We start from the raw sequence: 72,089 nt of genomic DNA on the forward strand, positions 1-72,089 counted from the left end.
TTCCCACTACCCGCAAAGATATTGGGGCGCACACAAGTTCCCATCAGACTTTCCCACACGTCGAAAAGGTAAGTCGCTTTTTAACAATGTCAGCCCAATCCGAAATCCGATTTTCCCAAAACATTTATAAACACTTTGTAGTCTATTGTTGTACTGTAAACCATTGTGTTACTGTGTAAATTAGTATTTACTACTTTAAACTGGGTGAAAATTAAGTAACATCCTCACTTTTCCGCGTGAAGACGTCTGACTCAAATTCGAATTTGAGTCAGACGTCTTCAGGTCCGTTTCTTACAATGTTTAATAACAATTGTACCGATTTGGTTGAAGAACAGCTAGCTGGAATTCAAGGAAAGTAAAAGAAACGAAATAAACCTCGCGCACGACGGCAAGTGTAAAACTATTAAATGAGCCCTATAACCTTAAAAATCTATATTATTATATCTATTATACCTATGTCCTCAAAAAAATGGATCCATTAGTAAGCATCTCTCGAACAATATATTTCTTCATATGGTTTAGTTTTTGAGACAGACAGTGAATGTACATCTTGTCTTCAATAAATATAATTCAGTAGTGCGGACTCTAAAACGAAATGAGCAAATAATCCGAGTCATATTGTATAAACTTAATTGTACAATTAAAAAATGCGCAATATTGGTCTATCCGTGTTCTAACATTGTGATGCCGCCTTAACAAGGCCGTGGACACCTCTTTTGATCTGTACCACGTGTGGGAAAAAAGCCTGAGAACTAGTGCGCGGCCAGAAAAAAAAAAACGTGGCGCTGTCAATCATGCGTGTTGCGCGGCTAGATCAGAGTCAACTCTCACCACCGTTTCTGGCAGTAGTATGCAGATGTTTATTTCACTATAACAAATAGAAAATCAGTCTTTGCTTACCGTGGGAACAAATGCACAGGTGCCAACATATGAGCTTCCAAAATATGTAGGGGATGAAATTGTAGATCAAAGGAGTCAACTCTTAACATCTTCCAAAATACACAAAACTGGAAGTAGTCCATTGGAAATAAATAAATAAATAAATAAATAAATAAATAAATAAATACATAAATACATAAATAAACAGATAGATAGATAGATAGATAGATAGATAGATAGATAGATAGATAGATAGATAGATAGATAGATAGATAGATAGATAGAAAAACAATTAAACAATAGCCATTTAGGACATTAACCATTGTGCTTCCAAAGGGGTAGGGCTGTTATTTTATAACCAATTTCTGTCATCATGTAGACTAATTAAACCATATATAAGTGCTGTAGTAATTATGTCTCTGATGATCAGTTATTATTTTCATTTTTTTTCAGAATGGAAAACCTATGGACCCACCAGTTGCCGGCGGCGCTCACGGCCAAAGTAGTGGCCTTAAAAACAATTACAAAGTACTCACGATGGGTCTTAAAAGGGGATGGGACAGTGGAGGCCAGGGCCTCCCACTGCAACACAGTAGTGGCGCTCTGTGACGGCCACCGTCTTTGTAAATTTATTTTGTTTCCAAATTTAGCCTCCGACGTCTCTGTCGGAGGTACATTCCGCTTTATAAATTTTGGCCGGGGAAGAGAGGAAGGGGTCCTCCTCTCCCGGCACAACACCTCCATCTATGTGGCTGGGACGATGGAGGTGCCGGCCCATTTTGAGGAGAAGGGCACAGCTCTCCTGTACCCTTCAAGTGTCACCAAACCATTGAAGGACATTTCCCATGAGGAGGGTGTCCTCTTTACAACAGTTGGCATTGTCTCTGCTGTAAGATTAATCTCTCTCTCTTTTCGTTCCCTCTCCTTCATGAAGTATTGCTGTTTAATTTGTCTTTGTTTTTTAGATGCTCCCCATAAGGATGGTGCTGACGCGCGGGATGCCGGTGCCATTGGGCATCTTTTATTTGAAAAAAGTAAACTGACTGTTTTTTCTCTCTCACACTATGTGTGCGTGCGTGCGCATGTGTGTGTCTAAATATAGATATAGATCACACTCTCATTTCACTTGAGTAAGGTCCCTTAGGGCATCATGTTGCTTTTGTAATTGCAGCGTAAATCTACATTCCAACACCTAGTACTAATTTGACATTTTCATTATAGGATCAAAGGGAAATAAAGGTCCTCAGGTGGCGAGAGACCAACCTTTTTGAAGTAAGAGTTGGACAGCGGCTATCCATGACGCACATGATGACGTCATGTTCTGATGGGGTGGAGCTCCACTCCACAGAAAATACTCAGATAAAGGTACCTAAAGCAAGCAGTTTTTTCCCGTGTATAAACAAAGGTATTTTAAATTTAAACAATACTGTTATTTACTTGAGATAAACTGCTATCAGTGGCTCATCATCATCAAGGCTGAAGTCAGAATCATGCTTTAGAGTTTTCTCTAAATCTGGATCACCAATTTTGTAAGGTTTTGTCTCAGATACAGCTCTATCAGGAAGACATGCAATTTCACTTGCTTCCCTGACTGTATAAAATCATTGTGGTTGTGATTATGGTCATGAAATTAATCAAATTGTTTTACGTTTTTTATCTGTCTGCCTGTCTGCCTGTCTGCCATCCATGCATCATGTTTTCTCGTGGTGTTTTAAACCCATAATAAATTGTCAAAACATTTCTTTGCGCAGGAATTGGAAGAAGTGTTTCACGTTGTGGCCTTCAAAATAAAAGGCGACAACGTGGAGCTTGTCAATGACAATAATGCCACCAAAAGCGTCCCTTTGGTTGACTGGAACCAAAGATTCCCCGAGGGCCCTAATTTTCCCCCAGAGGGGTTTTTGTGGTAATTTTGTTTTATATTTTGTTCTATTGTTTGTATTTCTTGTTACTTGTTTGTTGTTCTGTTTAAAATGTTCTATGATTAAAGTTTAAATTTAAATGCACAAAATAGTCATTGTTTATTTTATTTATTTTTATTAAATTGAATTAATTTAATCTAAATTATTAGGGGTGTAACGATACATCGATACACATCGATTAATCGATATAATGCTCTACGATTTATTGGCATCGATGCTAAAGGTAAACATCGATTTATATCGCCGTGTTTGACCTCGGACATTAGACGCGACTTTATTTTGAAATCCAGTTCATTGTTGCTTGCTTCCTCTCTCCGGGAGCAGTGCGCCCGGCGTTGTTGTGTTGTGAGCAGAGCACGCGCGTGAAAGGGGAGGCGACAACTAGTACGCGGCTCCTGGGCTGGTGCTATGGCTAGTGTCCAAAGAGACGAGGAAATTTGCTCCCCTTTAGGCTTCAAGTCATTCGTTTGGAAGCACTATGGATTCCAGAGAAAAGATGGCTCAACGGACAAGACACATGCAGTTTGTAAATCCTGCCATGCGGTGATCAAATATTCAGGGAGCACAAATCTCGCCGCACATTTAAAGAAAAAACACGACATCAAAGTTCAGTGTTAAAATAAGCACTTTGTATACTACAATACTCTTGTAATTTCCTAAATAAAGAGTTTGCAGTACCTTGTTGATTTTGCGTATGAATTGTTATAAATCAGGATATTGTTCTATATTTTTTATTAAAAAAAAAAAAAAATCGATCGTAGAGCACTATATCGCGATATATCGTGAATGAATCACAGCAGGCTTTAAGATATCGGCAAATATCGTATCGTAGTTCTTTATATCGATATTATATCGTATCGTGAGAAAACCCGCGATTTACACCCCTATAAATTATGATAATATATTTCACCACTTAGTTATATTTTGTTGTCCGTGTATAAATTGTGTATTGCATCATTATATTAAATGTATTAGTTGTATCAATTCAATAGATACTTTAATTTTTCTTCTCCCCATATTTTTCCAACTGTTTTTTTTTTTTTAATTATGATCAATTATTATTGAATATTCCTCCACCAAAATTCAACTTATTTGGACATATTTAGTTTTCCTTTCATAGGCTGGCTTGATAACCACATAAGGTACAACAAAACCAGAAAAAAAGTAAGTAGGTCTTTACTAAACTTTGCTAAATGTGCAATATGATGAGTGATAAGCAGTACAGTTCTGTTGATTCTGTTGCTCAGCACTGGTGGATGTTGAAAATCATTACCAGCAAAGTCATATTTCGTATTTAAGTGACCTAGTTTTATTATATTTCTATTGCAAATACGATCGCGATCTTGATTCAGTTGCTCGACACTGACACTTAGCGGCTGTATAAAATCATTACAAGCAAAGTCTTCCGTGCATTTAAGGTACCCGTTTTATTAAATTACCGTATTTATTCCAATTATCACCCATTATTGTCCGATTGCCAAGGGGCACTGAAAAGGGCGATAATATGTATATTTTCCTTATGTAGTATCTAACTGGTGTTCTTAACACGAGGACAGCGGCTGTTTTGAGCTACCTCTAACAGCGGGGTGCGTCAATTGACGCTCTATCGATGCGACACGCTACCGTCGCATATCACGTGTTGTACACGTCATATTAACGCGATCGTCTCGTTCGAGCCCATGCCCCGAGAACGTAATTGTGTGAGGAGGATATTGTTGCGGAGTGACGAGTGTAATTGTATCATAGTTTATGGAGAAAAACAATTTAAAAGGGACATTCAACGCGCTGTCAAATCAGTCATATTTAAACTTGCGCAATGACGTCGGCATGTGGTCGCGGAGGAAAACGTAAGTTTTGGGGGGAATTTTTTAGCAGCATGGGCGATAATTAGAGGTATCAATGTTTAATTTATGCTATCGCTAACACACACACAGGGCGGTTATTAGAATATGGGCGATAATTATTAGAATAATTACGGTATTGCAAATACAATTGCAAAGAAACAATTGGTTGAGGAGCAGTTTTATAGCTGATTTTTGTTGTTGTATTGCGATAGCGTATTGCTAATGCTAATCTGTTGATTGTGTCGAGAGAGAGAGAGAGAGAGAGAGAGAGAGAGAGTCAGAGAGAGAGTCAGAGAGAGAGTCAGAGAGAGAGTCAGAGAGAGAGTCAGAGAGAGAGTCAGAGAGAGAGTCAGAGAGAGAGTCAGAGAGAGAGTCAGAGAGTCAGAGAGTGTGTGTGTGTGTGTGTGTGTGTGTGTGTCTCAGTAAAGATATACATTTCAACAACTAGTACTAATTTATCATTTTCATTACAGGATCAAAGAGAAATTAAGGTCCTCACATGGCGCGAAACCAACTTTTTCCATGTCAAACTTGGACAGCGGCTGTCCATGACACACATGACAACATCATCTTCTAGTGGCGTAGAGCTCCACTCCACAGAAAATACTGTAATAAAGGTACCTAAAGCAAGCAGTTTTTTAAGTGTATAAACAAAGGTGTTCTCAATTGAATCAATACTGTTATTTACTTGGGATGCACTGCTATCAGTGGCTCACCATCATTAAGGTTGAAGTCAGATTCATGCTTTAGGAGTTTTCTCAAAATCTGGATCACCAACTTTGTAGGATATTGTCTCAGACACAGCTGTCTGTCTGTCTATCTGTCTGTCTTTCTGTTTATATATCTATATCTAACCAAGCTACATACCTACCTACCCAACCCCATCCATCCATCCATCCATCCATCATGTTTTCTCGTGGTGTTTCAAACATAATAAATTGTCATGAAATTTCTTTGCGCAGGAACTGGAAGAAGAGCCCTTTCGCTTTGTGGCCTTTAAAATCAATGGTGAATTTGAACAAGGAGTTTGTGGACGCCACCAATGCCACCAGAATGTTTCCATTAGAGGAGTGGAAGAGGGGTTTTTGTGGTAATTTTTTTTTTTTGTTCTGTTGTTTGTATTTTGTGTTACTTGTTTGTTCTGGTTAAAATGTTCTACTATTAAAGTTTAAAGTTAAATGCACAAAATAATTTATTTTATTCATTTTTATTAAATTATGATAATATATTTAACCACTTCATCAACATTTGCCCCCTATAGAGACCACCCTCAGAGGCCGGCCTCTTCGACCTGCGACCAGAGATGCTGGTGTGGCTCCACGACACCAAGTTGGAGAGAGAGAGAGAGAGAGAGAGAGAGGCAACGTCATATGCCGATTTAGGTGACCCAGTTTATTATTTTGTTTATAGCAAATACAGTCGCAAATATATTGTTTCAATGTGTAGTTAATGGTATTAATGTATTGTATAGTATATGATTTCAATCTATTTTAATCTATAGTAATGGTATTTTACCCATGTCTTATTTTGGGATATTTGTAACTTCAGCTGTCTTTATTTTAGTATTCTGGAATACTATGGTTTATTTTGAAAATGTTGCTCAGATGTCGCATGTATTCCCATTCTAGATTGATAGATAGAATTTACGGTAGCGTTCTTTGGCCTGCTGTCCAAAGAACATAGAAAACAATACGGAATGCGATCATCTCATGTGCGGTGGCACCACAAAGTAGATTGCAGAAGTTAACTCAGCAGCATGGACGCGTTCCAGGCAGTTACTGCGACCGCAAGGGGGTAAGTATTACTAAAAAGAAGCACACAAGTTTCAAACTTGCCGAGTGGACAGTGAAGCAGAAAATAGATTTGTCAAAAAGTGTGAGGAAAATATGCACTGTCTGCCGACTCACATTTTCCATAGTCCATGTGGAACTGACTCACCTTAAGCAACACGGTGGACACGAACGAAAAAACGCACAACTAAGGAAGGGGGAACCTGGACAGATCCATCAGGCAACGACAAAGATGGTACGTAAATATTTTTTTAAACCCTCTCAAGGTTAATATGAGAATGTACAATGGATGTCTATCGTATAGAAAAAGCTATATTTGCTTTTGGGTGTAATAAACGGCCAGGTAAATGGATAGATAATACATAAAAACCATTCGTTTGCATACATTGATAAATAAAAGATCAACATTATGTGGCACTTGCCTCCCCAGAACTTTTGGTTTATAGGAAGGTTTGTTTTCTATTTAGAGGAAGAAACGCATGCGCCCAAGTGCAATATGTATTTTTGCCAGTAGAGGACGCTGAAACTAAATATGTTGCATAGCGGATGAGCTGTCTTAATCATTTCTGTCTGTAACAATTGCACACACAGCCTTACATTTGTAACAAGTTTCAAGAGATGTGCATATTTTTTCATTAGACATGCAATGTAATTCTGTCAACTTTTAAATACACTATGTTATTTTACTTTTAATGTGGATAGAGGATTTATTTTTGGTGTTTTTGATTTTACTGCAGATTATCCAGACATCCCCAACGTCAAAGCAACACGTCTTTGGCCTCAGCATCCTTATTTTCCAATGGGATTTGTGGACAGGAATGTCTTTTTCGACATGTTCCAACTTTAAACTGTTCATCTCATGCTTAATAACTGTCACTCAGCACTGACACCTGGTGGACGTTATGTTGTCATGCAGATTTCGTTATGCCTAATAAGAACAGATTCAGATTTGATTCTTAGTAGTTACCTTGCTGACTGTTTCTTGTTGACTAATACTTCTTGCGTATGTACTGTTTTTACTCGCTTATTGGTTTTCTTGCTTACTGCTTTTTCTAAAATGTACATATTCACCTGCAGTTTCCAAATTTTTTTAACCTATTTGTATTGTCCCAACATCAACAGGTTCAGCTAAATCCCACTTCATGTATACGTCATTCAGTGTCATTTAACAGCGTTTTTCCTTTCTAACTTATTCATTTTGCCACCAATTCAACCCGTTTCAACATTTAGCTCATGCATTTTATGCCTAACTATTCCACAACTTCTCACTTACCAATAATTCGAAATTCTCTAAAATTTGGTTTTTCTACTCTAATTTCTACCATTTTCAACCGATTCTACCTAGTCCAACTTTCAACTGTTCATCTTGTGCCTACCTATTCCACAACTTCCCACTTACCAAGATTCCAAATTCGAAATTCAACCAAATTCTCCAAAATTTCATTTTTCTATTCTAATTTCTACATTTTTCAACCGATTCAACCATTCCAATTTTCAACTGTTCATCTTTTGCATACCTATTCCACAACTTCCCACTTACCAAATATTCCAAACTTTCAATTTTGAAATTCACCACAAATTCTCCAAATGTTCTCAAGTAATTGAACACGTTTCAACATCGTTCGGCAGCATTCCCCGAAAAAGTTATTCATACATTTCGCCTTCACACGCAATTTCTTCAGAAATTGCAAAATTCTAGTTATTATTGTGTGAAGGCGAAGGCCTTCACACATATGTTATTCTACACCATTCTCTATTATTGTGTGAAGGCGAAGGCCTTCACACATATGTTATTCTACACCATTCTCTATTATTATTATTCTTCTATTTTATTCTCCACACTTTTTTGACACGTTTCATCTTCCACATAATTCATCCGATTCACTCCATTCCACTTTTCACGTATTCCAAATATTCACGTGACGAGCGCTTGTATTTTTCTCGTTCCGAAGATTTTCCGATTCCGCAAAATTCCCCAAATTCCGACAAATTTTTCCCCATTCATTCTTAATGGCACATTTGACATTTCACATTTACATCGTTCCAATTTGAAATTCATATCATTCAGCACATTCTAATCACATTCGGAAGGATTCTCGACGTTCCCAAAATTCCCAAATTCGAAAATTTCACGTTTTCACGTTAAAAATTCCGACAAATTTTCACAAAATTTCGTTTTTCACCTCTAACTTCTACATTTTTCAACCGATTCAACTCGTTCCAACTTTCAACTGTTCATCTTTTGCCTACCTATTCCACAACGTCCCACTTACCAAAAACTTCACATCTTTTATTTTGAAATTCAACCAAAATTCTCTAAAATTTATTTTTCTACTCTAATTTCTACATTTTTCAACCGATTCAACCCATTCCAACTTTCAACTGTTCATCATTTTTCTACCTATTCCACAACTTCCCACTTACCAAAAACTTCACATCTTTTATTTTGAAATTCACACCCAATTCTCCAATATTTCCTTTTCTCCTTCTCATTTCTACATTTTTCAACCGATTCAACCCATTCCAACTTTCAACTGTTCATCATTTTTCTACCTATTCCACAACTTCCCACTTACCAAAAACTTCACGTCTTTTATTTTGAAATTCACACCCAATTCCTTTTTCCCTTCTCATTTCTACATTTTTCAACCGATTCAACCCATTCCAAATTTATTCACCTTATGCTTCTCCCATTCACCCCTTCTTCCACTATGCTTACACAATTCAACCCCTGACCCCCAATTCCAGTGTGGCGGCCATCTTGGATGACCCTGAAGTGCCACCAATGAACCCAGAATGAACCGGAAGTGCCCGAAATCAAACCGAAAGTGACCCCAAATAGACCGGAAGTGACCTCAGGTAAACCGGAAGTGACCCCAAATCAAACCGGAAGTGACCCCAAATGTACCAGAAGTGACCTTTTTAGACCGGAAATGACCCCTAACAAACCGGAAGTGACCTCCGACGAACCGGAAGTGACCCAAATTAAACCGGAAGTGACCCAAATAAACCGCAAGTGACCCAAATCAAACCGGAAGTGACCCCTAATAGACCGGAAGTGACCTCAGGTAAACCAGAAGTGACCCAAAATAAACCGGAAGTGACCCAAATAAACCGGAAGTGACCCTAAATAGACCGGAAGTGACCCCAAATAGACCGGAAGTGACCTCTGGTAAACCGGAAGTGACCCCAAATCAAACCGGAAGTGACCCAAAATGAACCGGAAGTGACCTTTTTAGACCGGAAATGACCCCAAATAAACCGGAAGTGACCTTAGCTTAACCGGAAGTGACCTGTTTTAAACCGGAAGTGACCCAAATAAACTGGAAGTGACCCAAATTAGACCGGAAATGACCCGAATCAAGCCGGAAGTGACCTTATTTCAACACTAAGTGCCCCAAATAGCTACATTTGCGCTAACGTCTTCGTTTTTTGTCCGATTTAACCCGTTTCAACATTTTTACCCCAAAAGTGAACCTCCTGAGGCAGTTTTTTTTGGTTTTGTTCCAAATTTAAAAAGATTTTGGCGCAATTGCTTTTTTTTAATTTTCCCATCCATTCTCTATGGGGATTCAACATTTGCTCTAACTTCTACATTTATCAACCGATTAAACCCATTCCAACTTTCAACTGTTCATCTTTTGCCTACCTTTTCCACAACTTCCCACTTACCAAATATTCCAAACTTTCAATTTTGAAATTCACCACAAATTCTCCAAATATTCTACATTTCTCAAGTCATTCAACACGTTTCAACATCGTTCGGCAGCATTCCCCGAAAAAGTTATTCATACATTTCGCCTTCACACGCAATTTCTCCAGAAATTGCAAAATTCTAGTTGTGTGAAGGCGAAGGCCTTCACACATTGATATTGTACTTTATTATTAAACAACTTATTCCTCCCACTTTTTTGACATCTAACTACTCCCACATGCTTCAACCGATTCACCTCGTTCAACCTTTCACACGTTCCAAAAATTCATGGCACGCTTGCCAGTATTTTTCGCGTTCATAACATTTACCGTTTTTAAGTAATTAGCAAATTTGTGCCTTTTATTTCCCCATTCATTCTTAATGGCAATGTCAACCCGAGCCAGTTTCCTGTAGTGGGTTCGATTCCCACATTGGGCGTCATTAATTATTTTACTCTTTATTCTTCCCGCTTATCATTTTCAACGCTTATCATTTGTAACTAACATTCGCATTCAACATTCATTACATTAAGCAATTTCCACCACTTTGATTACGTATTCGCATTCAACAAACACATTCATTACATTAACCAATTGCAACCACGACATAGTAAGGGACTCAATTAGCTCGTGGGAAACACAAGTGATTCCAGTACACGAGCATCATTCCCGAGTGGTATCAAAACCCGCGTCAGTTCGATTCCCACATTGGGCGTCATTATTTATTTTACTCTTTATCCTTCCCGGTTATCATTTTCAACGGTTATCATTTGTAACTTTTGTCATTCGCATTCAACATTCATTACATTAAGCAATTTCCACCACTTTGATTACGCATTCGCATTCAACAAACACATTCATTACATTAACCAAATTCAACCAGCAAGAAGGAAGGATCCTCATTAGCTCAGTCGGAAACACAATGGAAATGTCAACCCGAGCCAGTTTCCTGTAGTGGGTTCGATTCCCACATTGGGAGTCATAAATTATTTTACTCTTTATTCTTCCCCCTTATCATTTTCAACGCTTATCATTTGTACCTTTTTTGTAACATTTGTAACGTTTCATTTTTAACGCTTATCATTTGTACCTTTTTGTAACATGTATTTGTAACATTTTCCCATTTATTTCACAATTATCTATTTTCCCTTTGTATTCTTCCCGCTCATCATTTTTAACGCTTAACGTTTGTAACTTAACATCTGCCTTCGCCTTCACACGCAATTTCTTCCGAAATTGCAATTCTAGTTATTATTATTATTCTCTTTTATTCTCCACACTTTTTTGTCCAGTTTCATCTTCCGCATAATTCATCCGATTCACTCCATTCCACTTTTCACGTATTCCAAATATTCACGCGACGAGCGCTTGTATTTTTCTCGTTCCGAAAATTTACCGATTCCGCAAAATTCCCAAAATTCCGACAAATTTTTCCCCATTCATTCTTAATGGCACATTCGACATTTCACATTTACGTCGTTCCAATTTGAAATTCACATCATTCAGCACATTCTAATCACATTCGGAAGGATTCTCGACATTCCCAAAATTCCCAAATTCGAAAATTTCACGTTTTCACGTTAAAAATTCCGACAAATTTTCACAAAATTTCGTTTTTCACCTCTAACTTCTACATTTTTCAACCGATTCAACTCGTTCCAACTTTCAACTGTTCATCTTTTGCCTACCTATTCCACAACGTCCCACTTACCAAAAACTTCACATCTTTTATTTTGAAATTCAACCAAAATTCTCTAAAATTTCGTTTTTCTACTCTAATTTCTACATTTTTCAACCGATTCAACCCATTCCAACTTTCAACTGTTCATTATTTTTCTACCGATTCCACAACTTCCCACTTACCAAAAGCTTCACATCTTTTATTTTGAAATTCACACCCAATTCCTTTTCCCTTCTCATTTCTACATTTTTCAACCGATTCAACCCATTCCAACTTTCAACTGTTCATCATTTTTCTACCTATTCCACAACTTCCCACTTACCAAACACTTCACATCTTTTATTTTGAAATTCAAGCAAAATTCTCTCAAATTCCGTTTTTGTACTCTAATTTCTACATTTTTCAACCGATTCAACCCATTCCAACTTTCAACTGTTCATCATTTTTCTACCTATTCCACAACTTCCCAAATACTTCACATCTTTTATTTTGAAATTCACACCCAATTCCTTTTTCCCTTCTCATTTCTACATTTTTCAACCGATTCAACCCATTCCAACTTTCAACTGTTCATCATTTTTCTACCTATTCCACAACTTCCCACTTACCAAAAACTTCACATCTTTTATTTTGAAATTCACACCCAATTCCCTTTTCCCTTCTCATTTCTACATTTTTCAACCGATTCAACTCATTCCAACTTTCAACTGTTCATCATTTTTCTACCTATTCCACAACTTCCCACTTACCAAAAACTTCACATCTTTTATTTTGAAATTCACACTCAATTCCCTTTTCCCTTCTCATTTCTACATTTTTCAACCGATTCAACCCATTCCAACTTTCAACTGTTCATCATTTTTCTACCTATTCCACAACTTCCCACTTACCAAAAACTTCACATCTTTTATTTTGAAATTCACACCCAATTCCCTTTTCCCTTCTCATTTCTACATTTTTCAACCGATTCAACCCATTCCAACTTTCAACTGTTCATCATTTTTCTACCTATTCCACAACTTCCCACTCCTCAAAAACTTCACATCTTTTATTTTGAAATTCACACCCAATTCCCTTTTCCCTTCTCATTTCTACATTTTTCAACCGATTCAACCCATTCCAACTTTCAACTGTTCATCATTTTTCGACCTATTCCACAACTTCCCACTTACCAAAAACTTCACATCTTTTATTTTGAAATTCGCCACAAATTCTCCAAATATTCTACATTTCTCAAGTAATTCAACACGTTTCAACATCGTTCGGCAGCATTCCCCGAAGAAGTTATTCATACATTTCGCCTTCACACGCAATTTCTCCAGAAATTGCAAAATTCTAGTTATTATTATTCTCTACGTTTCTCCACACTTTTTTGACACGTTTCATCTTCCACATAATTCATCCGATTCACTCCATTCCACTTTTCACGTATTCCAAATATTCACGCGACGAGCGCTTGTATTTTGCTCGTTCCGAAAATTTTCCGATTCCGCAAAATTCCCAAAATTCCGACAAATTTTTCCCCATTCATTCTTAATGGCACATTCGACATTTCACATTTACGTCGTTCCAATTTGAAATTCACATCATTCAGCATATTCTAATCACATTCGGAAGGATTCTCGACATTCCCAAAATTCCCAAATTCGAAAATTTCACGTTTTCACGTTAAAAATTCCGACAAATTTTCACAACATTTCGTTTTTCACCTCTAACTTCTACATTTTTCAACCGATTCAACTCGTTCCAACTTTCAACTGTTCATCTTTTGCCTACCTATTCCACAACGTCCCACTTACCAAAAACTTCACATCTTTTATTTTGAAATTCAACCAAAATTCTCTAAAATTTCGTTTTTCTACTCTAATTTCTACATTTTTCAACCGATTCAACCCATTCCAACTTTCAACTGTTCATTATTTTTCTACTGATTCCACAACTTCCCACTTACCAAAAGCTTCACATCTTTTATTTTGAAATTCACACCCAATTCCTTTTCCCTTCTCATTTCTACATTTTTCAACCGATTCAACCCATTCCAACTTTCAACTGTTCATCATTTTTCTACCTATTCCACAACTTCCCACTTACCAAAAACTTCACATCTTTTATTTTGAAATTCACACCCAATTCTCCAATATTTCCGTTTCTCCTTCTCATTTCTACATTTTTCAACCGATTCAACCCATTCCAACTTTCAACTGTTCATCATTTTTCTACCTATTCCACAACTTCCCACGTCCCAAAAACTTCACATCTTTTATTTTGAAATTCCCACCCAATTCCTTTTTCCCTTCTCATTTCTACATTTTTCAACCGATTCAACCCATTCCAACTTTCAACTGTTCATCATTTTTCTACCTATTCCACAACTTCCCACTTACCAAAAACTTCACATCTTTTATTTTGAAATTCACACCCAATTCCTTTTTCCCTTCTCATTTCTACATTTTTCAACAGATTCAACCCATTCCAAATTTATTCACTTAATTCACCTTATTCTTCCCACATTCACTCCCATTCACCCCCACAATTCCAGTGTGGGGGCCATCTTGGATGACCCTGAAGTGCCACCAATGAACCCAGAATGAACCGGAAGTGGCCCAAATCAAACCGAAAGTGACCCCAAATAGACCGGAAGTGACCTCAGGTAAACCGGAAGTGACCCCAAATCAAACCGGAAGTGACCCCAAATGTACCGGAAGTGACCTTTTTAGACCGGAAATGACCCCTTATAAACCGGAAGTGACCTCAGACGAACCGGAAGTGACCCAAATTAAACCGGAAGTGACCCCAAATAGACCGGAAGTGACCTCAGGTAAACCGGAAGCGACCCCAAATCAAACCGGAAGTGACCCCAAATGTACCGGAAGTGACCTTTTTAGACCGGAAATGCCCCCTAATAAACCGGAAGTGACCTCAGACGAACCGGAAGTGATCCAAATTAAACCGGAAGTGACCCAAATAAACCGGAAGTGACCCCAAATAGACCGGAAGTGACCTCTGGTAAACCGGAAGTGACCCCAAATCAAACCGGAAGTGACCCCAAATGTACCGGAAGTGACCTTTTTAGACCGGAAATGACCCCTAATAAACCGGAAGTGACCTCAGACGAACCGGAAGTGACCCAAATTAAACCGGAAGTGACCCAAATAAACCGGAAGTGACCCCAAATAGACCGGAAGTGACCTCTGGTAAACCGGAAAAGACCCCAAATCAAACCGGAAGTGACCCCAAATGAACTGGAAGTGAGCTTTTTAGACCGGAAGTGACCCCAAATAAACCGGAAGTGACCTCAGCTAAACCGGAAGTGACCTGTTTTAAACCGGAAGTGACCCAAATAAACCGGAAGTGACCCAAATTAGACCGGAAATGACCCGAATCAAGCCGGAAGTGACCTTATTTCAACACTAAGTGCCCCAAATAGCTACATTTGCGCTAACGTCTTCGTTTTTTGTCCGATTTAACCCGTTTCAACATTTTTACCCCAAAAGTGAACCTCCTGAGGCCATTTTTTTTTGTTTTGTTCCAAATTTAGAAAGATTTAGCGCAATTGCCTTTTTTATTTTCCCATTCATTCTCTATGGGGATTCAACATTTGCTCTAACTTCTACATTTTGTTTTTTACTCTAATTTCTGCATTATTGCATTTCAAATTTCTAATGCATTTTTTGTGTATTGTGACAGCAAACGAGCAGGTGATCGAGCAAGCATCTGGTGAGCTGACGGATGTCTTCACAGAATTCTTTAACACTTCCCTGCAGCAGACCATCCTCCCGTCGTGTTTCAAAGCTGCCACCATCGTACCTGTGCCGAAGAAGCCTGCTCCGTCCTGCTTCAATGACTACCGCCCCGTGGCACTTACGCCCATCATCATGAAGTGCTTTGAGCGGCTTGTCATGGAGCACATCCGATCTGTTCTCCCCCCACCATTGACCCCTTCCAGTTTGCGTACCGAGCCCAACGGTCCTCTGAGGATGCCATCTGCTCTGCCCTCCACTCGGCCCTCACCCACCTGGAGAGAAGGGACTCGTATGTGAGATTGCTGTTTGTGGACTTCAGTTCTGCCTTCAACACCATTGTGCCACAACGCCTCATCAGCAAACTTGACACGCTGGGCCTCAGTACCTACCTCTGCAACTGGCTACTGGACTTCCTCTGTCAGAGGCCACAGGTAGTACGTGTTGGCAACAAAATCTCCGCCAGCATCACGCTGAGCACGGGGGCCCCCCAAGGCTGCGTGCTCAGTCCGCTGCTCTTCACCCTCCTGACGCATGACTGCACTGCAACCTACAGCGACAACCGTATAGTGAAGTTTGCTGACGTCACGACTCTGGTGGGTCTCATCACCAAGGGAGACGAGACTCAATACAGGCTGGAGGTTGACCTTCTGACCATGTGGTGCAGGGACAACAACCTCCTGCTGAACGTCGACAAGACCAAGGAGATTGTTGTGGACTTCCGGAAGGGTCACACCCAACACCTGCCGCTGACCATCGACGGTGCTGTGGTGGGGAGAGTGAGCAGCGCCAAGTTCCTGGGGGTGCACATCAGTGAGGATCTCTCCTGGTCCACCAACACCGCTTCACTGGCAAAGAAACCCCAGCGCCGCCTGTACTTCCTGCGGAAACTCAGGCGAGCGAGCGCTCCTCCGGCCATCATGACTACATTTTACCGCGGCACCATTGAGAGCGTCCCCTCCTTGAAGGACATTTACACCACCCATCTCACCCGCAAGGCGACCACGATTGTGAGTGATGTGAGTCACCCCGCTCACTGTTTGTTCGAGCTTCTGCCCTCTGGGAAGAGGTACAGAAGCCTGCGCTCCCGCACCACCAGACTCTCAAACAGCTTCATACTCCAGGCTGTTAGGATCCTGAACTCGCTTCCCCGTTCTGCGTAGCATCCTGTAGTTTTACTGTCTGTATGCACACTGGCTCTTATTTGTTGTGTTATCTGGTTATTTATTATTTATTATTACTCTTATTATTTATTGTTTGTGCCTTCTTGTTTTTTTATATTGCGTCGTTTACTTGTATGTCTATCGTGTACTATGTCTTGTCACCGTGGGATAGAGAAAACGTAATTTCGATCTCTTTGTGTGTCTCGGCATGTGAAGAAGTTGACAACAAAGCAGACTTTGATATGAGAGCATTGTGTTCGTATGGAGTGTGTTTGAAGTGAACAGCAGAGAAGAAAGCGCATGTAATGGCGGCCTCCGTATGATATCCGCATAAATAAAAAAAAATTGTATCCATGTATAATGCGCACCCCAGATTTTAGGACAATAAATTACTTACATTTTGCGCATTATACATGGAAAAATACGGTATGTTAGTTTGCGAGCAAGCTGTAAGACGCATTCAGATTTGTTCCAAGAAGCAAAAAGCGCTCCATTTGCATTCATCTCTGAATGCAGACAGTAAACATGCAGCGTATCCACAATGTCCTCATTCGAAGCACATGTGCGTGTACCGGTGATAGTGAATGTCTGATAATTCATTCTTGTTTTTGGTTGGTAGAGTTTGTGTGCAATAAATATTTAAAATTCCCAAACCAAAATATTTGTATTTAAAATAACATTTTAAAATTTTTACATGTGATACAAATCTATGTTCAAGCACAGTAACTGATTTCTCTCGCTCTCTTTCTCTCACGCTCTATTCCTCTTTATGCAGTTGAATTGCTTTGATGAATTGCTGTCACAAAGATTCGAGGTTTTTATTGTGGGAGAGATTTGGCATACATTACAACGTCTGTTGTGGTGGTGCTTGACACATTGTCCAAACTGTTACTTCCCAATTTGAACACTAGGTGTCACCCAAGTGACATTAAAAACTGACGTGGTGCTGTCGCTTCGTTGGAAATGTAAACAATAAAAGAAAAAAGAAGTATGAAATCGATTATCGAAATTACTGCAAGAGTCAAACTTGTTTGTCAACATTATAATTTCATACATCAATCCTCACATTTTGAAACATTCAACGGCCATTGAATACCTGCCGAGCTAGACGGCAATTGACTGATTTTCTGAATCCAAACTCTACTTTTGATATTCAACCAGCAGCACATCGTCATTTTTGTGACTAGGTACGTGGCTCAAAACACGATAATTTAATAAGCTACTTACCCGAGGGATTTGAAATTTAGATTTTCCGATTGTCGTAAATGCATCACGAGAGCATGTACGCGTCACGAGGTGAACACATTCATTCCGGTCCTGCCGTGAATGGGTGCCGAAGGTAAGTAGCAACACGTCGTCCTCATAAGAATGCAACTGGCCAAATGTGTTTTTTTAATGGTCTAAATTTACTATAAACTATCATGTTTATGTCCATTCGGTGTTTGTCTGTCCGCGCGTGTAGGCAAATAGCCCCAAACGGTCCTTGCGTTTTCTTGCTACCGTTAGCACGCTAGCATCTGCTACTGTTAGCTCGTTATCGCGCGTGGCAACGACATATATTCAAACGTTGAGGTAATATAGTTAGTGCGTCTTCTAGCTTCGAGACGCTCTGACGTTGGCGGTGATTGAGATATAACAAAATCAGGACGATAGGTTGCATGTTTGAACAGTGTTAAGATTGTTTGAATGTCCATTTGTTGTATAAGTTGCCATGTGTTTGGTTTAAGTGGTTACGTTTATAAAGTCAATAAACCTACGGCCGCCATTTTAATTTCTTTACGGCAGAAATGCATGGCGTCTTTCTCCGTGGAGTTCTTCAATAACAACGGGGAACGTCTAACAACCTGGTGGTTTTATTAGCGTCAAAGTAATTTCTGTTTAGAAAATTAGGTATTTGAGGCTAACTCAATTTCCCCACCCCTGGGGATCAATAAATATTCAATCAATCAATCAATCAATCAATCAACTCAGTCATGTATTCATATTTAATGAAAATGTTCAGTGGCTGTAAATTCATATGCATATGAACACACACAGTTTTTGAGTCATTACAAACGATTTCTTTTTACATGCACGTTTTTGGTTGACTGATTTTCTGAAAATACGAGACTCGGGGGATTCGGAAGTCTGTTTAATGTTCGATAAATGTATTTTTGTATGCCTCAATAAGGCATTGCAATCTGTATGAGTGGTTTGTATGTGATCTCACTGCACACATACATTCTCACCGTGAGAACCCTGAAGGCCGTGATTGAGTAGTTTGATAATATGTTTGAATTACACCATTTTTCATGAAAATTGGCTGATCATGAGAGGAGCATCTCTGGTTCTGACCATTTTGCGGATGTGTAAAAGGTGTGTTGTGGGTTCTGTGGAAGTTTGAACATTTTCTCCAAACATAAGAAGATTCACGTTTGTATGCTGTATTGTATCTTATTTTTGATTGGTAGAGTTTGTGTGCAAGAAATATTTTAAATTCTCAAACCAAAATATTTGTTTGTATTTAAAAATAATATATTTTTAAAATTTTTACATTTGATGGAAATGTATGTTCAAGTATAGTAACTGATTTCTCTCTCTCTCTCTCTCTTCCTCTCTATGCAGTTGAATTGCTTTGATCAGGTAAGGTGTGGATTATGATTATTTAATTTCACTAATGGCATCAGACAGATTTATAATTTTTGCAGCAACAAAATAATTCTTTCTTCATCCTCTTGATTTTTACTGGATTTTGAAAATACAAGACTAAAGGAGATTGGAAAGTAGGTTTTGGTGTTACATAGAAAGGAACCTGAAAAAATACTTTAACAAAGATTCGAGGGTTTTTTTTTGTGGGAGAGATTTGGCATACATTACAACGTTTGTTGTGGTGGTGCTTTACACATTGTCCAAACTGTTACTTCCCAATTTGAACACTAGGTGTCACCCAAGTGACGTTAAAAAACTGTTGCAGTGTAAACAATAAAAGAAATATAAAATCGATTATCCAAATAACTGCAAGAGTCAAACTTGTTTGTCAACATTATAATTTCATACATCAATCCCTCACATTTTGAAACATTTTACGGCCATTGAATACCTGCCGAGCTAGACTGCAATGCTTTTTTCATCGCCACTGCATGTCCTTCAAAAACAAGTGGTAGCTTGTTCAATTTTCAACGACTTTTATGGGGCAGTCTTTTTACTTCTGCTATCATTACAAAGCATATATAGATACGTTCTATTTTTTTTTCTTTGAGATGCTGATTTCTAACATTGTGACTCTTCAGTCGTGTTGTGTGCAAATAGCGACTAGTCCTCAAATTTATTTTTCATTGGTTCGGATGGGTTTGTATGGTGACAGGAGCATCCCCAGTTGTGACCACTGTGTGGATGTGTTTGAAGTGAATCATATTCAAATGTTTATGTTCTGATTTTGCTTAATTTTGGTTAAGTAGATTCTGTGCTAAAAATATTTAAAATATCAAAATGTCTATATTTTAAATAGTCCTGCAACATTTTGTACGTTTTTTGTACGCAGATGTATGTTCAAGTTCAATAACTGATTCTCTTTTTGTCTCTGTTTGCAGAGTTCATTCGCTTTGACCAAAGGTGAAGTGCGGATTATATCCAGCCAGCTAACCATGCTTCCACCCATTATGCAATAAAAGTTTCATAGTGATGATGTTTAACTGTAAAAAATGCTGTTTGTTCTTTGTTCAACATACAATTAGATGCAGAGATCCTGTCACCTGCGTTTATACATTTAATGTACAAATGCTATTGTTAGGAATATTACAATCTTTTAACATTTACTGCTGTGCCATTTATCATTAATTTTGTGGCCACCTAATAAACGCATGATTTTCTGCACAGAATTGCTAACCGAATTTCACATTTTATTATAAATTGTCATGCAAATTTAATTTAATTACTTATTTTTTTAATCATTTACTTAATTCAAAAACCATTTCTAGTATACGGCGGGTCAGCAGTGACAGTAAAAATAAGGTTGCAGTGCCACCATTTTTTAAAGCTGACGTGAATTACAAAAGAAGTAGAAAGATGGTACCGTTGTAACAACTATTTGAACACTGTGGTTGACTTTTATTAATGCTTTTATGCTTTTTGTACCCCTTCTCCCCAGGCTGCCGACTGAGTCCCCCCCCAACCCTCTTTATTGCTGCTCCACTTTTTGTCTCTGACTTCTTTCACTCACTGTCTATCTTGGATTGACAAGACGCATTGTGGTGGACGTTGACTGATCCCTGTGGGCTGGATCAGACATTGACGAATCAGACGTGGACTTTGATCCCTGTGTTGAGGATCAAACTTTTTTTTTTTGATCCTTGTGGTGTGGATCAGACGTTGACTTGATCCCTGGTATCTGGATCAGACCTTGACTTGATCCTTGCCTGGATCGGACCTTGACTTGATCCCTTGCGGTGCGGGATCTGATTGAAAAAAAAAACCTGCCTTGGGATTGGCATTGAAATATAACCCTGTTGTGGGCTGTGCATTCAAAATATAACCCGTTGTGGGCTGTGCATTGAAATATAACTTCTTGGACCTGGGCCTAACTGAAATATTACTACCTGTTGTGTGGAATCCAATTGAGAAAAGTGCAAGACACGAGCCATGCCACGCAAAAGCAAGAAGGCGCAAGCTGCCAAGGTAAGCTGGCAACAGCGTAAAAACAACACAGACTCTGGAAGTGCAGATAAACCAACAACTGCCAAACAATTGATGGCCACTGAACCTGGAAACTCTACGGAGGTAATGATGTCTACATCTCATGATCCTGTAACATGTGTTTTGGCATCCTACAGTCAAGATCATCCAAAGTATGCTGATTCCAGAAACAGTCAGTGTGCTGCAAACTCTGCTACATTTCTAGCTTTCCTGCAGGAGACAGACAATGTGACAAGTGCTCACCTGGACCTTGTTCTCGATCGAGGCAATGAGCTCTATGTGGCTACTGTGGCTGTGCTGAAAGCAGAAGGACGATACGAACATCCTCATTTGGCAACCGATGAAATTCCAGCCATTGTGAATGGCTTTCACAAACAACATGTGTTAATAAAGTATCAGTCAATGTATGGTCTTTTCAATTCCTCTATTGCTGATGTGGCATTTATGATGCTCTGTGACGGACTTCAGTGTCTGGTGTCAGAGGTGAAATATGCTGTTTTGGTTATGAATTCATTGTTTATTGCTGTTTTCCGAAACCAACAAGGACGATATGGCTATTTTGATCCACACGCCAGAGAACGTGATGGGCTCCCTCCGCCCTCCGGTGCACCACGTGGTACAGCTGTCATGATGCTATTTACATGTTTGAACGATCTGATAGATAAGCTCATACAGGTTTTCACTCTGGCTGGTGCCGCTCCCACTACTCAATATGAATTGATGCCGGTAAGTTTTCAACCTGTTGACAATGCAAGTGACCGTCAAATGGCGACTGATGCAGAATCTTCTCCAATGACAACACACAATGATGACGCTATGTTAAGCCAGTCTGCTGCTGAGATGACACACAACAGTAAGGTGGTATGTACACAACAACAAAAAACACGAGATGTGTTGAAAATTGCGAGATCCAAAAGGAGAACATTTGCAAGACGAACTCAAGCTTACAACATAATTGACAAAGCTATGGCGAGAGTCACAAAACAAGAAACAAGGCGAATAAACGCAAACCTGAAAAAGAAGGAACGTTACAGCCAAACTCCAGAGATTAGACAACGTAAAAAGTCTTACATATTGACTCGCTACCAGCAAGATCCTAATTTCCGTGTAAAACAGAAGTCGTTTGCAGTCGACAATAGCAAACATGACACAATTAAGATGAAACAGCGTTCTTACACCAAACAGAAATATAGTCATGATGTTGAGTATCGGACCAAAAAACGTTCCTATATCAATCAGAGATATGGTCATGACGAACAATTTCGGAACAAACAACGTTCCTATATCAATCAGAGATATGGTCATGACGAACAATTTCGGAACAAACAACGTTCCTATATCAATCAGAGATATGGTCATGACGACCAATTTCGGAACAAACAACGTTCCTATATCAATCAGAGATATAGTCATGACGATCAATTTCGGAACAAACAACGTTCCTATATCAAACAAAGATATGGTCATGATGATGAATTTAGGCGTAAACAACGTTCTTATATCAAAGACCGTTACGCACTTGATCCTGCATTCAGATCCAAGCAGAAGGAGAACTCAAGTTTGCTTTGGAAAGCCAAACATGATTCATCAATGAAGGCAAATGCTCATCGCACTGCAATGAAAGTACTACAAAAATACAGAGTCATTAACAGATTATGTAAAGAGAGAAACAATTGCGCAATCATGAAAGCTGTTGCGCTATTCAAAGTTCAGGTAAAAAATGGACCGACTTTTGTTTGCACAGTTTGCCACAGAGCATTATTTCCCAATCAAGTACGCCAGCTGACCAAATATAAGAAAAACAAGGACGTTGTTGCAAGTTGTCTCACACGAAGGTTTGTTCATATTTGTAATCGTGAATGTAACACATGCTGCAAAGTACCGGATGAGAGAAAAATGGAGTGGATATGTCACACCTGCCATGCACATCTCAAAGATGGTAAAATGCCAGCACTTGCTGTAACTAACCATCTCCAACTTGCAGACATTCCCACTGAACTGTGTGATCTAAATATTCTGGAAAGACATCTCGTTTCAAAATGCATTTCATTTGCCAAAATCGTCCCTCTGCCAAAGGGTCAACAACGAGCCATCCGTGGGAATGTTGTGTGTGTACCATCAGAAGTGGAAGAAACGGTCAATGTCTTGCCCAGACTAAGAAGTAGGTCTCAGGTGTTGAGAGTGAAACTGAAAAGACGACTTTGTTACAAAGGACATCAGATATTTCAAACTGTCACTTGGTCCAAGTTAATGAGTGCCCTGATAAAACTGAAACAAATTCATCCGCAGTACAGAAACATCACCATTCGCGACGATGCTGACCTTTGTGACCCGACGCTCACTGATGATGACAGCGGCTCTGATGAAGACGAAATGAACGAGAGTGACTACAATGAGGAAGACCTCGAGGCAATCCACGCATTTGAGAGGGATGCTCTCTGTGAATTGAACAGTGACTCACAGAACGATGCACGTGGTAATGTGCAGCAACAACAGTGTGCTGAAAATGTGGAAGAAGGTGATGCACCAAATGGTGGGGTTATCCTGGAGTCATGTCTCCAACCAAATGATGTGTCAGAGGAAATTATGAGTTTTACTCAAGGCATTTACTGTGTGGCTCCTGCAGAAAGAAATAACCCCGTAAGCTTTTTCAGGACTCCCAAACTTGAGGCCATGGCATTTCCAGTGCAATTTCCAACTGGACAAAACACCCTCGATGAAGAGAGACAAATAAAAGTCACACCAAGCAAATATTTCAAAACACGTCTGTGTTGTGTGGATGAACGTTTTGCTCGTGATACAAACTACTTGTTCTTTGCTCAGTTTGTGACTGAAATTTACCTGGCAACATCAAGCATGAGAATCCAGCTACGCAAAGGTAAACCTTTTACCAGGGATGGTCGGAGGATAAACAATGCTATGCTGCAGGACAAACGTGAAGTTGAAAAACTGGTGCGCAGCAAGGATGCAGTCCGTTTCATGACGCCCCTGAGAGGCACGCCAGCCTATTGGGAAAGAACCACCAAAGATCTTTTTGCAATGATCCGACAGCTGGGTACACCCACATTCTTTTGCACATTTTCTGCTGCCGAAATGCGTTGGGAAGAGGTTATCACTGCCATTAAAGCGCAACAAGGTGAGGTGGTGAATTTTGCTGAACTTGACTGGGCCACGAAGTGTGAAATTCTGCGCAGCAATCCTGTGACGACAATGCGCATGTTTGACAAACGTGTGGAAGCTCTGTTCAGAGATTTGATCCTCTCTCCGGCACGACCGATTGGTGAAGTCGTCGACTACTTTTACCGATTGGAGTTTCAGCACAGAGGAAGTCCTCACATTCATTGCCTCATATGGGTTAAAGATGCCCCTGTATTTGAGGAAGCCTCAGAAGGAGCCATCTGCGATTTTGTGTCCCGCTACATCTCGGCTCAGCTGCCGGACCCAGAAAAGGAACCCGAGTTGTATAAAAAAGTCACAGAAGTTCAGATGCACAGCAAAGGTCACACCAAAACGTGCGTCAAACACCAAGGTGCAAACTGCCGATTTGGTTTTCCCAGACCACCGTGCGAAACCACAATGATCATCACACCTGTAGCCTGTGAAAATCAAGATCAACACAAGGAGAAGCAGGTGGTGGCAAATGACAAGCTTGTTCGTGTGCAGCGTTTGCTGAATGAACCCGAAACCTCATCCCTGACTTTGCCGCAGCTTTTGGCTAAATGCGAGCTCACTGACGCCGAGTACGTGGAATGTTTGTACATGACCGCCTCAAAGAGTTCTGTTGTGCTCAAGCGAGATCCAAAAGACTGCTGGGTGAACAACTACAACCGCCATTTGCTTCTTGCCTGGGATGCCAACTTGGACATCCAGTACATTCTGAATGCCTTTTCGTGCATCTCGTACATCTGCAGCTACATCAGCAAAGCTGAACACGGTCTGAGTCAATACCTGAAGTCTGTTATTGAAAACTCACGCGATGAAAATGTCAATGAGAGCGATGAAATGAAACAAATCATGCAAGCGTACTCAAAGAAAAGAGAAGTGAGTGCTCAGGAGTGTGTCGCACGCGCGTGCGGCTTGCATATGAAACAGTCTTCTCGCAGTGTGGTATTTGTACAAACGAGTGACAATCCGCTGAAAATGAGTTATCCTCTCTCGCTCCTTGAGGGCAAAACGCAGGAGTCTCATGAAGTGTGGATGACTGGCCTGCCAGACAAATATAAAAGCAGACCCCAAACGAAGGACTTTGAAGTGATGTGCTTGGCCGATTTTGCATCAACATGCAGAATTGTTTATGGAAAACAGGTAAAAGGCAAAAATGTTTTGCCTCTGCTGAACGACATGGGCTTTGTCCAGAAAAGAAAAGAAAAAGCTGCGGTCATCAAATACTGCAAATTCTCTGAACAAAAGAATCCAGAGGAATATTACTGCTCCTTGCTCAAGCTGTACCTGCCTCATCGTGCTAATTGCCAGTTAAAATCTGAACGCTGTCCCTCATATCAGTTGTTTCATGATCATGCCTGTGTACAGTTACCATATAACGACTCTGTGGAGCGTGTGTGCGAAATTGTCAACAGGAACAGAGAAAGGTATGAGAAGCACAGTAAAGACATTGACGATGCCATCCAAGAGGTGGAGGAGAGCGGGCTCGTCATAAACGAATGGTGCCACCTGGCTCCTGAGAGCGAGTTGCAAAGACTCGAATGCATTGAGGAAAACAACGCAAGAGATGAACCAAATGACAACGTGGAGGACAATGTCCCGGACTATAACGTAAGGTCAGAAACGTCTGAAATTTCCATTGCGACAGAAGCTGCTGCCATCGATCCCGCAGTGTTACGTGACATGTATCGGAACCTGAACCAAAAGCAAGCGTCTGTTTTCTACAAGGTCAGAGATTGGTGCATAAAACGTGTGTGTAGCTCAAAGCCCATCGAGCAGTTCTTCTACCACATCAACGGTGGCGCCGGGACCGGCAAATCGCATCTCATTAAGTGTATCTACACCGAGGCTACCAAAATACTGCAAAGACTACCACGACTGGCTGAGGAGGCCGACATTTCCAAACAGACGGTCGTTCTCGCAGCCTTCACTGGCACGGCGGCATTCAACATTTCTGGGACAACTTTGCATTGTCTGCTCAAACTGCCGAGAAGTCTCAAACCCCCGTACCACGGCCTGGGCAATAAACTGGACGAAGTCAGAGCCGAGCTGTCGATCGCCCAAATACTCATCATCGACGAGATTTCCATGGTGTCCAAAGACCTCTTTGCCTACGTGAATGCCAGGTTGATACAAATCAAAGGCATCAATTTACCTTTTGGTGGCATGTCTGTTCTTGCTGTTGGAGATTTCTTTCAGCTCCCTCCCGTGAGACAGTCCAAACCGCTATGCGTGTACGATCCCACTCGGCTGGACCACTGGCGTGACAACTTCAAAAAGATCACGCTCACCGCCATCATGAGGCAGAAAGACGATGTTGCCTTTGCCGAACTGCTGAACCGACTCCGGGTGAAAGAAAAGTCTGATGAACTTTCGGAACTGGACAGAGCTCTTCTTGCTACGAGGTACACTTCTCCAGAAATGTGTCCAAGTCATATTCTGCATGTTTTTGCCACCAATAAACAGGTAGATGGCCATAACTCTGCGATGCTGGATCTGCTTCATAAGGACATTGTACAAATTGATGCAGATGACTACAAGAAGGACAAACAAACTGGCAGAATGGCGAGGCAAACTTTCCCTGTGCAAGGCGCTAAGAGCGAGCTCCCGGACTCGATCAGAGTTGCCCTCGGTGCTCGTGTAATGCTCACGCGTAATTTTGATGTTCAAGCAGGTCTGTGCAACGGGACGTTTGGAAAAATTGTGGAATTGGTCAACTATCCGAATGAAGCCCGCGTAAAGAAAGTTGGGTTGGAACTTGATCATGTGAGTAACACAGCGCGTGCCGCTAACCGTGTGTACATTGACAGACAGGAGGAGAAGCTGAAAAAGCCTGGAGTGACGCGCCGACAGTTTCCCATCAAGCTTGCTTTTGCCTGCACGATCCACAAGGTACAAGGCATGACAACATCAGAGGCTGCTGTTTCGCTGAAAGGCGTTTTCGAACACGGCATGGGGTACGTAGCTCTGAGTAGAGTGACCTCGCTCAGCGGTCTGCATATTCTGCATATGGACGAGAGAAGACTTCATGCAAATCCAGAAATCACTGCTGCTCTTGCTGAGATGGCAGAGGATTCTTTGGAGAGCGTCATGCCACTCCTTCACGTGATGCCGTCGGTAGATCGAGCAAATCACCTGGTTGTCGTCCATCATAACACCGAAGGGCTGTCTTGTCATGTGCAGGACATCAGGTGCCACCACGAGCTGCACTTTGCTGATGTTTTGTGCTTCACAGAGACACACCTTCAAGGATCTGTGGCTGATGGACGTGCCTGCTTGGAAGGCTTCACAATGTTTCACAGGAACCGAAGAGATTCTTACACAAACTGTCCTGACTTGGCAACAAAACTTGGTGGCGGCGTAGGTATTTGTGTCAAAAGTCACATTGCAGCCCAGGAAAAGAAATACATACAGGGTGTGACCGACATTGAATTTGTTGTGGTGAAACTTGAAGCTCCCCTCAATGTGTTGATTGCTGCCGTTTACAGGCCTCCAGGCAACAGTCTGCGCACTTTTCTGCCAAGCTTGGGAAATCTCTTGCGGTACCTTGAAGTAATGGACCATCATCAGATCTTGGTATGTGGAGATTTTAATGAAGATATGCTATCTGCCTCATTCAAGCCCATTCTCGATTTTTTTCGCTCAACAGGTTACACGCAACTCATAACCACTGCTACCACTGACAAAAACACATTGCTTGACTTAATTTTTGTCTCTCGACCTCAGTGTGCTCTTCATTCAGGTGTCTTGCAAACGTACTACAGCTATCACAATCCTGTTTTCTGTGTTTTGGCCACTGAAAGGTAAGTCACAGCTAAATCATGTGGTTCAGCATTTGCAAAAAGGATGGAAATCAGAACGTGAACGTTGTCGTAAGTGTATAATATTAGTGGTGGGATGTGGTGGGTGATTTGTTGCCTTTAGGTGAGATGGGATCTGGGGCGAAAGTTGCTCAAAATGACAAATGAAAGAAACCTGCTGGAATAGTGGTTGGGGGTCGGTGAGGAATCACGTTGAGTTAAGGGAAGGCAGAGGCTTATTAAAATTTCAAAAAGCCTTCCCTTAACTCAACTTTTTAATTTTTAAAAAGCCTTCCCTTAACTCAACTTTTTATTTTTAAAAAGCCTTCCCTTAACTTAACGTTTTAATTTTTAAAAATGTTACTTTTATTTTTTTTAAATTTTAACTTTTAAAACTTTTACCTTTTTACATTTTTAAATTAACTTATGGTTGAGAGGAGACTTTTTAACTTTTTAAACCTTTATTTTACAATCAAATTTTAACCTTTTAAACCTTTATTTTACAATCAAATTTTAACCTTTTAAAACTTTATTTTACAATCAAATTTTAAAATTTTAAAACTTTATTTTACAATCAAATTTTAACCTTTTAAACCTTTATTTTACAATCAAATTTTAAAGATGAGTTAAGGGAAGGCCTTTTACATTTTAATTTTTTAATTGTTTTGAACTTTTATTTTCAATTTTTTTGAATGTCATAATCACCAGGCGAGAACAGAAAACAGATGAGGTAAGTTGCTCGTCATGAAACATGTTTTTTCCTTTCTTTCTAAAGAGAGTAAATGCTGCTATTTCACTCCTTTGTATTTTAACAGTTTTTATCTGGCGAAAGCAGTTCATCCCAGAATGGAGGCCAGAGGTAGGCATGACATATCACCTTATTGTAATGTAATTATAAAATTGTAACATGTTGTAATTTATAGTTAAGCTTGTGTAAGCCCTCTGTACAATCATACATTTTCAATCAACTTTGCTGGATTGTCCTTTTTTCTCCACAAAGACCTTGAGCATGCAAAAACATTCATCATGGACGAATGACTCCCAAGCAGACTCAAGGCACGCCACCCCTACAACATGGCAGCACAAGAGATGCTCAATTCCATCCCTGAAGACATCTCCAGAGATGCCTGGCTGGCAGCAGCTTGGAAGCAGGAGTGGGAGGCAGCTGGCCCCTCCCTCATGCACAGTTATGTCTGGGAACCAGGAGACGGCGCCATAGGAGGAGACGAACTACCTCGCCAGCAGTGGACCACACTGAACCGCTTAAGAACTGGTGTTGGGCGCTTCAACATGTCTAGTGGGGTCTGGCGGACAGTGCGGCATGCGAGTGCGGAGCCCTCGAGCAGACAGCCGACCACACCATCAACACCTACACCAACATATAGACCACCCTCAGAGGCCGGCCTCTTCGACCTGGGACCAGAGATGCTGGCGTGGCTCCACGACACCAAGTTGGAGCGCTGACGTTACACGAGAGAGAGAGAGAGAGAGAGAGAGAGAGAGAGAGAGAGCGAGAGAGAGAGAGAGAGAGCGAGAGAGAGAGAGAGAGAGAGAGAGAGAGAGAGAGAGAGAGACTCCCAAACCAGGGTGGCAAGAAGCAGGACTTCTCATTCCTCTGTAAGTAGCCAATTATTATTGACTACACAAGTTGTACATATGCTTGATTTATGACTGTATTGTAATGTGATTTTTCAAAATGAATTAATTATGATGTTATATTATAGCACAGGGAGAGCCAAGACTTTCCAAAAGACCTGTACAACGGAGGCCAGCATCATGAAACACAAACTCCCAAACCAGCATGGTAACATGAAACACAAACTCCCAAACCAGCATGGTAACACACAGGACTTCTTCTGATTCTTCTGTGAGTAACCATCAAGGAATATTTTCATGAAGCATTTCGCTCCTTTTCCTCAACACATCTTTCATGTTTTTTTTTTAGTATGTTCTTGGGTCTTGCCTGTGGTTCTACACGCATCCAGAAATGCAGACAAAGAACAGCTTGGCCTTTAACAGTCGGAAGCCTCTGATTTTACTCTACTAAGCCTCAGATACAGTCTGTTTTCTGTTCTCATTCAGTCATTCATTCATTTATTTATTTATTTATTTATTTATTTATTTATTTATTTATTTATTTATTTATTTATTTATTTATTTATTTATTTATTTATTTTTTTATTATATTTTTTGCCTCAAATTATGTTTGCATTATCTTTTGTATAACAGCGTCTTCAATCATGTTGCACTTAAACTCTTAAAAAATAACACTGAAATTAACATAACATCCATCCATCCATTCATTCTCTGAACCGCTTAGTCCCCACGCGGGCCGCGGGTGTGCTGGATCATATCCCAGCCGTGATCGGGCAGTAGGTGGGGGACGCCCTGAACCGGTTGCCAGCCAATCGCAGGGCACACAGCGATTATTATCTATTGAATCAGTAAAATACTTGATATGTTTTTATTTGTTATGTCTTCAGCGTTTTTGAAAGTTATTTATATTATTTATTGCATTACTTCTTTGACTCAATTAAAAAACCTGTATTTTGTCCCAAAAGGCACTATTTTTTCCCTTCTCTTGTGTGTGATTTATTATATTTTGTTTCCAATATTTAAACAGCTCAGTGACCTAGTGGTAGAGTGTCCGTCCTGAGACTGGAAGGTTGTGGGTTCAAACCCTGGCCGGGTCATACCAAAGACTATAAAAATGGGACCCATTGCCTCCCTGCTTGGCACTCAGCATTAAGGGTTGGAATTGTCTCCCCTCTCCCCCAGGGGATGGATTAAAATCACACGGGGATGGGTTAAATGCAGAGGACAAATTTCACCACACCCAGATGTGTGTGTGACCATCATTGGGACTTTAACTTTAACTTTTTTAACATGAATTTGAACACTTTCGAGTCAAGCCCAATTTATTCATACTTTTTCAGAGTTTCCGAAAGTTATTTATATTATTTCATGTATTACTTCTTTGATTCAATTAAAAAAAAAAAAAACGAATTCCTCCCAAAATCAGGAGTTTCCGGGTTAACGTAATAAATCGGTGAGCGATTGGCTAAGGCAGCGCCCAATTACGTGAGCGGTTGTCTAAGCCAGCGCCCAATTATGTGAGCGGTTGGCTAAGGCAGCGTTATGGTAGCCAATCAGAGCCGGTGCTCTGTAAACTATTGCGGTTCGGTGTTATTGTGGAAATTATTACTCGCCACTTTAAACTTTGTGAAAATTATTAAGTATTCCAATATCCTCACATTTCATTTACTAGACATTTGCGTGTACATACATTTTCTAAATTTTAGAAAAGTCGCGTACACGCAGATTTGCGCTGCTAGATAAGAGTCAACATTCAGCATCTTACAAAATACACAAATCAGACATCTATTCGTTTAAGAATACTAATTCATTATGTTCATATGCCCATGTATTTCACCACTTAGTAATTGCCAATTTATATTTGGTGAACGACAATTGGCTGCAGAGAATGACGTTCCTGACGGGTCGCAGCCAGACGGTGAGAGTGGGCCGTCATACATCCACACCTCTCAGTCTCGGTACCGGCTCCCCACAGGGCTGCGTACTGAGCCCACTGCTTTACACGCTCTACACACATGCATGCACCCCCGCCCATCGCAGCAACATCATTGTGAAATTTGCGGACGACACAACCGTGGTGGGACTCATCTCAAAGGGGGCTGAGTCTGCCTACAGGGACGAAGTGGTCCGGCTATCGGAGTGGTGCGGAGAGAACAATCTGCTCCTAAACACTTTTTTTTTTAATTATTCTATTTATTTTTTTATCTCATGCGCGGATCGGTTGGCACTTTTTAAATTTCGTTGTACAGGTGACAATGACAAATAAAGATCTATTGTATTCTATTCTATTCTAGAACCGCGATCATGGTCGAAAATATGTTTTGACCATGACTGACAGCTCTCAATTGTATAATCACAATTCACATGATGTGTTTAGCAGTTATTATTTTTCTTTCTTCCGTGTGTAATTAATATCTTATTAATGTTGAATGGGGGCGGGGTTGTGCTACGTTCATAGAAATCTGAATTCACAAGGACTGTGATCGTAGTATATCATGAACAAAATCTTAAAGTGCTGAAACATGTTCACTCAATCGTTTAGTCACATTTCAGACGAATTTACAGGGATATGTGTGTCTGACACTCTTTTTATCGATTGCATATCCAAATGTTGCATATCCAAATGTTGCATTTCTGTTTAGCCTAGCTGCACTTAAATTTCCCACTACCCGCAAAGATATTGGGGCGCACACAAGTTCGCATCAGACTTTCCCAGACGTCGAAAGAGGTAAGTAGCTCGCTCAACCCAGTCCGAAATTTGATTTTCCCAAAACATTTATAAACACTTTGTAGTCTAGTGTTGTACTGTAGACCATTGTGTTACTCTGTAAATTAGTATTTACTACTTTAAACTGGGTGAAAATTAAGTAACATCCTCACTTTTCCGCGTGTTCAGACAGGCCTTTTAAAATGTTTCTTAAAAGGCCTGTACACGCGAATTTGAGTAAGAGGTCTTCAGGTCCGTTTCTTAATGTTTAATAACAATTGTACCGATTTGGTTGAAGAAGAGCTGATATTCAAGAAAAAAAACGAAATAAACCTCGCGCACGACGGCAAGTGTAAAACTATTAAATTAGTCCTATGACCTTAAAAATGTATATTATAATATATATTTTACCTATGTCCTCAAAAAAATTGATCCATTAGTAAGCATCTCTTGAACAATATATTTCTTCAAATGGTTTAGTTTTTGAGACAGACGGTGAATGTACATCTTGTCTTGACTAAGTGCGTATCTCTAAAACGAAATGAGCAAATAATCCGAGTCATATTGTATAAACGTATTTGTACAATTATAAATGGGCAATATTGTTTTATCCGTGTTATAACATTGTGATTCCGCCTTAACAAGGCTGGATGGACACCTTTTGATCCATGCCGCATTTGGGAAAAAAGCCTGGGAACTCGTTCGCGGCCAGAAAAAAAAAAACGTGGCGCTGTCAATCATGCGAGTTCGCGGCTAGATCAGTCAACTCTCAGCACCGTTTCTGGCTGCAGATGTTTATTTCACTATAACAAATAGAAAATCAATCTTTGCTTACCGTGGGAACAAATGCACAGGTGCCAACATATGAGTTTCCCAAATTATGTAGTGGATGAAATTGTGGATCAAAGGAGTCAACTCTTAACATCTTCCAAAATACACAAAACTGGAAGTAGTTCATTGGAAATAATAAATAAATAAATAAATAAATAAATAAATAAATAAATAAATAAATAAATAGATAGATAGATAGATAGATAGATAGATAGATAGATAGATAGATAGATAGATAGATAGATAGATAGATAGATAGATAGATAGATAGATAGATAGATAGATAGATAGATAGATAGATAAAACCAACAAAAAAAACATTAAACAATAGCCATTTGGGACATTAACCATAGTCCTTCTAAAAGGGTAGGGCTGCTATTTTATAACCAATTTCTGTCATCATGTAGACTAATTAAACCCTATATAAGTGCTGTAGTAATTATGTCTCTGATGATCAGTTATTATTTTCTTGTTTTTTTTTCAGAATGGAAAACCTGTGGACGCTCCACCAACTGCCAGCAGCGGTCACGGCCAAAGTGGTGGCCCTAAAAACCACGACAAAATACTCACGATGGGCCCTGAAAGAGGATGGCACGGTGGCGGCTGGGGCCTCCTACTGTAATACAGTGGTGGCCCTCTGTGATGGGCACCATTTGTGCAAATTTATTCTATTTCAAAATTTAGCCACCGATGTCTCCGTTGGAGGGACGTTCCGGTTTATTAATTTTGGCCGGGGAAAAGAAAAAGGGGTCCTCCTCTCCCGGCACAACACTGCTATTTATGTGGCTGGGGCGATCGAGGTGACACCAGATTTGGAGGTGAGGGGCACAGCTCTGCTGTATCCTCCAAGCATTGCCAGAGAGTTGAAGGACATCCGCCATGAGGAGGGTGTCCTTTTCACGACAGACGGCATTGTCTCTGCTGTAAGATCAATCTCTCTCTTTCCGCTCCCTCTTTTTCATGAAGTAGTGATGTTTAATCTGTGTTTGTTTTTTAGATCCGCCCCATGAGGATGGTGATGTCGCGTGGGTCGATGGTCCCCTTAGGCATCATTTATTTAAAAAAAGTAAACTGATTGTTCTCTCTCTCTCTGTCACACTATCTGTGTGTGTGTGTGTGTGCGTGCGTGTGCATGCATGTGTGTGCGTATGTGTGCATGTGCGTATCTAAATATAGATACATCACACACACACTCACATTTCACCTGAGTAAGGTGCCTTAGGGCATCAAGGCCTGATCCCTTCCAAGCTTTTGATAGCTCACTCTAATATCACCCGTGAGAGTTTACTGACGATCATGTATATTAGAGGAGGGAGACGTCTAAACCTGCAAGACACTGGTTTTGTAGGACAGAAATTTGACACCAGTTTCTTGAGTATTTCTCTAGCTTTATTGCCTTAGTAATTGTGGCCTAGATCTACATTTCTACAGCTAGTACTAATTTGATATTTTCATTATAGGATCAAATGCAAATAAAGGTGGTCAGGTGGCGAGAGACCAACATTTTTAATCTCGCAGTTGGACAGCGGGTGTCTCTATCCCACCTGAAAACATCATGTTCCGGTGGCCTGGAGCTCCACTCCACGGAAAATACTGAGATAAAGGTACCGAAAGCAAGCAGTTTTTTCCCATGTGTAAATTGAATCAATACTGTTTTTTACTTGGGATGCCCTGCTATCAGTGGCTCATCATCACTAAGGTTGAAGTCAGATTCACGCTTTAGGAGTTTTCTCAAAATCTGGATCACCAACCTTATAAAATTTTGTCTCAGATACAGCTCTATCATGAAGACATACAATTTCACTTGCTTCCTTGACTGTATAAAATCATTGTGGTTGTGATTATGGTCATGAAATTAATCAAATTGTTTTAGGTTTTTCATCTATCTATCTATCTATCTATCTATCTATCTATCTATCTATCTATCTATCTATCTATCTATCTATCTATCTATCTATCTATCTATCTATCTATCTATCTATTAAAGGGAAATGTGCTTTTGGGAGTTTGCAAACATATTTTAAGGTTGTGTTAAACTTATAATCATATTAATATCTAGTATTGGAGTGCTCGTGTGGATTGGTGGGGCCGAGGAATGTGCAGGCAAACTGTATGAACTTGTTTTCTCGGAAGTGTTGTGTATAGTTCTAGACAGGGAGTACCGGACGAGATAATCTCAAGGTCGGTGAGCTACGAGAACAACGAGCAACTATATGAAACCAGACTTCGAGGGGAAAACCAAACCGTCTGACCTCAGCGACACCTGGACGGGGAGGAGATGGCCATCCACCAATCATCTCACAATATTTTGCATGCTTTAATATTCATATTGTGTTTCTTTAAAACTGGGCAACCCGGAAGAATGTGTCGTCTTTTGGTGGTCACAAAAACGCACGAGTTTTAGTGTGAGGGACCCGGGACCCAGGCCTGTATTAGTGCGCTTTGTCAGGAATAAATAATTGGTAAATTTGGTCTAATTGATCTACTGGTCTTCTCTTTGACAGAACGAACTCGCAAAATTGTTAGGTGCGCCAGTGTGTGGATTAGGACATTGCAATTTATGTGTTAAGTGTTGATCACAATTTGGAGTCAGATCAATAGCTAAAATCCGTATCCTAACAGTTTCTTGGTGACCCCGACGTGATGTCAAGAGAAGGGTAATTGACAAACTCGTGGTCTGTGTCCAAGTCATCGGACAGTTAGTCTGGGACAGCTGTCTCCCGGTCGGCGTACCGTTTGAATAAGGAATAAGCGCACAACGTTGAGCTGGTACGACGTCTCCTAAACCCTGAGCTCATCAATGATAAGGTAAGCAGAATACCTGTTACTATATGTCGAAATTCTGCAAATTGAAAGAGGAAATTTAAGAGGAGACTGTCGTTCAGATCAAATAAGGTGTGCATGAAGTGAATATACATACGGTGAATAAGTTTGGAACTTACGTGTGTAACGTGTACGGTAAAGTCAGGGACTTACGCGTACTACGGATAGGTCAGGGACCTAGTGCTTCGTCGTGGCGGACAAGGGTACGGTGACGATCGTATTCAGATAGCTGGGGTTAATAAAGAGATCCCCGAGGGGAAGTGAGGCCTCCTCAAAAAATATCCGGTGGTAACAGTTCCTCCTGTGAGAGACCAGACCGCTAAAATATCCAAAATGTGCAACCAAATTGGGGGGAGTGTGTGTGTGATGAGAGGAATGAATGGAGTGAGATTGAGAGGAATGTATGCTGGAAGTGCAAATTGTGAGCTACATGAGAGATGGATTCGAATCCCTTTGTCTGTGTGTTCTGTGTATGTGCGTAATCTCTGTAAAAGTTTGTGTCAGTCTATCGTCGTTCGTCTGAGCTCTGCGCGAGCACTTTGTGTATTGGCGTGCGTGCCGTGCGGATGCGTGTGTGTATGTGCGGTTGTGTGCGCGCTCGCTGTGTGTGCGTTTATGTGTACATGTGTGGTTGCGGGCGTGTGAGGAGGAAGAAGATGATGTTGTGATGCAACAGAGAAAAATGTTGGAGTGCGCGAATCAGGACAGTAGAAAGAAGTGCAGCCAGGGAGAGAGAGAGACACGGAGAAAATATAATTTGCGGAGTGGTCAGGGACAGATGACACAGGCCGAGGTGCAGAAAAATGAATTGATGTGTCCGCTGGTGACCACATCGGGCGGTCAGCACTACGAGCCCATGGTGCTCCGTGATGTGACCGCGATGATGGAAAAGATGCCCCCACTTCACAGAGGAGGCAAGGTGTGGCTGAACAAATTTTTAGCTCTGATGAGTGGGCAGAGCTGTACACTCGGTGACATGCGCCAGATGTTGGCAGGAGCATGCTCTCTAGTGCAATTGCAGGCAATTGAGGAAGCAGCAGGCACAGCGAGGCTGGGGAGGGAGGTGCCCTTGCCACAAGTAGCAGCGCCCCTGTTTGAAAACATTAAATTGACTTTCCCACAACCCACCGATCTGGCCCCCACTATGTTTCCTTATGATGTGAAAATGTCACCTGCACAACATTATGTAACATGTGTGGAAAGTTGGATTGAAACCACAGGTCGACATCCAGCTCTCACGCACGAGGCAGAGGTGCTCTTCCGAACGGCGCTGCTGGATGGACTTCCGCCAGATGTGAAGAAGCAGCTAATGTCAGATCCTGACATTCTGGTTTGTGCCGAAGAACGATTTAAACGTCATCTTTTGCATCACTGCAGAATGTTCACTGAGTCACAAGCTAAAGTTGAAAACGAGACAGATGCATTATCTAAACAGTTGTTGAAATTACAGTTGGCAAAAATGCATGGTGAAGCTAAACAGTCTAAATCACAAAAAAAGGAAATGCAAATGTCACAGGCTCCTCAGGTGGTGGGGCGCGGAAGGGGCCAGTTCCGGGGCGGATACAGAGGCCGGGGAGGGAGTGCACCTGCTTACCCGGGGAGGGCAACATACAAGCCCCATTCAACAAATGCATGTTTCATCTGCGGCGAAACCGATCACTGGGCAAGAGGATGTCCACAGTATCGACCACGCGGAGCCACCCACCCAGCCGAAGGCCCGCCATACCAACCCGGAGCGCCGATGCAACAGGCAGGAACAGCTCCACCCGGTGGACGGCCCTGGCAACAGCCACAAACGCACGGAGGTCAGTACTACCAACATGATGATCTCTGGTGTGGACAATTTGAATAGGGCTGCCCGGGGAGCCAGGAAAGCAGTGGCCCGGCGGAGCCAATGCTTCATGTGACAGTGGAAGGAAAACCTGTGAAGATGCTGGTGGACACGGGAGCAACTTATTCATCAATAAACACTGCCCTTCCTGTATCCTCACTGTCAAAGAAAACAACGACTTTAGTCGGCTTCTCGGGACAACCACGTACTCTGCCTTTCACCAAACCACTTGAAACTGTGATCACCCGAACAGGGTGTAGACTGTGGCACAAATACATCCATTCCACAGACACTCCGATCAATTTGATGGGAAGGGACTTGCTGTCAGCCGTTCAAGCCAGAATTCTGTGTGGGCCAGAGGGAGTGATTATTCAATTTCCAGATGGCATCAGCATCCAGTGCTCACAGCAGCTACAACAACATGGTCAGTGGCTGATGGCGCCCCTACCGGCAGAAGCAGAAACTGCAACCATCTACTGGGCCAGGCTGGAGCCAGAGACCCCTGCTGGTGGCGGTGTGTTCTCGACCTACCTACTGTGGAAGCCCTGGATCTGCTCACTGGCGCCATACCACCCACCTGTTGATCCTTTGCATTGCACGCTATATTATGACCGAAAAAGTGATGATGTTTATCGGGATTTGTTTGAAGAAATTGAAGGGCACATGTGGGATTTAACTTCATCATGCATTTTGATTGGTAAAGAGGGAGTTGCAGCAGCTACTGAATTAACACCAGAACAAATGCAGTGGTTCAAAATGACAGAAAAAGGGGTACCACACATTTCACTAGCTCTTGCCCCAGGTCATGAAGCCAGAGAATTGGGCTCAATGGTCAAACATTTGTTGCTGCAAACCGACTGGCGGAAGACACACATCCCTAATTTGTACTGGTCAGAGTCTCAGAAAGCTTACCAAATTAAACAACCCATGGTAGACTCAGGGCTGCTGGAGATGATGTTGGTATCTCGCACACATGGCAGGGTGTTAACTGATCATGCGGTCTCCTCGTTTGTCGCATCGGCGGCATTCACGTTGACTCCGCTGCGACAAACACGATTGTTGAAAATATTGACTGCCCCAAATGTCAACTATGTCCATTCCGGTGTGAACATGGCCGATCAATTGTTGGTGGGACCCCATGAGTGTGCATCAAAGGTCCAGACGGTGACGAAAGTCCGACCTGACCTCTATTCCACTCCGCTCGGGCACGGTCGGGTGGCGTTTACAGATGGCTGCTGTTGGAGAGACAGGATGGGCTCCCTCCATGCGGCCGCGGCGGCGGTCGAGTGGAGGGGTGGCTCCTTCCAGCCTCTTAAAGTGATGAAGCTCAACACCCACCCATCAGCCCAGGCGGCGGAAGTCTTTGCTCTGGTGTTAGCTTTGCGACAATGCAAGGGGGAGGCCGTGACCATCTATTCTGACTCCGCTTATGCGGTGTCGGCGGCTTTGATCGATCTGGTAGGGTGGCTACAGAATGGGTTCACGACGGCCAGAGGCTCGGAGATTGCGCACAAGGATTTGATGTTGCAGTTGTTTGAGGCGTTGAAGTACCCGAGCGAGGTGGCCATTGTCAAAGTGCCTGGTCACTCCAAAGCTGACACTTTAGTGGCTAGGGGGAATCGAGCGGCTGATGAATTGGCCAAGCAGACGGCCGGGTACGGCGGGGCAGAGGACATGATGGTGTCCCGCGGTCCACTAATTGTGGACGGGGAGCACCCCGACTCCTGTTTGCCTCTGTCACTCTCGCATGCCGATCTGTGTGCCGCCCAGGGTGCCACCTCCCCGGAACAAAAATCGGTTTGGCTGGCAGCAAAGGCTGTCAAACGATCAGATGGCTTGTGGGTAGGACCCAAAGGACAGCCAGCTCTTCCGGAGGGAAGGCTGATGTCGGAGATCCTGACACAGGCTCACACACCTTCCCATGTGGGTCCCCATGCCATGATGATCCATCTTCGAAGTTGGTGGCATCCCAAACTCTCGGATGTGGTCTGGAAATTCGTTGCAGATTGTGAGTCTTGCCAGACGTTCAATGCACGCCCCACGTTGAAACCAAAGCCCGGCCTGTTTCAGCCGGCCCCGTGGCCGGGGGCAGAGGTGATCATTGATTTTACCGACATGAGTACAAGAGTGAATGGGAAACGCTTTTTGCTTGTGATGGTTGACGCTTACTCAGGCTGGCCTGAGGCATATCCGTGCTCGAAAGAAGATTCTACTGCTGTGATCAAGGCTTTGATCACCCATTACATCCCCACGCATGGTTTCCCGGCCCTGATCCGCTCTGACAATGGTACACACTTTAACAACAAAGCCTTGGCCAAGGTAGAATCAATTTTGGGGTTGAAGCATCGATTCGGCTGTGTCTACCATCCTCAGAGTCAGGGCGGAGTTGAACGTATGAATCGAACACTGAAGGAGAAATTAGCCAAAATTATGGCTCAAACGACAATGAATTGGCTCCAACCGCTCCCGCTTGCCTTGTTGTCTGTGCGGCAATCCGTTAACAGGCGCACTGGATTCGCACCATTTGAATTGATGACGGGTCGTCTAATGCCGGGACCAGCAACGACGCTCGTCCCACCAGAGGATGTTACGGTACCAAATTTGTCTCATGCAGCATACTGGTCCTATTTGTCTGCTTTGGTGTCCAGTGTTTCTGCACAGATTGGAGAGAAATCCGCTGCGGCTGCGGCGGAGGAAGGCGTGTCAGCGGAGAAACAGCTCACGCCGTACGTGTACGTCCGAGTCATCTCTAGAAAGTGGACGGACCCCCGGTGGAAGGGCCCCTTTCGTGTCTTGGCCAGGACGTCTCACGCGGCCCAGCTCGACTTCAAAGGACGCCGGTGGTATCACTACTCACAACTCCGTCCGGCCCCAGAGTTTGTTCCGTCAGGATGAAGGTATTCCTGTTTGGCCGTGTCCCGGACCCGGCCAAAAGGGGGGGAACAGAAGGAACAATACGGAAAAGGAAAGGTTTTTGGGAATTTTCAGAATTATTTTTAGTAGGAGTGCTATGTGTGAGTTGTCTTTTTGTGTGGGCATTGATGACAATTGATGAGACCATCCAGCAGAAAACGTCCCAAATTCAAAATTCACCCACCAACAAACAATACCGATGCAGAGGAAAAGTAGTCTATGAAGCTGAGGTGAACACAACAGAAGAGCTCTCACGAGAGGAACAGGAAGGTTTGAGACAGAGATGTGACAGCAAAAATTGGCAAACGTATGTCACGTTGTCTAATTGGACAGAGACCAACCAAACCTTACATGACAAATTGGAAAAGTACCAGAGAAGGGTGTGGAGGAACCAAATTCAACAAGTAAAGAGAGTATTGGATTTAGCCCCACCCGATAGAGAAGGGACATGTATTTACCAATGTAAAGAAGATGGACAGTTTGTTGTTGCTTCGTGTCATGGGAAAAAAGAAAGCCCATTTTTGACAACCATGTGACTCAACAAAATATGACATGTTTAAAGTTAAACGGAACCGGCATAAGTATTGGGACAATAGATCCCACATGGTGCAAAGTCAATTTGTCACTGAATGTAACCTCTCCTCTCTCTCGTGCAGACATCTGGTTGTGGTGTGGTGATGACAAATTATATGATCGCTTGCCGAAGAACGCATCAGGTATCTGTGCCCTCGTGTCTTTGATAATGCCTGTGGTGGTTGTCCCCATTGAAATACAGAATCTCAATTGGGACCTGGAGTTCCCACTGGCGGAGCTCCTGAAGCGAGCCAAAAGAGACGTTTTGCCCCCGTGGTTGAACGACGACGATCCAACATATATTGACGCTATAGGAGTGCCCCGGGGTGTACCAGATGAGTATAAACTCGCTAATCAAGTGGCTTCGGGATTCGAAAGTATCTTCCTATGGATCACCCCCAATAAAAATGTAGACCGCATTAATTACGTTCATTACAATGTCCAACGACTGGGTAATTATACAGCTGAATCATTCGCCGCAGTTCATGAACAATTGGCTGCAACGTCGTTAATGGCGTTCCAAAATAGAATTGCGTTGGACATGCTATTGGCTAAGGAACATGGTGTATGTGGAATGTTTGGTGACGCATGTTGTACTTTTATCCCAAACAACACGGCACCAGGGGGCCGACTGACCAGGGCGTTGGAAGGACTAAGGACACTGAACAAAAAGATGAAAGATCATTCAGGTGTACACACCGATATTTGGTATGATTGGATGAAAGCGTTTGGAAACTGGAAAGGGCTCATCATGTCTGTGCTTGTTGCTGTGGCTATTTTCACTACAATCATGATATTATGCGGTTGTTGTTGTATTCCATGTATTAGATCACTCACTGTCCGGTTGATCGAGAAAACCGTTGGCCCGTTGCCACCGATGGGGCAATATGTCCTGTTGACTCAACATGAGCCGCAGGGGGAAGGAAGGATCGACACCACGCTGGTGGCTGTTTGCTAGGGTAACGGGTGATGACCTCATAAATGAGGTCATGAGAGGGAATAAAGGGAAATGTGCTTTTGGGAGTTTGCAAACATATTTTAAGGTTGTGTTAAACTTATAATCATATTAATATCTAGTATTGGAGTGCTCGTGTGGATTGGTGGGGCCGAGGAATGTGCAGGCAAACTGTATGAACTTGTTTTCTCGGAAGTGTTGTGTATAGTTCTAGACAGGGAGTACCGGACGAGATAATCTCAAGGTCGGTGAGCTACGAGAACAACGAGCAACTATATGAAACCAGACTTCGAGGGGAAAACCAAACCGTCTGACCTCAGCGACACCTGGACGGGGAGGAGATGGCCATCCACCAATCATCTCACAATATTTTGCATGCTTTAATATTCATATTGTGTTTCTTTAAAACTGGGCAACCCGGAAGAATGTGTCGTCTTTTGGTGGTCACAAAAACGCACGAGTTTTAGTGTGAGGGACCCGGGACCCAGGCCTGTATTAGTGCGCTTTGTCAGGAATAAATAATTGGTAAATTTGGTCTAATTGATCTACTGGTCTTCTCTTTGACAGAACGAACTCGCAAAATTGTTAGGTGCGCCAGTGTGTGGATTAGGACATTGCAATTTATGTGTTAAGTGTTGATCACAATTTGGAGTCAGATCAATAGCTAAAATCCGTATCCTAACACTATCTATCTATCTATCTATCTATCTATCTGCCCATCCATCCGCCCATCCATCCATCCATCCATCCATCTATTCTCGTGGTGTTTTAAACACAATAAATTGTCATGAATTTTCTTTACGCAGGAACTGGCAGAAGAGGTGTTTCGCGTGATAGCCTACAAAATAAAAGGGGAACACGTGGAGCTCGTCGACGCTACCAATGCCACCAAAAAGGTTCCACTGATAACGTGGAAGGAAAGATTCCCCGAAGGCCCTAATCTTACCCCAGAGGGGTTTTTGTGGTAATTTTGGTTGTTTTTTTTGTTCTATTGTTTGTATTTCTTGTTGTTTGTTGTTCTGTTTAAAATGTTGTATTATTAAAGTTTAAAGTTAAATGCACACAATAGTCATTGTTTATTTTTTTTATTAAATTGAATTAATTCAGGTCGGCTTGGTGGCGCACTGGGTAGCACGTCCGCCTCATAGTCAGGAGGGTGTGGGTTCGATTTCACCTCCGGCCCTCCCTGTGTGGACTTTACATGTTCTCCCCGGGCCCGCGTGGGTTTTCTCCAGCTACTCCGGTTTCCTCCTACATCCCAAAAACCTGCTTGGTAGGCCGATTGAAGACACCAAAATGTCCCTAGGTGTGAGTGCGGATGGTTGTTTGTCTCTGTGTGCCCTGCGATCGGCTGGCAACCGGTTCAGGGTGTCCCCCTCCTACTGCCCGATGACAACTGGGATAGGCTCCAGCACTCCCATGACCCCCGTGGGGACTAAGCGGTTCAGAAAATGGATGGATGAATTAATTTATTCTAAATTATGAAAATATATATCACCACTTAGTTATATTTAGTTGTCCGTGTATAAATTGTGTGTTGAGTCATTATAATAAATGTATTAGTTGTATCAATTCAATAGATGCTTTCCTTTTTTTTCTCCCCATATTTTTCCAACTATTTTTTAAAATTATGATAAATTATTATTGACAATTGCTACACCAAAATACAACTTACATATTTAGTTGTCCTTTCATGGTCTGGCTTGATAACCACATAAACTACAACAAAACCAGGAAAAAAGTAACTAGGTTTTTACTAAACATTGCTAAATGTGCACTATATTGGCACTATATTCCGTCCGCGTATTTAAGTGACCTAGTTTTATTATATTTCTATTGCAAATACTATCTTGATTCAGTCGCTCGACACTGACACTTAGTGGCTGTATAAAATAATTACAAGCAAAGTCTTCCGTGGATTTAAGTTTTATTAAATTACCGTATTTATTCCAATTATCACCCATTATTGTCCGATTGCCAAGGGGCACTGAAAAGGGCGATAATATGTATATTTTCCTTATGTAGTATCTCACTGGTGTTCTTAACACGAGGACAGCGGCTGTTTTGAGCTACCTCTAACAGCGGGGTGCGTCAATTGACGCCGCCATCGATGCGACACGCTACCGTCGCACATCACGTGTTGTACACGTCATATTAACGCGATCGTCTTGTTCGAGCCCATGCACCGAGAACGTAATTGTGTGAGGATATTGTTGCGGAGTGACGAGTGTAATTGTATCATAGTTTATGGAGAAAAACAAATTAAAAGGGACGTTCAACGCGCTGTCAAATCAGTCATATTTAAACTTGCGCAAAGACGTCGGCATGTGGTCGCGGAGGAAAACGTAAGTTTTGGGGGGAATTTTTTAGCAGCATGGGCGATAATTAGAGGTATCAGTGTTTTATTTATGCTATCGCTAACACACACAGGGCGGTTATTAGAATATGGGCGATAATTATTAGAATAATTACGGTATTGCAAATACAATTGCAAAGAAACAATTGGTTGAGGAGCAGTTTTATAGCAGATTTTTGTTGTTGTATTGCGATAGCGTATTGCTAATGCTAATCTGTTGATTGTGTCGAGAGAGAGAGAGAGAGAGAGAGAGAGAGAGAGAGAGAGAGAGAGAGAGAGTCTCAGTAAAGATATCTGTCACACTCTCATTTCACCTGAGTAAGGTCCCTTAGGGCATCATGTTGCCTTAGCCTAGATCTACATTTCAACAACTAATACTAATTTGTCATTTTCATTACAGGATCAAAGAGAAATTAAGGTCCTCACATGGCGCGAAACCAACTTTTTCCATGTCAAACTTGGACAGCGGCTGTCCATGACACACATGACAACATCATCTTCTAGTGGCGTAGAGCTCCACTCCACAGAAAATACTGTAATAAAGGTACCTAAAGCAAGCAGTTTTTTAAGTGTATAAACAAAGGTGTTCTCAATTGAATCAATACTGTTATTTACTTGGGATGCACTGCTATCAGTGGCTCACCATCATTAAGGTTGAAGTCAGATTCATGCTTTAGGAGTTTTCTCAAAATCTGGATCACCAACTTTGTAGGATATTGTCTCAGATACAGCTGTCTGTCTGTCTGTCTGTCTGTCTGTCTGTCTGTCTGTCTGTCTGTCTGTCTGTTTATATATCTATATCTAACCAAGCTACATACCTACTTACTAGGGGTGTAAATCGCGTAAATTGTTTGTTCTGTTTAAAATGTTCTACTATTAAAGTTTAAAGTTAAATGCACAAAATAATCATTGTTTATTTTATTCATTTTTATTAAATTATGATAATATATTTCACCACTTCATCAACATTTGCCCCCTATAGAGACTACCCTCAGAGGCCGGCCTCTTCGACCTGCGACCAGAGATGCTGGCGTGGCTCCACGACACCAAGTTGGAACTCTGACGTTACACGTGAGAGAGAGAGAGAGAGAGAGGCAACGTCAGGTGACCCAGTTTATTATTTTGTTTATAGCAAATACAGTCGCAAATATATTGTTTCAATGTGTAGTTAATGGTATTAATGTATTGTATAGTATATGATTTTAATCTATTTTAATCTATAGTAATGGTATTTTACCCATGTCTTACTTTGGGATATTTGTAACTTCTGCTGTCTTTATTTTAGTATTCTGGAATACTATGGTTTATTTTGAAAATGTTGCTCAGATGTTGCATGTATTCCCATTCTAGATTGATAGATAGAATTTACGGTAGCGTTCTTTGGCCCGCTGTCCAAAGAACATAGAAAACAATACGGAATGCGATCATCTCATGTGCGGTGGCACCACAAAGTAGATTGCAGAAGTTAACTCAGCAGCATGGACGTGTTCCAGGCAGTTACTGCGACCGCAAGGGGGTAAGTATTACTAAAAAGAAGCACACAAGTTTCAAACTTGCCGAGTGGACAGTGAAGCAGAAAATAGATTTGTCAAAAAGTGTGAGGAAAATATGCACTGTCTGCCGACTCACATTTTCCATAGTCCATGTGGAACTGACTCACCTTAAGCAACACGGTGGACACGAACGAAAAAACGCACAACTAAGCAAGGGGGAACCTGGACAGATCCATCAGGCAACGACAAAGATGGTACGTAAATATTTTTTTAAACCCTCTCAAGGTTAATATGAGAATGTACAATGGATGTCTATCGTATAGAAAAAGCTATATTTGCTTTTGGGTGTAATAAACGACCAGGTAAATGGATAGATAATACATAAAAACCATTCGTTTGCATACATTGATAAATAAAAGATCAACATTATGTGGCACTTGCCTCCCCAGAACTTTTGGTTTATAGGAAGGTTTGTTCCCCTCCATGAGTCGTCACCTTATCGTGGTGGAGGGGTTTGCGTGCCCCTATGATCCTAGGAGCCATGTTGTCTGGGGCTTCATGCTCCTGGTAGGGTCACCCATGGCAAACGGGTCCTAGGTGAGGGGCCAGACAAAGCACGGCTCAAAAAGCCCCTTATGATGAAGAAGAGATATGGAAACAGATTTCCCTCGCCCGGACGCGGGTCACCGGGGCCCCCCTCTGGAGCCAGGCCTGGAGGCGGGGCTCGAAGGCGAGCGTCTGGTGGCCGGGCCTGCGCCCATGGGGCCCGGCCGGGCAAAGCCCGAAAAGGAAATGTGGGTCCCCCTTCCCATGGGCTCACCACCTGTGGGAGGGGCCAAAGGGGTCGGGTGCAGTGCGAGCTGGGCGGCGGCCAAAGGCAGGGATATCATCAGGATGCCTCCTGGACGCCTCCCTGGGGAGGTGTTCCGGGCATGTCCCACCGGTAGGAGACCCCGGGGACGACCCAGGACGCGCTGGAGAGACTATGTCTCTCAGCTGGCCTGGGAACGCCTTGGGATCCCCCGGGATGAGCTAGATGAAGTGGCTGGGGAGAGGGAAGTCTGGGAGTCCCTCCTGAAGCTGCTGCCCCCGCGACCCGACCCCGGATAAGCGGAAGAAGATGGATGGGATGGATGGATGGATGGAAGGTTTGTTTTCTATTTAGAGGAAGAAACGCATGCGCCCAAGTGCAATATGTATTTTTGCCAGTAGAGGGCGCTGAAACTAAATATGTTGCATAGCGGATGAGCTGTCTTAATCATTTCTGTCTGTAACAATTGCACACACAGCCTTACATTTGTAACAAGTTTCAAGAGATGTGCATATTTTTTCATTAGACATGCAATGTAATTCTGTCAACTTTTAAATAAACTATGTTATTTTACTTTTAATGTGGATAGAGGATTTATTTTTGGTGTTTTTGATTTTACTGCAGATTATCCAGACATCCCCAACGTCAAAGCAGCAGTATCTTTGGCCTCAGCATCCTTATTTTCCAATGGGATTTGTGGACAGGAATGTCTTTTTCGACATGTTCCAACTTTAAACTGTTCATCTCATGCTTAATAACTGTCGCTCAGCACTGACACCTGGTGGACGTTATGTTGTCATGCCGATGTTATTATGCCTAATAAGAACAGATTCAGATTTGATTCTTAGTAGTTACCTTGCTGACTGTTTCTTGTTGACTAATACTTCTTGCGTATGTACTGTTTTTACTCGCTTATTGGTTTTCTTGCTTACTGCTTTTTCTAAAATGTACATATTCACCTGCAGTTTCCAAATTTTTTTAACCTATTTGTATTGTCCCAACATCAACAGGTTCAGCTAAATCCCACTTCATGTATACATCATTCAGTGTCATTTAACAGCGTTTTTCCTTTCTAACTTATTCATTTTGCCACCAATTCAACCCGTTTCAACATTTAGCTCATGCATTTTATGCCTAACTATTCCACAACTTCTCACTTACCAATAATTCGAAATTCTCTAAAATTTGGTTTTTCTACTCTAATTTCTACCATTTTCAACCGATTCTACCTAGTCCAACTTTCAACTGTTCATCTTTTGCCTACCTATTCCACAACTTCCCACTTACCAAAATTCCAAACTTGAAATTCAACCAAATTCTCCAAAATTTCATTTTTCTATTCTAATTTCTACATTTTTCAACCGATTCAACCCATTCCAATTTTCAACTGTTCATCTTTTGCATACCTATTCCACAACTTCCCACTTACCAAATATTCCAAACTTTCAATTTTGAAATTCACCACAAATTCTCCAAATTTTCTCAAGTAATTCAACACGTTTCAACATCGTTCGGCAGCATTCCCCGAAGAAGTTATTCATACATTTCGCCTTCACACGCAATTTCTCCAGAAATTGCAAAATTCTAGTTATTGTGTGAAGGCGAAGGCCTTCACACATATGTTATTCTACTCCATTTACTTTATTGTGTGAAGGCGGAGGCCTTCACACATATGTTATTCTACTCCATTTACTTTATTATTGTGTGAAGGCGAAGGCCTTCACACATATGTTATTCTACTCCATTTACTTTATTATTATTATTGTGTGAAGGCGAAGGCCTTCACACATATGTTATTCTACACCATTCTCTATTATTATTGTGTGAAGGCGAAGGCCTTCACACATTGATATTGTACTTTATTATTAAACAACTTATTCCTCCCACTTTTTTGACATCTAACTACTCCCACATGCTTCAACCGATTCACCTCGTTCAACCTTTCACACGTTCCAAAAATTCATGGCACGCTTGCCAGTATTTTTCGCGTTCATAACATTTACCGTTTTTAAGTAATTAGCAAATTTGTGCCTTTTATTTCCCCATTCATTCTTAATGGCAATGTCAACCCGAGCCAGTTTCCTGTAGTGGGTTCGATTCCCACATTGGGCGTCATTAATTATTTTACTCTTTATTCTTCCCGCTTATCATTTTCAACGCTTATCATTTGTAACTAACATTCGCATTCAACATTCATTACATTAAGCAATTTCCACCACTTTGATTACGTATTCGCATTCAACAAACACATTCATTACATTAACCAATTGCAACCACGACATAGTAAGGGACTCAATTAGCTCGTGGGAAACACAAGTGATTCCAGTACATGAGCATCATTCCCGAGTGGTATCAAAACCCGCGTCAGTTCGATTCCCACATTGGGCGTCATTATTTATTTTACTCTTTATCCTTCCCGGTTATCATTTTCAACGGTTATCATTTGTAACTTTTGTCATTCGCATCCAACATTCATTACATTAAGCAATTTCCACCACTTTGATTACGCATTCGCATTCAACAAACACATTCATTACATTAACCAAATTCAACCAGCAAGAAGGAAGGATCCTCATTAGCTCAGTCGGAAACACAATGGAAATGTCAACCCGAGCCAGTTTCCTGTAGTGGGTTCGATTCCCACATTGGGAGTCATAAATTATTTTACTCTTTATTCTTCCCCCTTATCATTTTCAACGCTTATCATTTGTACCTTTTTTGTAACATTTGTAACGTTTCATTTTTAACGCTTATCATTTGTACCTTTTTGTAACATGTATTTGTAACATCTTCCCATTTATTTCACAATTATCTATTTTCCCTTTGTATTCTTCCCGCTCATCATTTTTAACGCTTAACGTTTGTAACTTAACATCTGCCTTCGCCTTCACACGCAATTTCTTCCGAAATTGCAATTCTAGTTATTGTGTGAAGGCGAAGGCCTTCACACATATGTTATTCTACACCATTCTCTATTATTATTATTGTGTGAAGGCGAAGGCCTTCACACATATGTTATTCTACACCATTCTCTATTATTATTATTATTATTATTCTCTTTTATTCTCCACACTTTTTTGTCCACTTTCATCTTCCACATAATTCATCCGATTCACTCCATTCCACTTTCCACGTATTCCAAATATTCACGCGATGAGCGCTTCCATTTTTCTCGTTCCGAAAATTTTCCGATTCCGCAAAATTCCCAAAATTCCGACAAATTTTTCCCCATCCATTCTTAATGACACATTCGACATTTCACAAAATTTCGTTTTTCACCTCTAACTTCTACATTTTTCAACCGATTCAACCCATTCCAACTTTCAACTGTTCATCTTTTGCCTACCTATTCCACAACTTCCCATTTACCAAAAATTCCAAATTTTCAAATTTGAAATTCAACCAAAATTCTCTCAAATTCCGTTATTCCACTCTAATTTCTACATTTTTCAACCGATTCAACCCATTCCAACTTTCAACTGTTCATCTTTTGCCTACCTATTCCACAACTTCCCACTTACCAAAAATTCCAAATTCTCAAATTTGAAATTCAACCAAAATTCTCTAAAATTTCGTTTTTCTACTCTAATTTCTACATTTTTCGACCGATTCAACCCATTCCAAATGCATTCACCATATGCTTCCCACATTCACTCCCATTCACCCCCACTTCCACTACGCTTACACATTCAACCCTTGACCCCCAATTCCAGTGTGGTGGCCATCTTGGATTGACCCTCAAGTGCCCCCAATGAACCCAAAATGAACCGGAAGTGCCCCAAATCAAACCGAAAGTGACCCCAAATAGACCGGAAGTGACCTCAGGTAAACCGGAAGTGACCCCAAATGTACCGGAAGTGACCTTTTTAGACCGGAAATGACCCCTAATAAACCGGAAGTGACCTCAGACGAACCGGAAGTGACCCAAATTAAACCGGAAGTGACCCAAATAAACCGGAAGTGACCCCAAATAGACCGGAAGTGACCCCAAATAGACCGGAAGTGACCCCAAATAGACCGGAAGTGATCTCTGGTAAACCGGAAGTGACCCCAAATCAAACCGGAAGTGACCAAAAATAAACCGGAAGTGACCTTTTTAGACCGGAAATGACCCCAAATAAACCGGAAGTGACCTCAGCTAAACCGGAAGTGACCTGTTTTAAACCGGAAGTGACCCAAATAAACCGGAAGTGACCCAAATTAGACCGGAAATGACCCGAATCAAGCCGGAAGTGACCTTATTTCAACACTAAGTGCCCCAAATAGCTACATTTGCGCTAACGTCTTCGTTTTTTATCCGATTTAACCCGTTTCAACATTTTTACCCCAAAAGTGAACCTCCTGAGGCCGTTTCTTTGGGTTTTGTTCCAAATTTAGAAAGATTTTGGCGCAATTGCTTTTTTTTATTTTCCCATTCATTCTCTATGGGGATTCAACATTTGCTCTAACTTCTACATTTTTTAACTGATTCAACCCGTTCCAACTTTCAACTGTTCATCTTTTGCCTACCTATTCCACAACTTCCCACTTACCAACAATTCCAAATTTAAAATTCAACCAAATTCTCCAAAATTTCGTTTTTCTACTCTAACTTCTACATTTTTCAACCGATTCAACCCATTCCAACTTTCAACTGTTCATCTTTTGCCTACCTATTCCACAACTTCCCACTTACCAAATATTCCAAACTTTCAATTTTGAAATTCACCACAAATTCTCCAAATATTCTACATTTCTCAAGTAATTCAACACGTTTCAACATCGTTCGGCAGCATTCCCCGAAAAAGTTATTCATACATTTCGCCTTCACACGCAATTTCTCCAGAAATTGCAAAATTCTAGTTATTATTATTCTCTTTTATTCTCCACACTTTTTTGTCCAGTTTCATCTTCCACATAATTCATCCGATTCACTCCATTCCACTTTCCACGTATTCCAAATATTCACGCGATGAGCGCTTCCATTTTTCTCGTTCCGAAAATTTTCCGATTCCGCAAAATTCCCAAAATTCCGACAAATTTTTCCCCATCCATTCTTCATGGCACATTCGACATTTCACAAAATTTTGTTTTTCACCTCTAACTTCTACATTTTTCAACCGATTCAACCCATTCCAACTTTCAACTGTTCATCTTTTGCCTACCTATTCCACAACTTCCCACTTACCAAAAACTTCACATCTTTTATTTTGAAATTCAACCAAAATTCTCTAAAATTTCGTTTTTCTACTCTAATTTCTACATTTTTCAACCGATTCAACCCATTCCAACTTTCAACTGTTCATTATTTTTCTACCGATTCCACAACTTCCCACTTACCAAAAGCTTCACATCTTTTATTTTGAAATTCACACCCAATTCCTTTTCCCTTCTCATTTCTACATTTTTCAACCGATTCAACCCATTCCAACTTTCAACTGTTCATCATTTTTCTACCTATTCCACAACTTCCCACTTACCAAAAACTTCACATCTTTTATTTTGAAATACACACCCAATTTCCTTTTCCCTTCTCATTTCTACATTTTTCAACCGATTCAACCCATTCCAACTTTCAACCGTTCATCATTTTTCTACCTATTCCACAACTTCCCACTTACCAAAAACTTCACATCTTTTATTTTGAAATTCAACCAAAATTCTCTAAAATTTCGTTTTTCTACTCTAATTTCTACATTTTTCGACCGATTCAACCCATTCCAAATGCATTGACCTTATGCTTCCCACATTCACTCCCATTCACCCCCACTTCCACTACGCTTACACATTCAACCCTTGACCCCCAATTCCAGTGTGGCGGCCATCTTGGATTGACCCTCAAGTGCCCCCAATGAACCCAAAATGAACCGGAAGTGCCCCAAATCAAACCGAAAGTGACCCCAAATAGACCGGAAGTGACCTCAGGTAAACCGGAAGTGACCCCAAATCAAACCGGAAGTGACCCCAAATGTACCGGAAGTGACCTTTTTAGACCGGAAATGACCCCTAATAAACCGGAAGTGACCTCAGACGAACCAGAAGTGACCCAAAAATAAACCGGAAGTGACCAAAATAAACCAGAAGTGACCCCAAATAGACCGGAAGTGACCCCAAATAGACCGGAAGTGACCTCTGGTAAACCGGAAGTGACCCTAAATCAAACCGGAAGTGACCCAAAATGAACCGGAAGTTACCTTTTTAGACCGGAAATGACCCCAAATAAACCGGAAGTGACCTCAGCTAAACCGGAAGTGACCCAAATAAACCGGAAGTGACCCCAAATAGACCGGAAGTGACCCCAAATAGACCGGAAGTGACCTCTGGTAAACCGGAAGTGACCCAAAATCAAACCGGAAGTGACCCCAAATGAACCGGAAGTGACCTTTTTAGACCGGAAATGACCCCAAATAAACCGGAAGTGACCTCCGCTAAACCGGAAGTGACCTGTTTTAAACCGGAAGTGACCCAAATAAACCGGATGTGACCCAAATTAGACCGGAAATGACCCGAATCAAGCCGGAAGTGACCTTATTTCAACACTAAGTGCCCCAAATAGCTACATTTGCGCTAACGTCTTCGTTTTTTGTCCGATTCAACCCGTTTCAACATTTTTACCCCAAAAGTGAACCTCCTGAGGCCGTTTTTTTTTGTTTTGTTCCAAATTTAGAAAGATTTTAGCGCAATTGCTTTTTTTTATTTTCCCATTCATTCTCTATGGGGATTCAACATTTGCTCTAACTTCTACATTTTTTAACTGATTCAACCCGTTCCAACTTTCAACTGTTCATCTTTTGCCTACCTATTCCACAACTTCCCACTTACCAACAATTCCAAATTTAAAATACAACCAAATTCTCCAAAATTTCGTTTTTCTACTCTAACTTCTACATTTTTCTACCGACTCAACCCATTCCAACTTTCAACTGTTCATCTTTTGCCTACCTGTTCCACAACTTCCCACTTACCAAATATTCCAAACTTTCAATTTTGAAATTCACCACAAATTCTCCAAATATTCTACATTTCTCAAGTAATTCAACACGTTTCAACATCGTTCGGCAGCATTCCCCGAAAAAGTTATTCATACATTTCGCCTTCACACGCAATTTCTCCAGAAATTGCAAAATTCTAGTTATTATTATTCTTCTATTTTATTCTCCACACTTTTTCGACACGTTTCATCTTCCACATAATTCATCCGATTCACTCCATTCCACTTTTCACGTATTCCAAATATTCACGCGACGAGCGCTTCCATTTTTCTCGTTCCGAAAATTTACCGATTCCGCAAAATTCCCAAAATTCCGACAAATTTTTCCCCATTCATTCTTAATGGCACATTCTACATTTCACATTTACGTCGTTCCAATTTCAAATTCACATCATTCAACACATTCTAATCACATTCGGAAGGATTCTCGACATTCCCAAAATTCCCAAATTCGAAAATTTCACGTTTTCACGTTAAAAATTCCGACAAATTTTCACAAAATTTCGTTTTTCACCTCTAACTTCTACATTTTTCAACCGATTCAACTCGTTCAAACTTTCAACTGTTCATCCTTTGCCTACCTATTCCACAACGTCCCACTTACCAAAAACTTCACATCTTTTATTTTGAAATTCAACCAAAATTCTCTAAAATTTCGTTTTTCTACTCTAATTTCTACATTTTTCAACCGATTCAACCCATTCCAACTTTCAACTGTTCATTATTTTTCTACCGATTCCACAACTTCCCACTTACCAAAAGCTTCACATCTTTTATTTTGAAATTCACACCCAATTCCCTTTCCCTTCTCATTTCTACATTTTTCAACCGATTCAACCCATTCCAACTTTCAACTGTTCATCATTTTTCGACCTATTCCACAACTTCCCATTTACCAAAAACTTCACATCTTTTATTTTGAAATTCACACCCAATTCCCTTTTCCCTTCTCATTTCTACATTTTTCAACCGATTCAACCCATTCCAACTTTCAACTGTTCATCATTTTTCTACCTATTCCACAACTTCCCACTTACCAAAAATTTCACATCTTTTATTTTGAAATTCAACCAAGATTCTCTCAAATTCCGTTTTTGTACTCTAATTTCTACATTTTTCAACCGATTCAACCCATTCCAACTTTCAACTGTTCATCATGTTTCTACCTATTCCACAACTTCCCAAAAACTTCACATCTTTTATTTTGAAATTCACACCCAATTCCTTTTTCCCTTCTCATTTCTACATTTTTCAACCGATTCAACCCATTCCAACTTTCAACTGTTCATCATTTTTCTACCTATTCCACAACTTCCCACTTACCAAAAACTTCAATTCTTTTATTTTGAAATTCACACCTAATTCCCTTTTCCCTTCTCATTTCTACATTTTTCAACCGATTCAACCCATTCCAACTTTCAACTGTTCATCATTTTTCTACCTATTCCACAACTTCCCACTTACCAAAAACTTCACATCTTTTATTTTGAAATTCACACCCAATTCCCTTTTCCCTTCTCATTTCTACATTTTTCAACCGATTCAACCCATTCCAACTTTCAACTGTTCATCATTTTTCGACCTATTCCACAACTTCCCACTTACCAAAAACTTCACATCTTTTATTTTGAAATTCACACCCAATTCCCTTTTCCCTTCTCATTTCTACATTTTTCAACCGATTCAACCCATTCCAACTTTCAACTGTTCATCATTTTTCGACCTATTCCACAACTTCCCAAAACCTTCACATCTTTTATTTTGAAATTCACACCCAATTCCTTTTTCCCTTCTCATTTCTACATTTTTCAACCAATTCAACCCATTCCAACTTTCAACTGTTCATCATTTTTCGACCTATTCCACAACTTCCCACTTACCAAAAACTTCACATCTTTTATTTTGAAATTCGCCACAAATTCTCCAAATATTCTACATTTCTCAAGTAATTCAACACGTTTCAACATCGTTCGGCAGCATTCCCCGAAGAAGTTATTCATACATTTCGCCTTCACACGCAATTTCTCCAGAAATTGCAAAATTCTAGTTATTATTATTATTCTATTTTATTCCCGCCACTTTTTTGTCCCGCTTCTTCTTCCACAAAATTCATCCGATTCACTCCATTCCACTTTTCACGTATTCCAAATATTCACGACATGAGCGCTTGTATTTTTCTCATTCCGAAAATTTTCCGATTCCGCAAAATTCCCAAAATTCCGACAAATTTTTCCCCATCCATTCTTAATGGCACATTCCACATTTCACAAAATTTCGTTTTTCACCTCTAACTTCTACATTTTTCAACCGATTCAACCCATTCCAACTTTCAACTGTTCATCTTTTGCCTACCTATTCCACAACTTCCCACTTACCAAAAATTCCAAATTTTCAAATTTGAAATTCAACCAAAATTCTCTCAAATTCTGTTTTTCTACTCTAATTTCTACATTTTTCAACCGATTCAACCCATTCCAACTTTCAACTGTTCATCTTTTGCCTACCTATTCCACAACTTCCCACTTACCAAAAATTCCAAATTTTCAAATTTGAAATTCAACCAAAATTCTCCAAAATTCAGTTTTTCCACTCTAATTTCTACATTTTTCAACCGATTCAACCCATTCCAACTTTCAACTGTTCATCTTTTGCCTACCTATTCCACAACTTCCCACTTACCAAAAATTCCGAACTTTCACATTTGAAATTCAACCAAATTCTCCAAAATTTCGTTTTTCCACTCTAATTTCTACATTTTTCGACCGATTCAACCCATTCCACATTTATTCCCTTTATTCATCTTATGCTTACCACATTCACTCCCATTCACCCCCACTTCCACTATGCTTACACAATTCAACCCTTGACCCCCAATTCCAGTGTGGCGGCCATCTTGGATGACCCTGAAGTGCCACCAATGAACCCAGAATGAACCGGAAGTGCCCCAAATCAAACCGAAAGTGACCCCAAATAGACCGGAAGTGACCTCAGGTAAACCGGAAGTGACCCCAAATCAAACCGGAAGTGACCCCAAATGTACCGGAAGTGACCTTTTTAGACCGGAAATGACCCCTAATAAACCGGAAGTGACCTCAGACGAACCGGAAGTGACCCAAATTAAACCGGAAGTGACCCAAATAAACCGGAAGTGACCCCAAATAGACCGGAAGTGACCCCAAATAGACCGGAAGTGACCTCTGGTAAACCGGAAGTGACCCCAAATCAAACCGGAAGTGACCACAAATGAACCGGAAGTGACCTTTTTAGACCGGAAGTGACCCCAAATAAACCAGAAGTGACCTCAGCTAAACCGGAAGTGACCTGTTTTAAACCGGAAGTGACCCAAATAAACCGGAAGTGACCCAAATTAGACCGGAAATGACCCGAATCAAACCGGAAGTGACCTTATTTCAACACTAAGTGCCCCAAATAGCTACAATTGCTAACTTTTTCGTTTTTTGTCCGATTTAACCCGTTTCAACATTTTTACCCCAAAAGTGAACCTCTTGAGGCCGTTTTTTGTTTTTTTTCCAAATTTAGAAAGATTTTGGCGCAATTGCTTTTTTTATTTTCCCATTCATTCTCTATGGGGATTCAACATTTGCTCTAACTTCTATATTTTTCAACTGATTCAACCCGTTCCAACTTTCAACTGTACATCTTTTGCCTGCCTATTCCACAACTTCCCACTTACCAAAAATTCCAAATTCGAAATTCAACCAAATTCTCCAAAATTTCGTTTTTCTACTCTAATTTCTACATTTTTCAACCGATTCAACCCATTCCAACTTTCAGCTGTTCATCTTCTGCCTACCTATTCCACAACTTCCCACTTACCAAATATTCCAAACTTTCAATTTTGAAATTCACCACAAATTCTCCAAATATTCTACATTTCTCAAGTAATTCAACACGTTTCAACATCGTTCGGCAGCATTCCCCGAAAAAGTTATTCATACATTTCGCCTTCACACGCAATTTCTCCAGAAATTGCAAAATTCTAGTTATTATTATTATTGTGTGAAGGCGAAGGCCTTCACACATATGTTATTCTACACCATTCTCTATTATTATTATTATTATTATTATTCTCTTTTATTCTCCACACTTTTTTGTCCACTTTCATCTTCCACATAATTCATCCGATTCACTCCATTCCACTTTCCACGTATTCCAAATATTCACGCGATGAGCGCTTCCATTTTTCTCGTTCCGAAAATTTTCCGATTCCGCAAAATTCCCAAAATTCCGACAAATTTTTCCCCATCCATTCTTAATGGCACATTCGACATTTCACAAAATTTCGTTTTTCACCTCTAACTTCTACATTTTTCAACCGATTCAACCCATTCCAACTTTCAACTGTTCATCTTTTGCCTACCTATTCCACAACTTCCCACTTACCAAAAATTCCAAATTTTCAAATTTGAAATTCAACCAAAATTCTCTCAAATTCCGTTTTTCTAATCTAATTTCTACATTTTTCAACCGATTCAACCCATTCCAACTTTCAACTGTTCATCTTTTGCCTACCTATTCCACAACTTCCCACTTACCAAAAATTCCAAATTTTCAAATATAAAATTCAACCAAAATTCTCTCAAATTCCGTTTTTCTAATCTAATTTCTACATTTTTCAACCGATTCAACCCATTCCAACTTTCAACTGTTCATCTTTTGCCTACCTATTCCACAACTTCCCACTTACCAAAAATTCCAAATTTTCAAATTTGAAATTCAACCAAAATTCTCCAAAATTCAGTTTTTCCACTCTAATTTCTACATTTTTCAACCGATTCAACCCATTCCAACTTTCAACTGTTCATCTTTTGCCTACCTATTCCACAACTTCCCACTTACCAAAAATTCCGAACTTTCACATTTGAAATTCAACCAAATTCTCCAAAATTTCGTTTTTCCACTCTAATTTCTACATTTTTCGACCGATTCAACCCATTCCACATTTATTCCCTTTATTCATCTTATGCTTACCACATTCACTCCCATTCACCCCCACTTCCACTACGCTTACACATTCAACCCTTGACCCCCAATTCCAGTGTGGCGGCCATCTTGGATTGACCCTCAAGTGCCCCCAATGAACCCAAAATGAACCGGAAGTGCCCCAAATCAAACCGAAAGTGACCCCAAATAGACCGGAAGTGACCTCAGGTAAACCGGAAGTGACCCCAAATCAAACCGGAAGTGACCCCAAACGTACCGGAAGTGACCTTTTTAGACCGGAAATGACCCCTAATAAACAGGAAGTGACCTCAGACGAACCGGAAGTGACCCAAATTAAACCGGAAGTGACCCAAATAAACCGGAAGTGACCCCAAATAGACCGGAAGTGACCTCTGGTAAACCGGAAGTGACCCTAAATCAAACCGGAAGTGACCCCAAATGAACCGGAAGTGCCCTTTTTAGACCGGAAGTGACCCCAAATAAACCGGAAGTGACCTCAGCTAAACCGGAAGTGACCTGTTTTAAACCGGAAGTGACCCAAATAAACCGGAAGTGACCCAAACTAGACCGGAAGTGACCCGAATCAAACCGGAAGTGACCTTATTTCAACACTGAGTGGCCCAAATAGCTACATTTGCGCTAACTTTTTCGTTTTTTGTCTGATTTAACCCCTTTCAACATTTTTACCCCAAAAGTGAATCTCCTGAGGCCGTTTTTTTTGTTTTGTTCCAAATTTAGAAAGATTTTGGCGCAATTGCTTTTTTTATTTTCCCATTCATTCTCTATGGGGATTCAACATTTGCTCTAACTTCTACATTTTTTAACTGATTCAACCCGTTCCAACTTTCAACTGTACATCTTTTGCCTACCTATTCCACAACTTCCCACTTACCAAAAATTCCAAATTCGAAATTCAACCAAATTCTCCAAAATTTCGTTTTTCTACTCTAAATTCTACATTTTTCAACCGATTCAACCCATTCCAACTTTCAACTGTTCATCTTTTGCCTACCTATTCCACAACTTCCCACTTACCAAATATTCCAAACTTTCAATTTTGAAATTCACCACAAATTCTCCAAATATTCTACATTTCTCAAGTAATTCAACACGTTTCAACATCGTTCGGCAGCATTCCCCGAAAAAGTTATTCATACATTTCGCCTTCACACGCAATTTCTCCAGAAATTGCAAAATTCTAGTTATTATTCTATTTTATTCCCGCCACTTTTTTGTCCCGTTTCATCTTCCACATAATTCATCCGATTCACTCCATTCCACTTTTCACGTATTCCAAATATTCACGACATGAGCGCTTGTATTTTTCTCATTCCGAAAATTTTCCGATTCCGCAAAATTCCCAAAATTCCGACAAATTTTTCCCCATCCATTCTTAATGGCACATTCGACATTTCACAAAATTTCGTGTTTCACCTCTAACTTCTACATTTTTCAACCGATTCAACCCATTCCAACTTTCAACTGTTCATCTTTTGCCTACCTATTCCACAACTTCCCACTTACCAAAAATTCCAAATTTTCAAATTTGAAATTCAACCAAAATTCTCTCAAATTCCGTTATTCCACTCTAATTTCTACATTTTTCAACCGATTCAACCCGTTCCAACTTTCAACTGTTCATCTTTTGCCTACCTATTCCACAACTTCCCACTTACCAAAAATTCCAAATTCTCAAATTTGAAATTCAACCAAAATTCTCTAAAATTTCGTTTTTCTACTCTAATTTCTACATTTTTCGACCGATTCAACCCATTCCAAATGCATTCACCTTATGCTTCCCACATTCACTCCCATTCACCCCCACTTCCACTACGCTTACACATTCAACCCTTGACCCCCAATTCCAGTGTGGCGGCCATCTTGGATTGACCCTCAAGTGCCCCCAATGAACCCAAAATGAACCGGAAGTGCCCCAAATCAAACCGAAAGTGACCCCAAATAGACCGGAAGTGACCTCAGGTAAACCGGAAGTGACCCCAAATCAAACCGGAAGTGACCCCAAATGTACCGGAAGTGACCTTTTTAGACCGGAAATGACCCCTAATAAACCGGAAGTGACCTCAGACGAACCGGAAGTGACCCAAATTAAACCGGAAGTGACCCAAATAAACCGGAAGTGACCCCACATAGACCGGAAGTGACCCCAAATAGACCGGAAGTGACCTCTGGTCAACCGGAAGTGACCCCAAATCAAACCGGAAGTGACCCCAAATGTACCGGAAGTGACCTTTTTAGACAAGAAATGACCCCTAATAAACCGGAAGTGACCTCAGACGAACCGGAAGTGACCCAAATTAAACCGGAAGTGACCCAAATAAACCGGAAGTGACCCCAAATAGACCGGAAGTGACCCCAAATAGACCGGAAGTGACCTCTGGTAAACCGGAAGTGACCCCAAATCAAACCGGAAGTGACCCAAAATGAACCGGAAGTTACCTTTTTAGACCGGAAATGACCCCAAATAAACCGGAAGTGACCTCAGCTAAACCGGAAGTGACCTGTTTTAAACCGGAAGTGACCCAAATAAACCGGAAGTGACCCCAAATAGACCGGAAGTGACCCCAAATAGACCGGAAGTGACCTCTGGTAAACCGGAAGTGACCCCAAATCCAACCGGAAGTGACCCCAAATGAACCAGAAGTGACCTTTTTAGACCGGAAATGACCCCAAATAAACCGGAAGTGACCTCAGCTAAACCGGAAGTGACCTGTTTTAAACCGGAAGTGACCCAAATAAACCGGAAGTGACCCAAATTAGACCGGAAATGACCCGAATCAAGCCGGAAGTGACCTTATTTCAACACTAAGTGCCCCAAATAGCTACATTTGCGCTACCGTCTTCGTTTTTTGTCCGATTTAACCCGTTTCAACATTTTTACCCCAAAAGTGAACCTCCTGAGGCCGTTTTTTTTGGTTTTGTTCCAAATTTAGAAAGATTTTGGCGCAATTGCTTTTTTTTATTTTCCCATTCATTCTCTATGGGGATTCAACATTTGCTCTAACTTCTACATTTTTTAACTGATTCAACCCGTTCCAACTTTCAACTGTTCATCTTTTGCCTACCTATTCCACAACTTCCCACTTACCAACAATTCCAAATTTAAAATTCAACCAAATTCTCCAAAATTTCGTTTTTCTACTCTAACTTCTACATTTTTCTACCGATTCAACCCATTCCAACTTTCAACTGTTCATCTTTTGCCTACCTATTCCACAACTTCCCACTTACCAAATATTCCAAACTTTCAATTTTGAAATTCACCACAAATTCTCCAAATATTCTACATTTCTCAAGTAATTCACCACGTTTCAACATCGTTCGGCAGCATTCCCCGAAAAAGTTATTCATACATTTCGCCTTCACACGCAATTTCTCCAGAAATTGCAAAATTCTAGTTATTATTATTATTCTATTTTATTCCCGCCACTTTTTTGTCCCGCTTCTTCTTCCACAAAATTCATCCGATTCACTCCATTCCACTTTTCACGTATTCCAAATATTCACGACATGAGCGCTTGTATTTTTCTCATTCCGAAAATTTTCCGATTCCGCAAAATTCCCCAAATTCCGACAAATTTTTCCCCATCCATTCTTAATGGCACATTCGACATTTCACAAAATTTCGTGTTTCACCTCTAACTTCTACATTTTTCAACCGATTCAACCCATTCCAACTTTCAACTGTTCATCTTTTGCCTACCTATTCCACAACTTCCCACTTACCAAAAATTCCAAATTTTCAAATTTGAAATTCAACCAAAATTCTCTCAAATTCCATTATTCCACTCTAATTTCTACATTTTTCAACCGATTCAACCCATTCCAAATGCATTCACCTTATGCTTCCCACATTCACTCCCATTCACCCCCACTTCCACTACGCTTACACATTCAACCCTTGACCCCCAATTCCAGTGTGGCGGCCATCTTGGATTGACCCTCAAGTGCCCCCAATGAACCCAAAATGAACCGGAAGTGCCCCAAATCAAACCGAAAGTGACCCCAAATAGACCGGAAGTGACCTCAGGTAAACCGGAAGTGACCCCAAATCAAACCGGAAGTGACCCCAAATGTACCGGAAGTGACCTTTTTAGACCGGAAATGACCCCTAATAAACCGGAAGTGACCTCAGACGAACCGGAAGTGACCCAAATTAAACCGGAAGTGACCCATATAAACCGGAAGTGACCCCAAATAGACCGGAAGTGACCCCAAATAGACCGGAAGTGACCTCTGGTAAACCGGAAGTGACCCCAAATCAAACCGGAAGTGACCCCAAATGTACCGGAAGTGACCTTTTTAGACCGGAAATGACCCCTGATAAACCGGAAGTGACCTCAGACGAACCGGAAGTGACCCAAATTAAACCGGAAGTGACCCAAATAAACCGGAAAGTACCCAAATCAAACCGGAAGTGACCCCAACTAGACCGGAAGTGACCTCAGGTAAACCGGAAGTGACCCCAAATAAACCGGAAGTGCCCTTTTTTTGCCGGAAATGACCCAAAATAAACCGGAAGTGACCTAAGCTAAACCGGAAGTGACCTATATTAAACCGGAAGTGACCCAAATAAACCGGAAGTGACCCAAATAAGACCGGAAATGACCCGAATCAAACCGGAAGTGACCTTATTTCAACACTAAGTGCCCCAAATAGCTACATTTGCGCTAACTTTTTCGTTTTTTGTCCGATTTAACCCGTTTCAACATTTTTACCCCAAAAGTGAACCTCCTGAGGCCGTTTTTTTTGTTTTGTTCCAAATTTAGACAGATTTTGGCGCAATTGCTTTTTTCATTTTCCGATTCATTCTCTATGGGGATTCAACATTTGCTCTAACTTCTACATTTTTTAACTGATTCAACCCGTTCCAACTTTCAACTGTTCATCTTTTGCCTACCTATTCCACAACTTCCCACTTACCAACAATTCCAAATTTAAAATTCAACCAAATTCTCCAAAATTTCGTTTTTCTACTCTAACTTCTACATTTTTCTACCGATTCAACCCATTCCAACTTTCAACTGTTCATCTTTTGCCTACCTATTCCACAACTTCCCACTTACAAAATATTCCAAACTTTCAATTTTGAAATTCACCACAAATTCTCCAAATATTCTACATTTCTCAAGTAATTCAACACGTTTCAACATCGTTCGGCAGCATTCCCCGAAAAAGTTATTCATACATTTCGCCTTCACACGCAATTTCTCCAGAAATTGCAAAATTCTAGTTGTGTGAAGGCGAAGGCCTTCACACATTGATATTGTACTTTATTATTAAACAACTTATTCCTCCCACTTTTTTGACATCTAACTACTCCCACATGCTTCAACTGATTCACCTCGTTCAACCTTTCACACGTTCCAAAAATTCATGGCACGCTTGCCAGTATTTTTCGCGTTCATAACATTTACCGTTTTTAAGTAATTAGCAAATTTGTGCCTTTTATTTCCCCATTCATTCTTAATGGCAATGTCAACCCGAGCCAGTTTCCTGTAGTGGCTTCGATTCCCACATTGGGCGTCATTAATTATTTTACTCTTTATTCTTCCCGCTTATCATTTTCAACGCTTATCATTTGTAACTAACATTCGCATTCAACATTCATTACATTAAGCAATTTCCACCACTTTGATTACGTATTCGCATTCAACAAACACATTCATTACATTAACCAATTGCAACCACGACATAGTAAGGGACTCAATTAGCTCGTGGGAAACACAAGTGATTCCAGTACACGAGCATCAATCCCGAGTGATATCAAAACCCGCGTCAGTTCGATTCCCACATTGGGCGTCATTATTTATTTTACTCTTTATCCTTCCCGGTTATCATTTTCAACGGTTATCATTTGTAACTTTTGTCATTCGCATTCAACATTCATTACATTAAGCAATTTCCACCACTTTGATTACGGATTCGCATTCAACAAACACATTCATTACATTAACCAGATTCAACCAGCAAGAAGGAAGGATCCTCATTAGCTCAGTCGGGAACACAATGGAATTGTCAACCCGAGCCAGTTTCCTGTAGTGGGTTCGATTCCCACATTGGGAGTCATAAATCATTTTACTCTTTGTTCTTCCCCCTTATCATTTTCAACGCTTATCATTTGTACCTTTTTTGTAACATTTGTAACGTTTCATTTTTAACGCTTATCATTTGTACCTTTTTGTAACATGTATTTGTAACATTTTCCCATTTGTTTCACAATTATCTATTTTCCCTTTGTATTCTTCCCGCTCATCATTTTTAACGCTTAACGTTTGTAACTTAACATCTGCCTTCGCCTTCACACGCAATTTCTTCCGAAATTGCAATTCTAGTTATTATTATTATTCTATTTTATTCCCGCCACTTTTTTGTCCCGTTTCATCTTCCACATAATTCATCCGATTCACTCCATTCCACTTTTCACGTATTCCAAATATTCACGACATGAGCGCTTGTATTTTTCTCATTCCGAAAATTTTCCGATTCCGCAAAATTCCCCAAATTCCGACAAATTTTTCCCCATCCATTCTTAATGGCACATTCGACATTTCACAAAATTTCGTGTTTCACCTCTAACTTCTACATTTTTCAACCGATTCAACCCATTCCAACTTTCAACTGTTCATCTTTTGCCTACCTATTCCACAACTTCCCACTTACCAAAAATTCCAAATTTTCAAATTTGAAATTCAACCAAAATTCTCTCAAATTCCGTTATTCCACTCTAATTTCTACATTTTTCAACCGATTCAACCCATTCCAACTTTCAACTGTTCATCTTTTGCCTACCTATTCCACAACTTCCCACTTACCAAAAATTCCAAATTCTCAAATTTGAAATTCAACCAAAATTCTCTCAAATTTCGTTTTTCTACTCTAATTTCTACATTTTTCGACCGATTCAACCCATTCCAAATGCATTGACCTTATGCTTCCCACATTCACTCCCATTCACCCCCACTTCCACTACGCTTACACATTCAACCCTTGACCCCCAATTCCAGTGTGGCGGCCATCTTGGATTGACCCTCAAGTGCCCCCAATGAACCCAAAATGAACCGGAAGTGCCCCAAATCAAACCGAAAGTGACCCCAAATAGACCGGAAGTGACCTCAGGTAAACCGGAAGTGACCCCAAATCAAACCGGAAGTGACCCCAAATGTACCGGAAGTGACCTTTTTAGACCGGAAATGACCCCTAATAAACCGGAAGTGACCTCAGACGAACCGGAAGTGACCCAAATTAAACCGGAAGTGACCCAAATAAACCGGAAGTGACCCCAAGTAGACCGGAAGTGACCCCAAATAGACCGGAAGTGACCTCTGGTAAACCGGAAGTGACCCCAAATCAAACCGGAAGTGACCACAAATGAACCGGAAGTGACCTTTTCAGACCGGAAGTGACCCCAAGTAAACCGGAAGTGACCTCAGCTAAACCGGAAGTGACCTGTTTTAAACCGGAAGTGACCCAAATAAACCGGAAGTGACCCCAAATAGACCGGAAGTGACCCCAAATAGACCGGAAGTGACCTCTGGTAAACCGGAAGTGACCCCAAATCAAACCGGAAGTGACCCCAAATGATCCGGAAGTGACCTTTTTAGACCGGAAGTGACCTCAGCTAAACCGGAAGTGACCTCAGCTAAACCGGAAGTGACCTGTTTTAAACCGGAAGTGACCCAAATAAACCGGAAGTGACCCAAATTAGACCGGAAATGACCCGAATCAAGCCGGAAGTGACCTTATTTCAACACTAAGTGCCCCAAATAGCTACATTTGCGCTAACGTCTTCGTTTTTTGTCCGATTTAACCCGTTTCAACATTTTTACCCCAAAAGTGAACCTCCTGAGGCCGTTTTTTTTGGTTTTGTTCCAAATTTAGAAAGATTTTGGCGCAATTGCTTTTTTTTATTTTACCATTCATTCTCTATGGGGATTCAACATTTGCTCTAACTTCTACATTTTTTAACTGATTCAACCCGTTCCAACTTTCAACTGTTCATCTTTTGCCTACCTATTCCACAACTTCCCACTTACCAACAATTCCAAATTTAAAATTCAACCAAATTCTCCAAAATTTCGTTTTTCTACTCTAACTTCTACATTTTTCTACCGATTCAACCCATTCCAACTTTCAACTGTTCATCTTTTGCCTACCTATTCCACAACTTCCCACTTACCAAATATTCCAAACTTTCAATTTTGAAATTCAACACAAATTCTCCAAATATTCTACATTTCTCAAGTAATTCAACACGTTTCAACATCGTTCGGCAGCATTCCCCGAAAAAGTTATTCATACATTTCGCCTTCACACGCAATTTCTCCAGAAATTGCAAAATTCTAGTTGTGTGAAGGCGAAGGCCTTCACACATATGTTATTCTACACCATTCTCTATTATTATTATTCTCTTTTATTCTCCTCACTTTTTTGACACGTTTCATCTGCCACATAATTCATCCGATTCACTCCATTCCACTTTTCACGTATTCCAAATATTCACGCGACGAGCGCTTGTATTTTTCTCGTTCCGAAAATTTACCGATTCCGCAAAATTCCCAAAATTCCGACAAATTTTTCCCCATTCATTCTTAATGGCACATTCGACATTTCACATTTACGTCGTTCCAATTTGAAATTCACATCATTCAGCACATTCTAATCACATTCGGAAGGATTCTCGACATTCCCAAAATTCCCAAATTCGAAAATTTCACGTTTTCACGTTAAAAATTCCGACAAATTTTCACAAAATTTTGTTTTTCAGCTCTAACTTCTACATTTTTCAACCGATTCAACTCGTTCCAACTTTCAACTGTTCATCTTTTGCCTACCTATTCCACAACGTCCCACTTACCAAAAACTTCACATCTTTTATTTTGAAATTCAACCAAAATTCTCTAAAATTTCGTTTTTCTACTCTAATTTCTACATTTTTCAACCGATTCAACCCATTCCAACTTTCAACTGTTCATTATTTTTCTACCGATTCCACAACTTCCCACTTACCAAAAGCTTCACATCTTTTATTTTGAAATTCACACCCAATTCCTTTTCCCTTCTCATTTCTACATTTTTCAACCGATTCAACCCATTCCAACTTTCAACTGTTCATCATTTTTCTACCTATTCCACAACTTCCCACTTACCAAAAACTTCACGTCTTTTATTTTGAAATTCACACCCAATTTCCTTTTCCCTTCTCATTTCTACATTTTTCAACCGATTCAACCCATTCCAACTTTCAACTGTTCATCATTTTTCTACCTATTCCACAACTTCCCACTTACCAAAAACTTCACATCTTTTATTTTGAAATTCAACCAAAATTCTCTCAAATTCCGTTTTTGTACTCTAATTTCTACATTTTTCAACCGATTCAACCCATTCCAACTTTCAACTGTTCATCATTTTTCTACCATATTCCACAACTTCCCAAATACTTCACATCTTTTATTTTGAAATTCACACCCAATTCCTTTTTCCCTTCTCATTTCTACATTTTTCAACCGATTCAACCCATTTCAACTTTCAACTGTTCATCATTTTTCTACCTATTCCACAACTTCCCACTTACCAAAAACTTCACATCTTTTATTTTGAAATTCGCCACAAATTCTCCAAATATTCTACATTTCTCAAGTAATTCAACACGTTTCAACATCGTTCGGCAGCATTCCCCGAAAAAGTTATTCATACATTTCGCCTTCACACGCAATTTCTCCAGAAATTGCAAAATTCTAGTTGTGTGAAGGCGAAGGCCTTCACACATATGTTATTCTACTCCATTCACTTTATTATTATTGTGTGAAGGCGAAGGCCTTCACACATATGTTATTCTACACCATTCTCTATTATTATTATTATTATTCTCTTTTATTCTCCACACTTTTTTGTCCAGTTTCATCTTCCGCATAATTCATCCGATTCACTCCATTCCACTTTTCACGTATTCCAAATATTCACGACATGAGCGCTTGTATTTTTCTCATTCTGAAAATTTTCCGATTCCGCAAAATTCCCAAAATTCCGACAAATTTTTCCCCATCCATTCTTAATGGCACATTCGACATTTCACAAAATTTCGTGTTTCACCTCTAACTTCTACATTTTTCAACCGATTCAACCCATTCCAACTTTCAACTGTTCATCTTTTGCCTACCTATTCCACAACTTCTCACTTACCAAAAATTCCAAATTTTCAAATTTGAAATTCAACCAAAATTCTCTCAAATTCCGTTATTCCACTCTAATTTCTACATTTTTCAACCGATTCAACCCGTTCCAACTTTCAACTGTTCATCTTTTGCCTACCTATTCCACAACTTCCCACTTACCAAAAATTCCAAATTCTCAAATTTGAAATTCAACCAAAATTCTCTAAAATTTCGTTTTTCTACTCTAATTTCTACATTTTTCGACCGATTCAACCCATTCCAAATGCATTGACCTTATGCTTCCCACATTCACTCCCATTCACCCCCACTTCCACTACGCTTACACATTCAACCCTTGACCCCCAATTCCAGTGTGGCGGCCATCTTGGATTGACCCTCAAGTGCCCCCAATGAACCCAAAATGAACCGGAAGTGCCCCAAATCAAACCGAAAGTGACCCCAAATAGACCGGAAGTGACCTCAGGTAAACCGGAAGTGACCCCAAATCAAACCGGAAGTGACCCCAAATGTACCGGAAGTTACCTTTTTAGACCGGAAATGACCCTTAATAAACCGGAAGTGACCTCAGATGAACCGGAAGTGACCCAAATTAAACCGGAAGTGCCCCAAATCAAACCGAAAGTGACCCCAAATAGACCGGAAGTGACCTCAGGTAAACCGGAAGTGACCCCAAATCAAACCGGAAGTGACCCCAAACGTACCGGAAGTGACCTTTTTAGACCGGAAATGACCCCTAATAAACAGGAAGTGACCTCAGACGAACCGGAAGTGACCCAAATTAAACCGGAAGTGACCCAAATAAACCGGAAGTGACCCCAAATAGACCGGAAGTGACCTCTGGTAAACCGGAAGTGACCCTAAATCAAACCGGAAGTGACCCCAAATGAACCGGAAGTGACCTTTTTAGACCGGAAGTGACCCCAAATAAACCGGAAGTGACCTCAGCTAAACCGGAAGTGACCTGTTTTAAACCGGAAGTGACCCAAATAAACCGGAAGTGACCCAAACTAGACCGGAAGTGACCCGAATCAAACCGGAAGTGACCTTATTTCAACACTGAGTGGCCCAAATAGCTACATTTGCGCTAACTTTTTCGTTTTTTGTCTGATTTAACCCGTTTCAACATTTTTACCCCAAAAGTGAATCTCCTGAGGCCGTTTTTTTTGTTTTGTTCCAAATTTAGAAAGATTTTGGCGCAATTGCTTTTTTTTATTTTCCCATTCATTCTCTATGGGGATTCAACATTTGCTCTAACTTCTACATTTTTTAACTGATTCAACCCGTTCCAACTTTCAACTGTACATCTTTTGCCTACCTATTCCACAACTTCCCACTTACCAAAAATTCCAAATTCGAAATTCAACCAAATTCTCCAAAATTTCGTTTTTCTACTCTAATTTCTACATTTTTCAACCGATTCAACCCATTCCAACTTTCAACTGTTCATCTTTTGCCTACCTATTCCACAACTTCCCACTTACCAAATATTCCAAACTTTCAATTTTGAAATTCACCACAAATTCTCCAAATATTCTACATTTCTCAAGTAATTCAACACGTTTCAACATCGTTCGGCAGCATTCCCCGAAAAAGTTATTCATACATTTCGCCTTCACACGCAATTTCTCCAGAAATTGCAAAATTCTAGTTATTATTATTATTCTATTTTATTCCCGCCACTTTTTTGTCCCGTTTCATCTTCCACATAATTCATCCGATTCACTCCATTCCACTTTTCACGTATTCCAAATATTCACGACATGAGCGCTTGTATTTTTCTCATTCCGAAAATTTTCCGATTCCGCAAAATTCCCAAAATTCCGACAAATTTTTCCCCATCCATTCTTAATGGCACATTCGACATTTCACAAAATTTCGTGTTTCACCTCTAACTTCTACATTTTTCAACCGATTCAACCCATTCCAACTTTCAACTGTTCATCTTTTGCCTACCTATTCCACAACTTCCCACTTACCAAAAATTCCAAATTTTCAAATTTGAAATTCAACCAAAATTCTCTCAAATTCCGTTATTCCACTCTAATTTCTACATTTTTCAACCGATTCAACCCATTCCAACTTTCAACTGTTCATCTTTTGCCTACCTATTCCACAACTTCCCACTTACCAAAAATTCCAAATTCTCAAATTTGAAATTCAACCAAAATTCTCTAAAATTTCGTTTTTCTACTCTAATTTCTACATTTTTCGACCGATTCAACCCATTCCAAATGCATTCACCTTATGCTTCCCACATTCACTCCCATTCACCCCCACTTCCACTACGCTTACACATTCAACCCTTGACCCCCAATTCCAGTGTGGCGGCCATCTTGGATTGACCCTCAAGTGCCCCCAATGAACCCAAAATGAACCGGAAGTGCCCCAAATCAAACCGAAAGTGACCCCAAATAGACCGGAAGTGACCTCAGGTAAACCGGAAGTGACCCCAAATCAAACCGGAAGTGACCCCAAATGTACCGGAAGTGACCTTTTTAGACCGGAAATGACCCCTAATAAACCGGAAGTGACCTCAGACGAACCGGAAGTGACCCAAATTAAACCGGAAGTGACCCAAATAAACCGGAAGTGACCCCAAATAGACCGGAAGTTACCTCTGGTTAACCGGAAGTGACCCCAAATCAAACCGGAAGTGACCCCAAATGAACCGGAAGTGACCTTTTTAGACCGGAAATGACCCCTGCTAAACCGGAAGTGACCTCA

General features: G+C 40.8%; 2 protein-coding genes and 2 long non-coding RNA genes across 8 annotated transcripts; all 4 read left to right on the forward strand.

Moving 5' to 3' along the window:
- Positions 1-4,470: 4,470 nt before the first annotated feature.
- On the forward strand, positions 4,471-7,505 carry LOC133171427 (uncharacterized). Of its 3 annotated transcripts, XR_009718785.1 has the most exons (5): positions 4,500-4,648; positions 5,119-5,262; positions 5,608-5,735; positions 5,907-6,670; positions 7,173-7,505. It is a non-coding gene; the product is annotated as an uncharacterized LOC133171427 (long non-coding RNA). The 3 variants fall into 3 exon arrangements; XR_009718784.1 differs by lacking the exon at positions 4,500-4,648 and adding an exon at positions 4,471-4,493 and having other exon boundaries at positions 5,907-7,505; XR_009718783.1 differs by having other exon boundaries at positions 4,503-4,648; positions 5,907-7,505.
- A 10,456-nt stretch (positions 7,506-17,961) lies between these two features.
- LOC133142909 (uncharacterized) lies at positions 17,962-28,670 on the forward strand. 3 transcript variants are annotated; one of them, XM_061264546.1, is made up of 5 exons: positions 17,962-18,051; positions 19,317-19,334; positions 20,282-20,303; positions 20,839-23,544; positions 23,673-28,670. In XM_061264546.1, exon 5 carries the CDS (start codon positions 23,757-23,759, stop codon positions 28,350-28,352), a length of 4,596 nt encoding a protein of 1,531 aa, XP_061120530.1. In that variant the 5' UTR covers positions 17,962-18,051; positions 19,317-19,334; positions 20,282-20,303; positions 20,839-23,544; positions 23,673-23,756; the 3' UTR covers positions 28,353-28,670. The 3 variants fall into 3 exon arrangements, with proteins under 3 accessions (XP_061120530.1, XP_061120529.1, XP_061120527.1); XM_061264545.1 differs by having other exon boundaries at positions 20,839-21,467; positions 21,589-28,670; XM_061264543.1 differs by having other exon boundaries at positions 20,839-28,670.
- A 553-nt stretch (positions 28,671-29,223) lies between these two features.
- On the forward strand, positions 29,224-30,433 carry LOC133142910 (uncharacterized). The gene is made up of 3 exons (XR_009710299.1): positions 29,224-29,962; positions 30,070-30,212; positions 30,291-30,433. It is a non-coding gene; the product is annotated as an uncharacterized LOC133142910 (long non-coding RNA).
- Positions 30,434-38,196: 7,763 nt separating this feature from the next.
- On the forward strand, positions 38,197-43,109 carry LOC133143150 (uncharacterized). Its single transcript, XM_061264941.1, has one exon. It carries the CDS (start codon positions 38,197-38,199, stop codon positions 41,026-41,028), a length of 2,832 nt encoding a protein of 943 aa, XP_061120925.1. The 3' UTR covers positions 41,029-43,109.
- Positions 43,110-72,089: the final 28,980 nt, after the last annotated feature.

Source organism: Syngnathus typhle, linkage group LG18 (genome assembly GCF_033458585.1).
Source record: "Syngnathus typhle isolate RoL2023-S1 ecotype Sweden linkage group LG18, RoL_Styp_1.0, whole genome shotgun sequence".
Lineage (NCBI taxonomy): Eukaryota > Metazoa > Chordata > Actinopteri > Syngnathiformes > Syngnathidae > Syngnathus > Syngnathus typhle.

Coding starts and splice junctions, on each gene's coding strand:
- LOC133143150 (XM_061264941.1), top strand. CDS start 38,197: ATGCTTCATGTGACAGTGGAAGGAAAACCTGTGAAGATGCTGGTGGAC.
- LOC133142909 (XM_061264543.1), top strand. CDS start 21,330: ATGCCACGCAAAAGCAAGAAGGCGCAAGCTGCCAAGGTAAGCTGGCAA.